Raw genomic sequence first — 60948 nt, 5'->3', positions numbered from 1 at the left:
TGCTGAGGTTATGTCAAGATTAAAAACTGCTGGACATTTTGGGGCTACCAAAATTTTGGCCAAGCAAAGAGAGGGATGATGGGCAGAGCTGAGATGGGAGCTGGTGTCATGACTGCCATCCAGCAGGTCGCTGAGCTATAGACAATCACAGACCTGGTTAAAGGTGATAGGTATTCTTCTAAGCACCTTCCTTTCAGGCTACACAGAGGGAGCAATTAAATGTCCATTGGGTAGTAATATCTGGAAAACAATAAGCTACCATCCAAAGCACAAAGCCACATGGTGGAGCCAAAGAAAGCTAAGCTATGTGGTTTGAACAGCTTCTCTTGGACTGATTGCAAATGCAGTGGGAGGGGATTGACTGGTCGAAGCTGTGTATGTCTGCGTGGGTGACTGAGAGGCAGAAAGCCAGCAGACAGCAAGAGAAACAGTCATGAGAGTGGCCACGGGAGGGAGCAGAGAGACAGAGCTCCTGGGGGCACAGTGCTGCTGGAGAGGCAGGCTTGGAAATTGTGAGCAAGGAAACTGCCTGCTGCTGTTTGTTTCTACTGTGTTTGGAGAAACCGGACTTTGTGTGCATTCTTTGTAAATAAACAGGACTGCACCAGAGAAATATCTGACTTGTGGCATCAAGTTTTCCTCCTAATGGAAATAACCTGAATATTGGCTAACCACATGAGCCAAAAGAGTTAGTGCTGGGAAGCAGTGGCACCTAGTGGACAGAGCACTAGATGGTGACTTGAATTCTATTCTTGGCTGTGCCACTGGCCTGCTGGGTAACCTTGGGCAAGTTGCTTCCCCTTTCTGTGCCTCAGTCCCCCATCTGTAAAAGGGGGCCAATGATACCCATGTCCTTTGTGAAGTGCTATGAGAGCAGCGGATGAAAAGTGCTAGATAAGACCTAGGTATTATATTATAATTACCACCAGTGTGGGCTGCATTCGACTAGGCTTGCACATGGAGAGTTCTCTTGGTTTAAAGTCTCTGCATAGCTGTGACAGGAGGCGGAGGGATGCAAAGCTATTTGCAGACACAAGATTCACTCCAGGTGAATGGTTTCCAGCACACAGAGCCTTATGAACCTAGTGCAGGCTCAGAGACCCCATCTCTGATCCCTGGCTGGTGATGGTGTGCCAGTACTCCACAGCCTTGGACTCCAGACATGGGCACGTTGCTGTAAATGTCCAATACACTCACGATTGGCCTGCCGGTGATTCACCATGGTGGGACCAGTGCCTGTCTTGCTTCCTAGAAGTGGTGACCCAGACAGGTCCCTATTATTAATTAATTAATAATAATAATAATAAATTCCCTGGCCCTCCAGGATGGATTCTGAGCAGGTGGCCAAGAAGGAGGCTTTGTGACAGCCCAACACCTCTCACAGCCGCACCTTCCCCAGCTCATGCTCCCAAGGCCTTGGATGCCCTTGACTGGCATGGAGCAGTATGACCTCACCCCCACCCCACAGCACCCTGCCCTCAGGGTGCTGTTGCCCAAGTCCCAATGCACACAGCAGCACGTAGCTTCTGCTTCCTAGGAGATGTCCTTGGACTCTAGACTAGGCTTAGCCTGGTGCAATCAAGTCATAAACAAAGGGTTTGATTCTGCTCTCACCTGTGCTGGTGTAAGTCAGGGGGCTCTGCAACGTCAACAGGATACTGCTGCTGCGGAGCTGCGTGCGGGAGAGCAGAATCCAGCCTGCGAGGGCAGGGGCATTCCTGAGCTATCAGAGGGGACACTGGCCTTCATGAGCCTGGAAACGTTGGTTGGGCAACAACCACACCCCACCCCCAAGTGGGAGCACATGCTCACGGAAAGGGCAAGTCTCCTGGCTTTGCCCTCCTCACTTGATGAGCAATTATCCCCCTGCCACTGTTCATTACCCTCCCTAGCTGACAAGAAGCCTGTAACTGCTGCAGATCTCTATGGTCTATACACACCACAGCAGAGGCTATCTGAATGTTATTTTCCCAGGATTAAAAACCAGCATATAAACATTTCTCATGAGTAGCAGTTAGCACTGACTGATTGGCTTGACATACTGCAGAGGGATTTGTCTTATTTATGCTGTTTGTTTATCCTGCTCTCAGCAAGGTTAAGACCCTGAATAGTCCCTACAGACACACGTGTAATGGTAAAGTCGATGTTTTGTTCACATATCTAAAGGTCTTTGGTTGGAGATAAGGCAGAAGTGTGCTTGTAACCGGATGTGTATGCCATGAGTGGCTGCGCATTGGAATGGGAGTTTGCTGTGGAGTCAGTGAGTGCGTGTGGATATCTGATGCATGGTAGGGAAGACACACAAGCTTAGGTCAGGATGGATGTTCATATGACCTTATCTGGTGATCTCATTGAGTGTGATGGATTGCGTTAACTGGGAATGCACTTAGCTTTAAGCTGCCAATGTGTCTTGTGTAGGAATTTTTGAAATGGCATGAGATGTATCAGCCCAGATTTTAACCAACCACTGTTGGCAGGATGCTTTTGTCAGGCCTTTATCAATGCTTTAAAAGGGAAACTGCCAGGTTAAAATTCTTGTTATTCTTATTTTGAAAAGCAAAACAGGAGCCCCGCTGAGATGATTCAAAGGGAAGCATTTTAAAATCTAACTCACTTGTCACTTTTTACACTGTTGGTTACCCTGTATTCCACTCAGCTCCAGCGATGAACTGAATCAGTTCATTTGATATCTAGTTAATTTCAACTTTCGGTTTCCATGCACAAGCCCAGGGCTGAAGAAGTTGCAAGGGGGAGAGTTGAGTTCTCTTTTCAAATAGTTTCTATAGGAGTTTAAATCATTAGACCATTTGTATTGTGAAGGGGTTATTTTTTTACAACACCCCACTGGGCAGGTCAAATCTGACCTGATAGTGCCTCTGGTGGGGAAATTTCTGGTGATGGTTAGTGGGGCTAAGGAATTTGGACCCTAATGTGTCTTGCCTGAAATTCATTGCAGTGCAGCAGCACCAGTAGAAATTCTAGGCACAACTTACAGGGACAAGACTTAGGCCCCACTTAAGTTCGTCCCACTTTGGCCCTTTGGGTTGAAACAGGACTTAATTAATAGATTCCAAGGCCAGAAGGGACCATCATCTTGTCTGATTTCCTGTCCAACAACGGCCAAAGAACTGCCCCAAAATAATTTTTGGAGAAGATCTTTTAGAAAAACCTCCAATCTTGATTTCAAAACTGTCAGTGATGGAAAATCCACCATCTTGGTAAATTGCTCCAGTAGTTAATTTCTTTCACCTTTAAGAATTTATGCCTTATTTCCTGTTTGAATTTGTCTAGTTTCAGCTTTCAGCCATTGGATCATGTTAGACCTTTCTCTGCTAGATTGAAGAGCCCATTATTAAATATTTGTTGCCCATGTAACAAATTACAGACTGCGATCAAGTCACCTCTTAACCTTCTCTTTGTTAAACGAAATAGAGTGAGCTCTTTATAACTAGAAGGCAGGTTTTCTAATCCTTTAATCAATATTGTGCCTCTTCTCTGAATCCTCTTCAATTTATCAACATCCTTCTTGAATTGTGGACTCCAGACTTGGACACAGTGCCACAGCAGTCACACCAGTGCTGAATGCAGAGGTAAAACAACCTCTCTGCTCCTACTCAAGGTTATGTCTCCCAGCCTAACATTCGCTTTTTTGGCCACAGTGTCAGACTGGAAGCTCGTGTTCAGCTGATTCTCCATCACAACCACCAAATCTTTTTTCGAGTCCCTGCTTCCCAGGGCAGTGTCCCTCATTCTCGAACTATGGCCTGCACTCTTTGCTCCTCCATGTCTACATTTACACTTAGCCATATTAAAACGCATATTGTTTGATTGCGCTCAGTTTACCAAGCAATCGAGATCGCTCCGAATCAGTGACCTGCTGGCTCTTCATTATTTACCACTCCCGCAATTTGTGTGTCATCTACACACTTAATCGTGATGGTTTTATGTTTTCTTATAAGTCATTGATAAAGATGTTGAAGAGTGTAGGTCCAAGAATCATAGAATCATAGAATATCAGGGTTGGAAGGGACCCCAGAAGGTCATCTAGTCCAACCCCCTGCTCAAAGCAGGACCAATTCCCAGTTAAATCATCCCAGCCAGGGCTTTGTCAAGCCTGACCTTAAAAACCTCTAAGGAAGGAGATTCTACCACCTCCCTAGGTAACGCATTCCAGTGTTTCACCACCCTCTTAGTTAAAAAGTTTTTCCTAATATCCAATCTAAATCTCCCCCACTGCAACTTGAATAGATCCCCACAGGACCCCACTGGAAACACACCTGCTCAATGACGATTTCCCCTTTACAGTTATATTTTGAAACCTATCAGTTAGCCAATTTTTAATCAATTTAATTCATTTTATATCATTCTAATTTTTTAGTAAAAATATTGTGCTGTACCTAACTCTTGTGCTTTGCCTCAGAACTCCCTGTAGTCAATTATTAAAAAAAACATAAACGTTCTCACTTCTTCCCCTTCAGTGTAGGCCACGTGTTCCTGTGTTTTGCAGGGAGATCACTGCCTCTGAATTCCAAGGTGACCTCTAAAACTCCTGCCAGGACATGTACAAACCTGCAACATCCAGGAATAATCTGTGCCCAGGGCAAGACAGAGGGAGTCTTGATGAAATGTTAAGCAGCAATATCCTGCCTCAGAGCCACGAAGCAGAGGCCTGTATCACAGGGCAGTACGTGCAGCACATCCACTGCTCTCTACCTGACCATTCAAAATCAGTGCTGGTGCCCCCGTGGCTAGTTCTGGCCTCATTTTACGGGGGAGGCCACCATGGCCGTTTGCAGGTCCCCAGCTTTGCTTGGCCAGTTGCGGTTTGTTTGAAATTGCTGCGTCTGGCTTAGGAACAAGCGCAGTGAAAGGAGGTAGGCACTCTGGCCCAAATCTATAAAGGGACTTAGGCCTTGCCATGCTGAGCATCATGCCACCAACTCTTAGGTGCCTAGAAAAATCACAGGCACCCCACGGCGATCTCCACAGTCTGACTTAAGCAGCCAGGCTCTATACACTGAATGTGGGAGGCAGGTGCCTTAAGTGGGATCCACAAAGCCAGCAAGTGAGGTGCAAAGGCTCCTAAACTAGCCAATGACAGGAGAGCATCCTAAGTCCTCCTCCCGCTCCCCCTCCCCCGCGAACCAGAGGCCTAAGTCTGCTTAGCGATCAGCACAAGTCAGGGGGCTTTTGAGCCGCAGACATTTTTTGCAGGAATGAGACAGGCGCTGGCCTCGCCCACACCACAAAAATGGCCATGGCAGAGGAGGGGGTGCCAGGTGGTAACTTCTAACCCAGTTCTAGCACACTCAGCAGGGCTGTGGGAGACCCAGGTTCAATTCCCCCCTCTGCCTGTGGGGAGAAAGGATTTGAAGAGGAACTGCTCAGAAACATGCTCTCCTAGTACAGACACCCGTGGGGAAAAAATGCCCCCCATCAGCTCCCTCGCACCTCCCGCCCACCAGCAGGCCCCGGGGATCGCCCCCTCCCACCTGCCGCAGCCGGCTGTTTCACAGGGTGCAGGCTGGAGGCTCTGGGGAGGGGGGAAGAGCGAGGATGTGGCCCACTTGACGGAGGGGTGGAGCCTTGGGGGAAGGGGTGCGGTGGGGGACGGCCCGTGGCAGGGCTGGCGGTGGAATGCCCTCCGGCACTTTGGAAAGTGACCACTGAGCTATGGGGGAGGGGCGCCCTGGGTTTCACCTCTCGTTCCACGGGGGACAGAGAAGGACAGTGAGCCCAGTGAGGGGGGCACGCCCACGAAGTGGGAGACCTGTGCCTGGGCCCCTCTTCCCATCCATCAGCAGTGAGGCTCAGATTTTGTCCTGGGTATTTTTAGTAGAAGTCATCGACAGGTGACGGGCAAAACAGAAAAATTCACAGAAGCTGTGACCTGTCGGTGACTTCTACTAAAAATATCCAGGACAAAATGGGGATCTGGGGATCCCCACATTGCCTGAAGGGAGCCACCTGCAGCAGCTGGGGGCTGCGGTGTACCCCTGCGGCCTGTAGCTCCAGGGGTGCTCTGCTGCCCCTGGGGGCCAGGAGCTGTGGGGTGCCCCCACCATCAGCAGCTCCCGGGGCCCGCGGTGGCAGCGAGCTCAGGGGTTCCCCCGCCGTCGCCTGTGAGCTTGCCAGGAGCTCGGGGGTTGCCCCTCCGCCCCTCCTCCCTGGACACTGGGAGCTCAAGGGTTCCCCTGCCACAGCCAAGCTTGAGGGGTTCCCCCGCCACCGGCGGTGGCTGGGAGCTGTGGGGCACCCCACTGCGGGCAGCGGCGTACCCTGCAGCTCCCCACCGCTGAAGTCACGGAGGTCACTGGAAGTCACGGATTCCATGACTTCCATGACTAAATCGTAGCCGTAATCATCAGTTATTCCCAGTGGAACAGCAGACTGACCGAGCCCATGTCAGAGTAACCCCAGCACTCTGCTGAGAGGTGGGAGACCCCTATTCATACCCTCTGCCCCCATCAGGCAGACTGGGGAATTGAACTGGGGTCTCCCACACCTCCTCCGAGTGCTCAAACCTCTGGGCTAGAAGTTATAAGGGCAGCAGAAGCTCCTCAACCAGATTTTGAACTGGATCCAAGCCAGCAGGAGCCAACCTCTGAGCATGCCTTCTGGGTCAGGCTCTACCCATGCCTCAGGCGGACAGACACCTGTCTTCCTTGCTGTGTGAATTGCTCTGGGACGTAGGTGGCAGGTGGACGGACGCCTGGAGGGAAGCAGCAGTGCACAGGCCTAGAGACAGAGCTGGGGTATGTGGGGAACTCCAACCCTGAAACAGAGGCACCGAGCAAACTGAGATGCTTGTAGAGTGTACTGGGGCTCATGTAGGGGCCCATAGGCAGGCTGCAGATGCAGCTCCACAGTCCCCAAATTCCTGGGGTGGCCTTATCAGGCAATCTGGGGCTCTGGAGGCCAAGTTACAGTCTGTCTTTTTACATGTTCTTCCAGTCAGACAAGGGGCAGAGTGTCGGGTAGGGGGATGTGACGCTTTGTACCTGAGGGGAACACCCAGCATCCCCACGTTCATCCTTGTAAAATCACTGTGTGGTATCCAATGCAAAGTTTGTCCTGTTGGGTGTTTTCGGAAGGCTCATGATGAATCATAGAATATCAGAGTTGGAAGGGACCTCTGGAGGTCATCTAGTCCAACCCCCTGCCCAGAGCAAGACTAATCCCCAACTAAACCATCCCAGCCAGGGCTTTGTCAAGCCTGACATTGGCCATTATCTTTGAAAACTCATGGCGATCGGGGGAAGTCTGATCTATTCAAGCCTAAGTTAATTGTCTCCAATTTGCAAATGAATTCCAATTCAACAGTTTCTCGCTGGAGTCTGGATTTGAAGTTTTTTTGTTGTAATATTTCATGTTGTAAAACTTTCATGTCTATAATCGCATGACCAGAGAGATTGAAGTGTTCTCCGACTGGTTTATGAGTGTTATAATTCTTGACATCTGATTTGTGTCCATTTATTCTTTTACATAGAGACTGTCCAGTTTGACCAATATACATGGCAGAGGGGCATTGCTGGCACATGATGGCATATATCACAGTGGTGGATGTGCAGGTGAACGAGCCTCTGATAGTGTGGCTGATGTTATTAGGCCCTGTGATGGTGTCCCCTGAATAGATATGTGGGCACAGTTGACAACGGGCTTTGTTGCAAGGATAGGTTCCTGGGTTAGTGGTTCTGTTGTGTGGTATGTGGTTGCTGGTGAGTATTTGCTTCAGGTTGGGGGGCTGTCTGTAGGCAAGGACTGGCCGGTCTCCCAAGATTTGTGAGAGTGTTGGGTCATCCTTCAGGATAGGTTGTAGATCCTTAATAATGCATTGGAGGGGTTTTAGTTGGGGGCTGAAGGTGACGGCTAGCGGCGTTCTGTTATTTTCTTTGTTAGGCCTGTCCTGTAGTAGGTGACTTCTGGGAACTCTTCTGACTCTATCAATCTGTTTCTTCAACCTGGATTTGTGCTGGAAATGGCCCAACTTGATTAACATACACATTGTAAGGAGAGTGATCACTTTAGATAAACTATTACCAGCAGGAGAGTGGGGTGGGCGGAGGTATTTTTTCATGTTTTGTGTGTATAAAAAGATCTTCTACACTTTCCACAGTATGCATCCGATGAAGAGAGCTGTAGCTCACGAAAGCTTATGCTCAAATAAATTGGTTAGTCTCTAAGGTGCCACAAGTCCTCCTGTTCTTTTTGCAAATACAGACTAACACGGCTGCTACTCTGAAACTTGTCAGTTGTGATTTTAAGTGAGTCTTAAGTGCAGTGGCTAAGAACAGGCAGGAGGTGGTCACAGTTTTGTTATTTTCAGTTTGTTTATTTTGGGAAAGGGAAATAGGAACAGAAAAACAGGAAAATGAGTAAAAGCAGTGAAGCGATTGCGAAGTTGGAGCTTTTTAGGCTGCAGTCTGCAGAAAAGGGGAGGGAGCACCAGAGATTATTGCAACTGAAAGAACTGGAGATAAAAGAAAAAGAGAGAGAGAGACAGCGAAAACACCAACTGGACCTGTTAGAGAAGCAGAACCAGAACCCCTGACCCCAACGACTCCATCAGTCCAAAAATCCACAAGTGGGAACACTTATATTCTGCATAAAGTGAGGATGATGATATTGTTGGATATCTGACTACCTTCAACAGGCTGTGGGTAATACATGAAATCCCTGCTGAAAGAGAGTTCCTACCCTGATTGCAAAATTAACTGGTAAAGCCGAAATGTATTCAATGGAATGCCTACTGAAGATGCTTTAGACTATTGTAAATTAAACTATTTAGACTATTGTAAATTTAAAGATACTGTTTAATTTTCACCATAAACATTCAGGGAGAAGTCCTGGCTCCACTGAGATCAATGGTAACCCCCCTGGTTTTACTGGGGCCAGGATTTCCACCACAGGCTTTGCTGCCCCTTCATCAGATGCAGCTCAAGACTACAGCGCTGAGACAATTAATGGATGCAAAGGGCATGGAGGCTGGTGAATTCCTCTTGCTCTAGACTCATCCCCCTCCTGCCAGAAGCTTCCCAGCAGAATGAACTTGTATCTTCCATGAAGCTCCAGACACAAGGAAACACAATGGAGCCCAGGCAAATCCAGAGCAGTGGCCAGTGCAGGGTCTCTGCTCCCACAAGCCCAGCCAATGACCTGAGCTTCTCAGTCCCAGGAAAAGGGAGTGATGTCTGCTGCTGTCGGAGTAAGCCAGGTCAGTAGCCTTCGTTAGCCCAGGTGACCACGTAGTCTGGATACTTCTCTTTCAGTATCTTTGTGGACACAGAATGTTTTGCTTGACCAAAGCCCTGGAAGAGGAAAAAGGCAGCACTGTGAACTGTGAAGGGCTCAGGAAGAGTCCTGGGGACAGAGCCCTGAGCAATAAGAAAATCCGAGAGGATAATCTGGGGATGGAAGAGGCCCCCAGTGCCTTGCCTAAAACTCCCAAATGACCGCCATCTACACCTGGCAACAATCCACACTGAACGCACTGCAGCTTGGCACCTGGTGCCCAGAAGTGGAGCATCAGGGCAGTCCTGTCCTAACCCTGTCCCTGCTCCTAGAGGAGATTAGGATTGGGAAGATTCTGGAGAGTGACGGCATCCTTGGGCCACACAAGGTACCTCTCTCTTACTGGCTTTACCTGGGGCAGGTCTGGGGATCTAGAGTGTTTCTGGCAGAGGCAGTGAAGGGAGACAGTGAAGAATAAGTCGAAGGAGAGAGATTAAACTATTTTCCAGAGCTGGGTGGAATGCATACAGTTCTCTCTGCTCCAAGAGCAAACAGCGCCATGTGGTCACTGTTAGCCCTTTGAGCTGCCCCTTGGCAACACCTGCTGCTCTGTGCCCAGAGTGACAAGCAGCAGTGCATGAATTTATTCCAATTCGGCTTCCTTCTTTGCCCATTTGGCTTTTGCTCTCAAAATGGAAGCAGCCACAAGCACAAGCCTTAATTAGGTGGGTACAGTTAAAGGAGCACAATCCCCCCGGAGGAACATGGTCACACCAGCATAGATGTACTTGTACTGGGATAGCTATTCCCATAGGGAAAGTGAATAAGCTATACAAATATAAGGCACCTTTATACAGACATTTCTGCATTCATATCAGGGGATTGTACTGCTTTAACTATACTAATGTAGTTAAAGCAATAAAGGATGTACAAGCATAACTAGATCAGTAGAAAAGTTACACCCCTACCTGACAGTTATACTTGTACAAAACTGTGTTTAGACAAGAGGTTAACAGGCAGCAGGTTTTTTAAAAAAAAAACATAAGGAAGCACTTCTTCACACAAGGCACAGTCAACCTGTGGAACTCCTTGCCATGGGCTGTGTGTAGTGAAGGCCAAAAGAATAAGTGGGTTCCCAAAAGGAGATAAGTTCATGGAGGATCGATCCAACAATAGCTGTTGTCCATGATCGTCAGGGATGCAACCCTACACTTTGGATGTTTTTTGGTCTTACAGGCCCACTCTTCAGGAAGGGCTATTGGTTACCAGCCTAACTAATAAGTCAATACCTTTCCTTTAAAGCTTTGCTACCTTATACACATTAGACAGTGGTAAGATGCCAGCTTCCATGTCAAAACTGAACAGACTGTGAGTGGGGGGTTCCAGGCTGGTGCTGTTGCTCAGACAGCAAAGATACCAGCATAGGTGAAAAGAATCCTCTCCACCCACTCCCCTCAAGACTGGTTACAAGTTTCTCAATCAAACCAAGAGCACCCTCCCATGGCTCCTTGTTTACCACAGAATATCCATAAACGTGGATCTTCTTTTCCTTGCTCTGATGGGAGATCCTGCCCCCGCCCAAGCACTCGCAGTCGTAGCCTTGCTTCTCGATTTCTGCTGCAGTCTTGTCATAAATATCAGCTAGGGTGGGAGACAAGAATGTAGAATGAATGTAAACAAAAGTCTATTAAAGTTCCTTCCCTGGGGATATTCTTGGTTCATGTATGATATATGGAACATTTAATTCATACATGTGCTACCTACCCCACACATACAATTGCAGGGTAAAGACATGCTCCAACCTTACCCACAGTTAAAGGGATACAGGATTGGTAGGAACCACAATCTGATGGCTCACCACTATGGGCCCCATTTCACAGTTCTCATCTCCAGACCCAGTTCCTATGGATCCAGATCTGAACAGATTGTTCCTAGGATTTACAACAGCAGGAGTGGGTGGGTGAGATTCTGTGGCCTGCCTGACTAGATGATCATAATGGTCCCTTCTGACCTTAGTATCTATGAGTCTATGAAAGAATCCCAGCCCACCCCACTCACGATGGGCTTTCTGCTCCGTTATCAACAGCACCATTTGCATCTATTTGTATTCAGCTGCACGGTGATGGCGGAACCCAGGAGTCCTGGTAACCGCGCTGCGCGGAGCCAGCCCCGACCCGCACCTGCCCCCGCAGGGGCCCCAGCGCTGGGGGCGGGGCAGCTACCCCCGGGGAACAGCCCGGTACGCGGCCCAGGCGTAACCCAGCCCCCAGCCGGCCCCGCCCCGCCCCTCACCGTGGTACTCGGCCCAGGCGTGGCCCCGCACGAGATCCCTGGCGGGCCCCTGGCCCCCCGCCGGCCGCACGCGGATCAGCACGTATTTGAAGACGCCGTCGGGGTCGATGTCGACGCTCGGGATGCGGCTCAACCCCTCCGCCGCCATCTTGCCGGCCCGGCACCGAGCCAGCGGCGTAGCACTGCTTCCGCCCAATGGCAAAACGGGGCGGGGACTGCACAGCGCCGCGGCCAATCGCGTTGCAGAGCCGTGAAGCTCTCGCCCAATTAGAGCAAAGCGCTCTTAAAGGGGACGCGAACAAAGTCTAATCCTTAAAGGTGAGAGCGGAGGGGTGTGATTTCGCCGGCAGAAAATGCCGGTGGCTGGGCCGATTGGAAGGGGCGGGGCTGGCCCGGCCCGGCCCGGGAGGGGGCGGGGAGTGAGCGGGGCCTGCTGGGCGCGGGGGGGGGCGGGGCTGCAGGCGTTGTACAAACACCCACAGACAGCGCGATGCCCTGAGGCCCCCCCGGCACCCCGACACCCCCCCGACACCCCTCTTCCCGCGCCCCCTGACAGCCCCCCCACTCCGCCTGACAGCCCATGCCCCCCCGGCACCCCATGCCCCCCCTGACACCCCTCTTCTCGCGCCCCCCGACACCCCGTGTCCCCCGACACACCTCTCTCACGCCCCCCCGGCACCCCTCTTCCCGTGCCCCCCCGACACCCCGCCTGGCACCCGCACGCCCTCTGACACCCCTCTCCCTGCTCCATGCTCCCTGTGCCCCCCTGGCACCCCATGCCCCCCCTGGCACCCCTCTCCCCGTGCCCCCCCAACGCCCCTCTCCCAGCTCCCTGCACCCTGCCTAACACCCTGTGCCCCCCTGTCACCCTTCTCCTCGCTCCCTGCTTCCCGTGCCCCCCCTCATACCCCGCTCCCTGCTCCCCCCTGACACCCCTCTCCCCATGCCCCCCGACACCCCACGTGACACCCCATGCCCCCCTGGCACCCCGGTCCCACCCTGACACCCCTCTTCTCATGCCCCCCTGACACCCCGCGCCCCCCTGACACCCCTCTCATCACGCCCCCCCAACACCCCATGTCCCCCGACGCACATCTCTTGCGACCCCCCGACACCCCTCTCCTTGGGCCCCCTCATGCCAGTGTCATGCTTCTTTATGTTTTTGCATTGATAACTTGGACCCATAAAGCAAATGCATCCGGTGTAACGCAGCCTGCTTCTGGCTGGGGCCCGCTGCTGTCGTTCAAAGAATTAACAGCAATCACAGGATGAGAATGAGGGAGCAGCGGGTGGGTGCGTCAGGCTCCCGGATTAGCTGGGTATAGCTCTTATCGAGGACAAAGGAGTTGGAGGCGCAAGTGGTGTTCTCGTTCGTCCTCCCCGTGGAAGGAAAAGGCCTGGGTAGAGACCGTCGAATCGTGGAAGTCAACGAATGGCTACGCAGGTGGTGTCGGAGAGAAGGCTTTGGATTCTTTGACCATGGGATGGTGTTCCAAGAAGGAGGAGTGCTAGACAGAGACAGGCTCCACCTAACGAAGAGAGGGAAGAGCATCTTCGCAAGCAGACTGGCTAACCTAGTGAGGAGGGCTTTAAACTAGGTTCACCGGGGGAAGGAGACCAAAGCCCTGAGGTAGGTGGGGATGTGGGATACCAGGAGGAAGCACGAGCAGGAGAGCTCGAGAGGGGAAGGCTCCTGCTTCATACTAAGAAAGCAGGACAAACAGCAAGTCATTTCAAGTGCCTATACACAAATGCAAGAAGCCTGGGAAACAAGCAGGGAGAACTGGAAGTCCTGGCACAGTCAAGGAATTATGATGTGATTAGATTCATAGATTCATAGATACTAAGGTCAGAAGGGACCATTATGATCATCTAGTCTGACCTCCCGCACAACGCAGGCCACAGAATTTCACCCACCCACTCCTGCGAAAAACCTCTTACCTATGTCTGAGCTATAGAAGTCCTCAAATCGTGGTTTAAAGACTTCAAGGAGCAGAGAATCCTCCAGCAAGTGACACGTGCCCCATGCTACAGAGGAAGGCGAAAAACCTCCAGGGCCTCTTCCAATCTGCCCTGGAGGAAAATTCCTTCCCGACCCCAAACATGGCAATCAGCTAAACCCTGAGCATATGGGCAAGATTCACTAGCCACATACTACAGAAAATTCTTTCCTGGGTAACTCAGATCCCACCCCATCTAATATCCCATCACAGGCCATTGGGCCTATTTACCATGAATATTTAATTACCAAAACCATGTTAACCCATCATACCATCTCCTCCATAAACTTATTGAGTTTAATCTTAAAGACAGATAGATCTTTTGCCCCCACTGCTTCCCTTGGAAGGCTATTCCAAAACTTCACTCCTCTGATGGTTAGAAACCTTCGTCTAATTTCAAGTCTAAACTTCCTGGTGGCTAGTTTATATCCATTTGTTCTTGTGTCCACATTGATACTGAGCTTAAATAATTCCTCTCCCTCTCCGATATTTATCCCTCTGATATATTTATAGAGAGCAATCATATCTCCCCTCAACCTTCTTTTAGTTAGGCTAAACAAGCCAAGCTCCTTGAGTCTCCTTTCATAAGACAAGTTTTCCATTCCTCAGATCATCCTAGTAGCCCTTCTCTGTACCTGTTCCAGTTTGAATTCATCCTTCTTAAACATGGGAGACCAGAACTGCACACAGTATTCCAGGTGAGGTCTCACCAGTGCCTTGTATAACGGTACTAAAACCTCCTTATCCCTACTGGAAATACCTCGCCTGATGCATCCCAAGACTGCATTAGCTTTGTTCACGGCCATATCACATTGGCAGCTCATAGTCATCCTATGATCAACCAATACTCCAAGGTCCTTCTCCTCCTCCGTTACTTCTAATTGATGCGTCCCCAGCTTATAACTAAAATTCTTGTTATTAATCCCTAAATGCATGACCTTACACTTCTCACTATTAAATTTCATCTTATTACTATTACTCCAGTTTACAAGGTCATCCAGATCCTCCTGTAGGATATCCCTGTCCTTCTCTAAATTGGCAATACCTCCCAGCTTTGTATCATCCGCCGACTTTATTAGCATACTCCCACTTTTTGTGTCGAGATCAGTAATAAAAAGATTAAATAAGATTGGTCCCAAAACCAATCCTTGAGGAACTCCACTGGTAACCTCCCTCCAGCCTGACAGTTCACCTTTCAGTAGGACCCGTTGCAGTCTCCCCTTTAACCAATTCCTTATCCATCTTTCAATTTTCATATTGATCCCTATCTTTTCCAATTTAACTAATAATTCCCCATGTGGCACGGTATCAAACGCCTTACTGAAATAACTGGGATAACTCACATGACTGTCATGGATGGATATAAACTGTTCAGGAAGTCAGGCAGGGCAGAAAAGGTGAGGGATTGTATGTAAGGGAGCAGTATGACTGCTCAGAGCTCCGGTATGAAACTGCAGAAAAACCTGAGAGTCTCTGGATTAAGTTTAGCAGTGTGAGCAACAAGGTTGATGTCGTGGTGGGAGTCTGCTATAGACCACCGGACCAGGGGGATGAGGTGGACAAGGCTTTCTTCTGGCAACTAATGGAAGTTACTAGATCGCAGGCCCTGGTTCTCATGGGAGACTTCAATCACCCTGATATTTGCTGGGAGAGCAATACAGCGGTGCACAGACAATCCAGGAAGTTTTTGGAAAGTGTAGGGGACAATTTCCTGGTGCTAGTGCTGGAGGAACCAACTAGGGGCAGAGCTCTTCTTGACCTGCTGCTCACAAACGGGGAAGAATTAGTAGGGGAAGCAAAAGTGGATGGGAACCTGAGAGGCAGTGACCATGAGATGGTCGAGTTCAGGATCCTGACACAAGGAAGAAAGTAGAGCAGCAGAATACGGACCCTGGACTTCAGAAAAACAGACTTTGACTCCCTCAGGGAACCGATGGGCAGGATCCCCTGGGAGAATAACATGGGGGGGGAAAGGAGTCCAGGAGAGCTGGCTGTATTTTAAAGAATCCTTATTGAGTTTACAGGGACAAACCATCCCGATGTGTAGAAAGAATAGTAAATGTGGCAGGCGACCAGTTTGGCTTAACAGTGAAATCCTTGCTGATCTTAAACACACAAAAAAAAGAAGCTTACAAGAAGTGGAAGATTGGAGAAATGACCAGGGAAGAGTATAAAAATATTGCTCGGGCATGCAGGAGTGAAATCAGGAAGGCCAAATCACACCTGGAGTTGCAGCTAGCAAGAGATGTTAAGAGTAACGAGAAGGGTTTTTACAGGTATGTTAGTAACAAGAAGAAAGTCAAGGAAAGTGTGGGCCCCTTACTGAATGATGGAGGCAACCTAGTGACAGAGGATGTGGAAAAAGCTAATGTACTCAATGCTTTTTTTGCCTCTGTCTTCACGAACAAGGTCAGCTCCCAGACTACTGCACTGGGCAGCACAGCATGGGGAGCAGGTGACTAGCCCTCTGTGGAGACTATTCGGGACTATTTAGAAAAGCTGGACGAGCACAAGTCCATGGGGCTGGATGCACTGCATTGGAGAGTGCTAAAGGAGTTGGTGGATGTGATTGCAGAGCCATTGGCCATTCTCTTTGAAAACTCCTGGCGATCGGGGGAGGTCCCGGACGACTGGAAAAAGGCTAATGTAGTGCCCATCTATAAAAAAGGGAAGAAGGAGGATCCTGGGAACTACAGGCCAGTCAGCCTCACCTCAGTCCCTGGAAAAATCATGGAGTGGGTCCTCAAGGAATCAATTCTGAAGCACTTAGAGGAGAGGAAAGTGATCAGGAACAGTCAACATGGATTCACCGAGGGCAAGGCATGCCTGACTAATCTAATTGCCTTCTATGATGAAAGAACTGGCTCTGTGGAGGAGGGAAAGCAGTGGATGTGTTATTCCTTGACTTTAGCAAAGCTTTTGATATGGTCTCCCACAGTATTCTTGCCAGCAAGTTAAAGAAGTATGGGCTAATAGAAAGCTGGCTAGATCGTCGGGCTCATAGAATCATAGAATATCAGGGTTGGAAGGGACCCCAGAAGGTCATCTAGTCCAACCCCCTGCTCGAAGCAGGACCAATTCCCAGTTAAATCATCCCAGCCAGGGCTTTGTCAAGCCTGACCTTAAAAACCTCTAAGGAAGGAGATTCTACCACCTCCCTAGGCTCAACAGGTAGTGATCAATGGCTCCATGTCTAGTTCGCAGTCAGTATCAAGCAGAGTGCCCCAAGGGTTGGTCCTGGGGCTGGTTTTGTTCTATATATTCATTAATGATCTGGAGCAGGGGTCGGCAACCTCTACAAGTGGTGTGTCGAGTCTTCATTTATTCACTTTAATTTAAGGTTTCGTGTGCAAATAATACATTTTAACGTTTTTTAGAAGGTCTCTCTCCATAAGTCTATATATTATGTAACTAAACTATTGTTGTATGTAAACAAGGTTTTCAAAATGTTTTAGAAGCTTCATTTAAAATTAAATTAAAATGCTGATCTTACACCATCAGCCTGCTCAGCCCGCTGCCAGCCTGGGGTTCTGTTCACCTAGGCCAGCAGCTGGCTGAGCAGGGCCTGCAGCCGGGACCCCGGCTGGCAAGGGGCCGGCAGCCAGAACCCCAGACAGGCAGTGGGCTGAGTGGGGCCGGCAGCGGGGACCCCAGACCAGCAGTGGGCTGAGCGGCTCAGCCCGTTGCCACTCAGCCCGCTGCTGGTTTGGGGTTCCGTCTGCCGGCTCTGCTGGCTCCTGTCCTACCTTTTCCCTGGTTCTGGCCCATTTTCTTCCTCTCTCTGCACTGAGCTGAGGGTGGGGGTGCGCTGACAACAGGGCTGGGGGTGAAGGAGCAGGCTGGGGGTTGGGGTGCGGGGTCTGGCCAGGAGCTAGAATGAGGGAGGGGACTCAGGGTTTGGGCAGGAGGTTTGGGTGTGGAGAGCTTACCTGGGCAGCTCCCATTTGGTGCAAGGGGTGCAGGTGGGAATGTGGGGGGGGTGTGCAGGAGCTCCCGTTTGGTGCTCAGGGTGGGGGTGGGGATGGGGATGTGGGGGGTGCAAGAGTCAGGGCTGGGGGGGCTGGGGTTGTGGGGGGGTGCCAGAGTCAGGGCTGGGGTTGTGGGGGGGTGCAGGGGTCAGGGCATGGGGTTGGGGTGTGTGGGGGTGCAGGGGTGAGGGCAGAGGGCTGGGTGTCTGTGACGGGGATGCAGGGGTGAGGGCAGAGGGCTGGGGGTGTGTGAGGAGGGTTCAGGGGTCAGGGCAGAGGGCTGGGGGGGTGTGAGGAGGTGTCAGGGGTGAGGGCAGAGGGCTGGGGGTGTGTGAGGAGGGTTCAGGGGTCAGGGCAGAGGGCTGGGGGTGTGTGAGGAGGGTTCAGGGGTCAGAGCAGAGGGCTGGGGGTGTGTGAGGGGGGGTGCAGGGGTCAGGGCAGGAGACTGGGGTTTTGGGAGGGTGCAGGGGTCAGGGCAGAGGGGTGTGGGGGGTGCAGGGGTCAGGGCAGAGGGCTAGGTGTGTGTGAGGGGGGTGCAGGTTAAGGGCAGAGGGCTGGGGGTGTGTGAGGGGCGTGCAGGGGTCAGGGCAGAGGGCTGAGGGTGTGGGCTGGGATCGTGGGGATGCTCCCAGCCCCCTGCCCTGAGTGGCTCATTGCAGGGGGCTGGAGGAGATATGCTGATTCCACCCCCTTCCCCAAGGTTCCCAGAGCAGAGAGCCCTGCGGCTCCGCTTTTCCCTCTCCCACTCCCTAGCAAGGGCCGTCAGGTGATTGGCCGCAGGGAGGGACAGAAGGAGAGGCAGGAACCCTGCACGCGGGGGGGAGGGGGAAGCTTGCCTGCCCTGCAAGGAGAGAGCGGTGGGCAGGGGGCAGAGAAGAGCGGGCAGGGCTGGCCAGGATTTTTAATGGCACATTGCTCCTCTTTGGCACACGTGCCATAGGTTGCCAACCCCTGATCTGGAGGATGGTGTGGATTGCACCCTCAGCAAGTTTGCAGATGACACTAAACTGGGAGGAGAGGTAGATACACTGGAGGGTAGGGGTAGGATACAGAGGGCCCTAGACAAATTAGAGGATTTGGCCAAAAGAAATCTGATGAGGTTCAACAAGGACAAGTGCAGAGTCCTGCACTTAGGATGGAAGAATCCAATGCACCGTTACAGACTAGGGACCGAATGGCTCGGCAGCAGTTCTGCAGAAAAGGACCTAGGGGTTGCAGTGGATGAGAAACTGGATATAAGTTAACAGTGTGCCCTTGTTGCCAAGAAGGCCAATGGCATTTTGGGCTGTATAAGTAGGGGCATTGCCAGCAGATCGAGGGATGTGATCATTCCCCTCTGTTCTACATTGGTGAGGCCTCATCTGGGCCCAGTTTTGGGCCCCACGCTACAAGAAGGATGTGGAAAAATTGGAAAGTGTCCAGCGGAGGGCAACAAAAATTATTAGGGGACTGGAACACATGACTTCTGAGGAGAGGCTGAGGGAACTGGGATTGTTTAGTCTGCGGAAGAGAAGAATGAGGGGGGATTTGATAGCTGCTTTCAACTCCCTGAAAGGGGGTTCCAAAGAGGATGGATCTAGACTGTTGTCAGTGGTACCAGATGACAGAACAAGGAGTAATGGTCTCAAGTTACAGTGGGGGAGGTTTAGGCTGGATATTAGGAAAAACTTTTTCACTGGGAGGGTGGTGAAGTACTGGAATGGGTTACCTAGGGAGGTGGTGGAATCTCCTTCCTTTGAAGTTTTTAAGGTCAAGCTTGACAAAGCCCTGGCTGGGGTGATTTAATTGGGGATCGGTCCTGATTTGAACAGAGCGTGGGACTAGATGACCTCCTGAGGTCCCTTCCAGCCCTGATATTCTGTGATTCTCTTGCCATGGTAGGGGTCTCAACACTGACGCACCTCATAGAATATCAGGGTTGGAAGGGACCTCAGGAGGGCATCTAGTCCAACCCCCTGCTCAAAGCAGGACCAATCCCCAATTTTTTTGGCCCAGATCCCTAAATGGCCCCCTCAAGGATTGAACTCACAACCCTGGGTTTAGCAGGTCAATGCTCAAACCACTGAGCTATCCCTCCTCCTTCCCACCTCGCTGTCTCCTGTTTGCTCCCTGTGGCATAGAATGGTTTGGGGTCTTGTGGGCTGTGATACTTTGGTCTAATTTTGGTAGTTGTCAGAGGCATGCACAGGAATTTAAATTTGACCCCTTTTGGGGGGGCATGGAAGCTAACTGCCTCACTTCTGCTCCCCTGGCCCCAGGAGGAGTTTGCTTTCTCCCCTCCCCATGGGTCCCGGCAGGAGATCGATCTTCTCTCCCTCCACCCTGTCCCAGCCCAGCCCTGTCAGGAACTTGATCTTCCCTGCCTTCGCAGCTCTGGTGCTGGAGAAGTTCTGTGCCCCTGCCAATTATTGGGGGTCGGGGCTGTGCCCCTGCTTGCCCCTCCCCCCCGTGCACGCCTTTGATAGTTGGGTTTAGTGGGCAGGTGCTGCGTTGTGTCTGTGGTCTGTGATCTACAGGTGAACCTGGATGAGCTAGTGGCCCCTTTTGGCCTTAAGCAATATGATAATATGGGAGGTCTGGGACAGCCTGGGAGGGCAAAGAGGTGATCTCAGCCTGGCTCCTTCCTGTTCTCCAGAACAGAGGGTCTGCGCCTCTGCTCATCTGGGTAGCACAAACCTATTCACTCACTGAGGATGAACATCTCTCCTCTGCAATGGCCAACACATGGTTTGTGCATCGCTTAAGCCTTCAGAATAGGACTGATGATGATCCTCCGTACCGGGGCATTTTCTTGACAAGTTTGTTCCCTAGTCCAGGGGTGGCCAACCTGAGCCTGAGAAGGAGCCAGAATTTACCAGTGTACATTGCCAAAGAGCCACAGTAATGCGTCTGCTGCCCCCCATCCACTCCTCCACCCGCTCCCAGTGCCTCCCGCCCACCAGCAGCCCTGCCAGTCAGCGCCTCCCCCTCCCTCCCGATCAGCTGTTTCATGGCATTCAGGAGGCTGGGGGGGGAGGGTGGGGAAGGAGTGAGGGCCTGGCAGACTCAGGGGAGGGGGTGGGAAGGGGTGGAGTGGGGGCAGGGCCTGTGGCAGGGCCTGTAGCTCCAGCCTCAGAGTCAGTGTCCATACAAGGGAGCCACATATTAACATGTGGCTCCGGATCCCCAGATTGGCCACCCCTGGACTAGTCACTGGCGTCACCTATAAATGGGTAAGGATGTGGTGCTGTAGTGTACTGGCTTTTGGAGTCTGTATGGGGGATGCTGCCCTCTAGTGGCTGGCTACCACTTCCATCAGCTTTTGAAGTTGCCTCTCACACAAGTAGCAGAGAGTTAGATGTTTGGGGTGGATGGACCAGGGTTCTGATCCCCACTCCCCAGGCATGTGTCGCTTCTGTCTGCAGCACATCACTTTGTCACACTTACAAATGGTCACTCCCCCATTACTCCTCCAGTGTCCCAGAGGTTCTAACAGTTCCTTTTCTTTGGATCTCATTCCATTTAAGTGTTTTTTGGCTCCAGGAGGACTCTGTCTTCATGTTAGCAGGAAAGGTTTCCCCTGCCTCCCCCACAAGATCAGCACCTTCCTCACAAAACTACTGTTGCCCAGTTGAGACAGTAAAGGCAGACAACAGTGCAGTACATTCAAGTTATACTTTATGGATATTCAAAGGAAATAGATCTCTCATAATAAGTTTACCTCAGAAACTTTGCTGTGGAACACCAGCAGGAATGATACAACGAAATGTGAGAAAATACAGACCTAGTTCTGCTCTGCACAAGAGGAGATGTGATCTGACTCTTCAATATGATGCATAACTTAAAAAAGGAAATAAACAGAACATGCATTTATCAAAGAATTCTGTCCCGTTTAGGTAAAACCTTCCAGGGATCCCAGCTGAGAAGATGCAGTTTCAGTCTTTTTATTTATTGTTTGTTAGATTAGGAGGCTGCAGCTATCAGGATCCACCGTTACCTTGAAGCTGTGTAGTTGGAGGAGCTGTTTGGATCTCGGCCATGAAACATGGTTAAAGCATGGACAGGATCCCAGAGAGTGCAAAGGAATGCAAAACCAGGACAAAGATGCTCCCAGTTTCCCCTGCTGCCACAATAGGAGGAAGTCACAGCTCTGCAGGTGAAATGCGGGAGGGAACTTACAATGACTGGGATGGTGGGGAGGAGAAAAGCCTACCTGGCATTATGATGAAAGGCAGGAAGTCCCACTGACTGCAGTGCTGCTGGGGAGGAACTCAGCTTAGCTGGCTGAGAGGCAGGAGTCCCTCACTTTTGCCCCAACTATTCAGCCTTTCCAGAAGAAGAACTTGCATCTACTCAGCTAATGGGCACTATCTAGCTGGTGCAGTGGGGCGGTAGCTATCCACAACAGTGCTGTCTTTGAGGGTGCTGCCTCCCCTTGGTGGCATGAACACCCCCGGCTGACCCAGGCAGCCTGGCATAGGAACTGTTGATTTCCATTCCAGTGCTAGTTAATAACTTCTGGTGTCTTTGACTTGATCCCTTGATGCTGGGCAGGCCCAAAATCACTGCTCGTGGCTCTGGTGCATTCACATTAGTGCATGGTCACCAAGGAAACAAAGTTGTCACCAACAGTCATGCACCAGGAAATTCTAGACTGATGCACTCAGAGTGGAGAAGGGCGTGAACCAAAACCAGGGATCAGTATGCACAGCTGGAAGTCTCTTTATAATGGGCCCCACCTGAGCACCCTGTCATCTGGGGAGGTTTCCATTCAGCTCTGCACATGGAACCTCCATCTTTGAATCAGGGGCTTGGGTTGCCCTGTTAGAGAGATAGGATGTTTGGATCCAAGGATGTAGTTCTGGTCCATCTCTCTAGATGGCAGCAACACTCAGTGGTTACCTGTGGTCAAGGACAGAACATTCCCATCACCCTCCATAGCAAGGTCATTTCCTCCCTCTGCTCCCCATATCGTAAGGTCAGAGGTCTTTTCTGTAGCCACAGTAGGACAGTCGCAGTCATGAGCTAAGAAGCAGAGAGTCACATCCTCACATTTCCTCTAAATTACATCAAAACAATGTCATATCGGGCTGTGAAGACTGTGCTCCTGTCCTAACAGTGCCCACCACCACCAGATAAAGAAACAGAGCTTAAAAAGTTTATAGAAAACTTTGTTTGACAGCATTCTGCCTGGCAAGGAACCACTTCTCAACAGTTGTGGTTGTGAAATCTCTACTTCTATTGTTTTGTCTTTACGGACCCCACTTCTCTATTGTTTATCTGTAGGGTCTCTGTCTGGTTCTTTGATCATTTCTGTCTGTGGCATAACTAATTTTGCAAGATTTAAATCAACTCAGGCGCTGGGGTCTGATTGAGTAAAGAATGGTTTCACAATGGGCTAGGATGGGTAAAAATACTGTCTTATAACACTTCAGTTTACAATGGTTGGTGACGGTAGCGCTAAGCAGGACTCAAGTTTCACTATATAAACTGGGATCCAAAAGGAAGTTCTTTAGCACCCAACTCCAGGACACAGCCCAGGATCAGAGCTGCCAGACCTCAACACCTGCCAATCATACTGTGCAGAAGCTGTAGCTCCAAATGACCTGATCCTGCCTGGCCACCAGGAAAAGTTCATCTGCCTTATTGGGAGTGAGGAGCATTGTCTGCTTAGCCTGTGTGTTCTGTTTTGGTAACTTAATAAATAGAGAATATTACTGTGCAAGGCTCCTTCACTGGAAAAGGCCCTGCAGACCCGCAGAAGATTGTGCCCTGAGCCCTAAGAACTGGGTAAGGATGGGGGCACAGGCTCCAACTTTTGTTGGCACCGGTGGGTGCTTGTACACCCCCCCCCGGCCTGGCCCCGCCCCAACTCCACCCCTCCCTGCCCCTGTTGGATACCTCCCCAAACCCCTGCCCTGGCCCCGCCTCCTCCCCCAAGCGTCTTGCATTCCCTCTCCTCCCCCCTCCCTCCCAGGCTTGCCGCGTGAAACAGCTATTTTGCGGCGCATGCGCTGGGAGGGAGCAGGGAGAAGCAGGACCCAGCGGCGCGCTCAGGGGAAGAGGCAGAGCGGAGGGGAGGCAGAGGTGAGCTGGGGCAGGGACGCAGAGTCGGCGCCTGTGGATGGGGGTTCCTATATTACATCTTGAGCCCACGGAAGTGCCTAGAGTGTGTGGGTAACAGAATTGTCCGGGGGAAAGGTCAGTTCTCAAACTCCCTTCTCCATTTCACATGGCCAGTAACATGTCAGCAAATCGGGCTTATGCCCCCGGTCTACAACAACACCCCCCATTCACCTCAAGGAAGGCTCCAGGCACAGATCCCAGGCCACCTGTGGCTCCAAGATTCGGGTGTCAAACCCTAACACCCCTAGCATGAACCCCAGGGAGTTGAAAGGGCCAGAATCATCAGACTTGGCGGGGTCAAACTTGGCCACAAAAGAAGGGCTGGTAAGAAATGAGCATTGGTGAGATGGCAGAGGATTGGGCAGTCCCAGGAATGACAATGAAATGGACTGGTCTCGAAAGGCCGGCACATTTCCTTGGCAACCCAAACACAACAGCCCTCAGCTAGAGCATGGAAACTGACACTGACCAGCAGGTTCCATGGCCTGTGCTGAAGGGAAGCAAACAGCATGGAGAGTGAAAGCTTTATGATTCCCTCTAGGTCAGTGTTTCTCAAACTGGAGTCCATGAGGGTATTCCAGGGGGTCTTCTGGCCCCGCCGATCAACTCCTGCCCCTCCCTCTCAGTGCCTCCTGCATGCTGCAGAACAGCTGTTCCACGGCGTGCAGGAAGCGCTGGGAGGGAGGGGGAGGAGCGAGGATGGGGCATGCTTGGGGGAAGGGGCGGAAAGAGGTGGGGAAGAGGAAGGGTGGGGGTGGGAAGAGGTGGGGTGGGGCCTTGGGGGAAGGGGTGGAGTGGAGGCAGGGCCTGGCGCTGAGCAGGTGACTTGCGGGTCTGCAAAAAATTTTAAATCAAAATGGGGGTCCTTGATTTGCTAAAGTTTGGGAACCGCTGCTCTAGGTAAAACTCCCCAGTGCTCCCTGTAACACAGAAATGGGCACATGGTGTTCCCTGGGGCAGCTCCTCATCTGGTGTAAGTCAGCGTCGCTCACTTGACATCGGTCTGAACAGAGCCACGCTGACTTAGGGCAGCTGAGGGTATGGGCTGGGAGTTCTAACCCGAATGAATGCAGGAATTTGATATAATCTCCTTGTTTCCAGTGTTTGGCAGCCGATCAGATTCCCTGTACTGCTCTCTTGCTGCTCTCACATCTCTCTCGCATTTCAAATGAGACAGAACTTGGTGATCCCTTCTCTTGTTGGCTGAGGCAGCACCAAAAGGCGGGGCAGCTCTCCTGCCCTTGCTCAGAACTCAAGCCCTAATGTAATACTGCTAAAACATATCGCTAAGCAAACATGAACAGATCTTTGCAGCCTCCACAACCCCTCAGAGATAGATAGGTGATTTTACCCCCAACGCATGGGGGGAAACTGAGGCACAAAGTGGTTAAGTGATTTGTCCAAGGTCACGCAGTGCATCAGTTTCAGCTCAGGACTTAGAACTCCAGAGCTCCTGACTCTGTCTCAGCCGCACTTTCCCGCAGCTCACATGACCCCTGTCAGCAGCTTGACTAGGGGCAGCCCTGGGACCAACTTGCAGGCCCCAGTCTGGGCTAGAGGGCAACACACTGTTACCCTGTATCTGGGCCAGCAGAGCGCCCTAGAGCAGCAGCCTTGCAGAGGCATCAGGGGCTCCCAGCAGCAAAAGGGCAGCAGTTCCCATGCACTGGAACCTGCCCAGCCCCTCTCTCATTCATCTCACTCAGTCTTGGGCCAGTTCACACCCAGCACAAGCTGGCTCAATGTTGCTGAAGGCAATGGACCTGCACCTGCTGCCAGTGGGGTTGAATTTGGCCCCTGACTGAGTATGCCTATTGCTGCATGATAGGTCTCCTGCCGCTGGCTTTGCATGCCAGCCTCAGGTGCTCACTGAGTGTTGATCCTTGTGCTCTCCCACCCGGGTCAGGTTGGAGCAGAACACGAGCTGTTCTGTTCAGAGGGCGTGCACTGTGCCTGGGGACAAGGGGTGAGTGGATCTACCAGGGGGCCTGTCAGCAGCTCCCTTTTGCTTCCCTAGGAGGCAGCAGCTCCAGCGTGCACCCAGAAGGGAGGGCTCTGAGGAGAGTCGCAAGAGATCCCAGGTCTGGGAACCCCGCTGCCGCCGGTGTGGTTAGTCTGGAGTTACACCAGGCTGGCTTGCCTGTGTTCCCCAGTGGGGAGATGTATATGCTTCTAGAGCAGCTGAGCAATGAGAAGAGGCAGGTTATGGCTTTATGATATGGGATTAGTGGGCGGAGCAGCCTTCCCCCCCCAGGGTGAAGGCAGCCCAAGTGCTAGGAGGCTGGGCATGGCCACTGCCTGGCTGCTGGCCGCTGAGTGGTGTGAATTGGTCTTGTGCTCCTAGCAGACAAAGCCAGCCACCGTTGCAAGTCATTAGTGCCCCTGCCTGATACCTTAGCAGAAGAGCCAAGGACAGAATGGCCAGTGGAAACCAGCTGCACCTCTGCCCCCTAGCGAGGGGCTCTGCAGATCCGGGCGAGGCACGTGAACAGGGCAGCATGCGTGCGATGCACTACACACACATACTGCTTGGCGTGCCCGCTAGTAGCAGTTCTAAAACTATTACTGTTGAGTACAGCAAATGCACGGTCAACTACACTACCCAGAACCCTCCTGGGGAAGATTAGTGTGACTGTGGGGACAATGAAAGCTAAAGCAAGGTGCAGTACGGGCAGCACCCCTCGAGTTCTGGGTCATGCCCGTGTGTAAACACATCCCCCTCTACTGACTGATCCACTAGAGGACAACAGCCTCCTCCTGCAGCTATTGGTAATGAAGTTACTCCTCCAGCTCAAGTGGGCAAGGCTTGTGGGTTGAATCTGAAAGTCCTAGGCTGGCCCCTGGTCACACCCCACGGCGGAGCGTGGCGGGGAGGCGTCATTACATGGCCGGGGGAAGTCTGCATGGTCAGGGCCTCGCCTGGCCGTGGAGGGTGGCTGCATTCAACTCTCAAGCCGGTGTTTTCAGAAGCATGACCTGGTGGCTGCGCACCGTGGCCCAGCGTCTCAACTTTGCCGCACAGGAGCTGGGTGCAGCAGGCAGGGCCAACAGCGCCTTTGGTGACTGGGACTGGTGGGTGCAGCCCAAGGTACCATAAGCCCTGCCCGCTCAGTGAGGGGACCCCAGGAGCCAGCCAGCTTCGTCACTGGGCAAAGAATGAAGAGCCATGGCCCGCAGCCAACTGAAACCCCAGAGGTGACAGCAACAAAAAGCCAACCCCGCTGGTGAGGTCAGGGCCCCAGAACATACCGTGGGAGAATGAACAAACAAATGGGGGAGGCCACTCCAGCCTACCCGAACCTCAACCAAGGGGGTGGAGCCACAGAACCCGGGACAATGAATGAGCAACTAGGGGCAGGGTGCAGTGCACCAAGATAGACAGCCCTGGAGGCTGCACCCCCAAACAGCAGGAGGATGCTGTTCCACAGGGCCCCTCTCTGGGGTGGGGAGGGCAATCCAGCCTCTGTGAGCTAGTCAACCCTCAGCCTCAGACCATGCCAGCAGAGGGGTCACTTGGTGCTTTGGTTTTAAGCCCAGTGGATGGAACACTGTAGCCAAACTCTGGACTTGGCATCACGTCCGGGTTGTTGAAGCCCCATTGCATGAAAAAGACGGCCCCCACCCGCCCTTCTGCCACTACGTCCCCATCCACCTGGAGAAGCTGAGAGCTCCACAGAAAAGATGCCAGGGAGAGGGAAAGCTGCTGGCATGGCACCTGTGGCTTTGCTGGGTAATTGCACAGCTGAGAGGTTTGGAATCCATGCCCCCTCCCCCCCCCATTGGCTCCTCCTCGAATGCCCCCAGACAGGTGCTGCAGCAGGGGGCTGTTGCTAAGGTACATTGTCCTGGCCACGCTCAGTGAGCGGCTGGCATCTGACAGTCTCAGTGCACCCGAGAGACGCCAATGCTCATAAAAGTCATTCACCTTGTCCAATGGGAGTAACGCCTCCCCTTGGAATCCATGTGTGGAGCTCTGGTGTGAGGGCGAGCCACAAAGCCAGCAGAGACCCCATCTAAAACACGGGTAGGGGGCAGACTAGTGGCAGGATCCCACCAAAAGCAGGGGCGCGGAAGGCTCTCAGATGCGTCCAGCCAGGGAGGGGCTCCGACAGCAAACCCACCCATTTCACTTGGCACTAGTGGGCCCCCTGGCCCAGGAGCGAGTGGCCGTATCCCTGCAGGTCAGGGTGGGCACTCCGGTGGAGGCGGGGTGTGGGGAGGGGCCCCTGTTGTCTGTTGCTGTCAGCCCACATGGTGCAGCCCTCGGATGATGGTGGAGCTCAGCTGAGCAACAGGGAACCAGGAGGGGCCAGTGACTCAGCTTGTCCCTTGTCGTCCTTTGGGACTGGAGCACGGGGAGGAGCTCATTGCCAAGGGCTGGGAGGCCTGGTGCGTAGGCAGAGCCACGGCTCCTGACTGCCCCATCCTGGGCCTGGCTGGCTGCATGGCAGGGGCTTGCTGCACCCAGGGGCGCTGGAACAACTTGTACAGTGGGGCTGCTGAGAGCCACTAAACCAAACTGTGAATTCTGTAGATGATGGAAACCATTCAAGCCAGCAGCTCCAGCTCCAGCATGCCTTACAGGGCCCCCAAATTCCTCTCGCCCATGCTCAGGTAACTCTGGGCAGCTCCACCCCTCCTGCTCCAATGCAGCGGTCAACCACCAGCCAGCTGGTGGCTTGCCGGCCCCTGGCTCTGGAGCTGGGGCGTTTGGGGGTAGGATGGGCAGGCCGACCCCATGGGGAGCTCCAGCCACGGGCGCAGGTTTGCTGTGTTGGGGGCAGTGCTGGAGTCCGAAGGAAGTAGCTGGGCTGAGCAGACGCTCCCTGGACTCCAAAGAGACTAAGACTCTTGTGTGGCCCCTGGCTCGGCCCATCCCGAGCCCAGGCACTGTCACGGCCTGGGGCCCGTCTCTGGGACCCCGAGGCTGGTGTCATGGACAGGCTAGCACACGAGGGCCCCTGCAGGAAATCCCATGGCCTCAGCTGGTCGGGCACGCCTTGGGAAGTTAGGCTGCTGCAGAGGAGAAACAGGAGGGGGTCTAGCAGAACACCCTGGGCTCTCAATTAACATGCCAGCTGCGGGGGGGGGAGGGGGCAGCACACCGCAGGCAACTGGCTTCAAACAGCAAGTTGGCTGGACAGTGCCGCAGTGGGGTAGGGGCTGAGAGTTAGAGCTGCTGGGCTGCAAGGAATTCATTAGTCTTAAGGCTGGCAAGGGACCTGATCCTGAGATACCCGCCCTGGCTGCAATGAGGGGGCCTCCATGCCCTCAGCCTTCCCTCCCCGTCCCCCCACGTTACAACGGGGAGCGCCCTGAGGAGAAGGTATGTGCCTGAAGCCAGCAGAGGGGGAGCTCTGGAAGACCTCCCCCAGCACACAGCCCTGCAGCATGTGCAGGGATCCCGCTACAGGCTGGAGATGCTCCCTGGCAGAATTTGGCAGTGAACTGAAGCTGGCAAGCGTCCAAGCTCCTTTTCTGGGACAGAGGAGAAACAAGGATGGCAGCAGCTGTGAGCAGCCTCACAGGGCAGTCACCTGCTGCCTGCACCTGGCAGCAACTCCAGCACCAGCGCAATGGCAGGGACGCCAGTGAGGGGTGCTCATCATGCATCTTCTGTGCCCTGTGCCTGCACCCTCTGGGAGAGCCTGTTCTGCACCAGCTCACTGCTGCTCCTCTCTGAGCTTTGGCCTCCCACCCCACTGGCAGGGAGCTCCGGGGAAGCCCTCTGCATGGCAGGACGGGGGAGCTCCCACAGGACAGCGCCAGACTCCGGCCTGTGGGCAGGGGGCAGTCAGTGGTGCTGTATTTACACTAGGCCCAGCTGATTTCCAGCTCTGCATGCAAGCACAGCAACCCCTCCAGAGAAACTGCATCCTGAACCCAGCCTCTGCCGTAAGGACTGCCCCAGCGGGGCGGCCCCTGGGAAAGCCCCTTCAGCCTGTCTTCTTTAAAACACGGGCCACCCCCACTCCTCAGAGCCAGGTTCCTCCTGGCAGGGCTGTTCCATGCCCACCCTGTGTGCAGGCACGAACACCCATCCCATGAGCACACGTAATCCATGCCCACCTCATGCCTGTACCTTGCACGATCCCTGCCCCAAGCACATGCCTCATGCACATCCATGCACGCCCCCTGCACGCCAGCGTTCACTCTCCTCCCCTCCCCACTCAGCAGCTGCGCTGGACTTCGGCTAAAAGTGTAACCAGAAAACATTTGGCACTTTCCCTGAAAGCACCTGCCCTGCCCCTTGCAGGTGGCTGCCTCCCCCAAACAGAGACCCCCCTTCACAACACAGCTTTAACCCCTTTGAAACCATGGGGTGGCTGCTGCAGAGCACCACCTGAGTGGCTTCCCTGCTAGCCCAGGTCCTTGGCACACTCAGAGATGGCAATAAATGGGAGAAGAGGAAAAACAGCCCCCGGCTGGCACTGTGGCCATCCAATGCCAGGGAAGTGCAAAGGCATGTGGTGGAGTGAATTTAACCCTGAACTTGCTGGACTGTTTGCAGCCCCGGAAGGGCCCAGTACAGCACTCTGATCTGCTCCTGGGATTGCTCTTTGTGATCTCACTTGTTTGGGCGCTGGGGCCCTGCAGTAAGCAGCTCCCATCACTCAGGAGTGGGGCCCGGCTTAGGGCAGGAGCTCCCTGGCAAAGATCACAGCCTCCCTTCGCAGCGCAGGGAGACATCTGCTCCCCCCAGCCCAAGCGAGAGCGAGCGGAGCTTTCCCTGCATCAGGCTGGTGCGTAAGGTGCAGGCTGGGATGGGGAGTGCCTACTTGCTCTCTGCACGGCCCCACGGAGGAGCCTCCCCAAATAAACCCAAGGGCTGCTGGTGCAGCAAGTCCTGAAGCCAGAGCAAGGCCTGCAGGGCATTACCATAATTAAGAGGCTGTTCCAGGAAGGTGGCCCCTTGGAGAGCCACCTCAAGCAGGGGCTGGCGCACAGCAGGATAAATCCTGGCTCAGGAGACACTGGCTCCTTTACCAAGGAGCTGGGGAGAGGGCGGCAATGTCTGGGCTGGGTGGGCTGAGGCCCTTCTTCCTGCCCCTTGCAGAGAGGAGCACGGATGGTGGTGGCTGGCCGCTGGGCTCCAGCTGTCTCCAGTGCGGAGCCCCCTCATGTGGCGCAGCTTACCCCTCCCCGACTGACATTAGCCGGCCTGCAGAGGCCCTCTTCCTCCGCCACAGCTGTCCTTACATTGGGTTTTGCTGGCCTAGCTGTGTTGCTGAGAGGGAGGCGGGCAGGGGTGGTTCTTCACTCCCTGACCAACGTAGCTTTCAGTGTAGCCCAAGCCTCAGGGAGCACCCAGGCAGGGAGGGCCAGCCAGTGAGAGCCAGGCTCACAAGGACAAGGTCAAAGCGGGTCCACATGCAGAGGGCAGGGAGGGTTGGATCTGCAATCCCCTGTGAGGATAAAGGCTGGCTGGCTCAGGCTTGGTGTCTGAGGGGCTGGTTCTGGGGTTCTGGTTTGGATCAATGGCACAAGGGGGCTGAGCGGGCAAATCCAGTCCTCCACCCAGGCACCATTTGACATCTCCAGGTCCAGCCCAGCCCCAAGAAGGGCAGGCTGGGGTACCTTTAGCATCCAGCGCCCTACAGCCAGACCCTGGACCAGCCTGAGCTCACCGACGCCTGGAGTCGCTGCATGCCAGGCAGCGCCCCCGTCTCTGCACTGATGTCACATGGATCAGGGTACGGCCCCGAGCTCCTGCAATTCCCCTTACAGCTTGGCACTGCCCTGGGGACCGGAAGCCAGGGGAACCCTGAGCATTACAAGGGGGAGGCTCACTGTGGCCAGAGCGCGCACTCAGCCAAGCAGCGCAGCCTCCCTAGGGGAAAACCAGGCCCATCCAGCTCGAAGGAGCAGATGGAGTGGCCCTGGGTGTCCGGAAGGCCATGCTCTGGGGCCATTCTGATCCCAGGGCCATGGTTGGAGCTCAGAGAAAGAATTACTGGGATTTTCAAAGCTCTTGGCTCAGGCCCTGCCTCGGCCACTGGGAAGGAGGCTGAAAGGCTAGGGAGCCCTGCACTAGGATCAGGGCTAGTTAATACGGCCAGTGAAGTTCAGGAGCATGGCAGCGTGGCTTTGAATTCCACTGGGGAGGCCAAATTGGGCAAAACTCCAGATGGGTTTGAGCCCCCTGGGGGACCCAGACGGCATGGTGATGCCCAGAGAGGAGGAGCAGTGTAGACGCTGCCAGAAACAGTCCACTCTTCTGCAGTTCTCCCCAGGCATGGGGAGCTGAGTGAGATGTAAGCAAGGGCAGGCCGGGGGCAGGAGGAGCTCTCCTCCTGGGCCTGTCTCAGGAGTTTTATTCTCGATGACAATGCAAAGAAACCAACTTCGCTCGAGATCCTGCTGCAACATGGGCTGGCCCAGGATTCACTGGAAAGCCCTAAGCCCCCTGGCTTCCAGGGCCCCAGCTCCCCCAGCAGAGCACAGCCCAGGACTCCTGCACTTTAAGAAGCCAGCACCAGACCCCACCTGTGCCTGGGGCCCCTTCATTCTCAGAGGAGCTGGCCACACATGCCTTTGGGACCCAGGGAGCGCAGCCCTCTCAGTGCTGTTCCTTGGCTTCGCACTAGGGCCAGGTTGGGTACCACGCTCCCCACTCAGTTATGCAGGGAGGGGTGGGAATGACCTGCTGCAATAGAGGGGACAGAGGTGGGCTTGACCTTCCTACTTGGAGGAGAACGGGGGGCGGCCGCTGCTGGCTTTGCCCTGGAAGTGGCTTATTGTCAGTTACAGATACAGTGCATCAGGTGTCTTGGAACTTTTACCCCTCACGGCCTCCTGAGTACCTAAGTCAGGCCCTGGCAGACTCCCACACTGGCCTGGCAGAGCAGGAGGGTCCTCCCCCAGCCCACGCGGCGCTCACAGGGCCTGAGCACCCCAGGAGGTCTGGGGTCCCCCACTCTCAGCCAGGGGGCAGGGAGAGCTAAGCGCCACACAGAATGGGGCCCTCGTGTTGGCAGCGGAGACTGACTCAGCACTTGGGAGGGGCTGGAGGGGGACACAGGGATTTTGGCAAGTGGAAGCAGTGTCTGTGGACAGGTGGGCAGCTGTGCACAGGCCTGAGGAAAGGGGATGCCTACTGCATAGAGACCACATAGAGCCTCATACTGTGTAGAGACCGTCAGAGTGCTCCTGTATAGAGCCACATGCTGTATAAAGACCATCTACAGGGCCCACTGTAGATTCATACTGTATAGACACTGTATTGACCCTCATATTGTATAGTGCCCATAATGAGCCCATACTGTATTGAGCCTCATATCGTATAGAGCCCACATTGTATAGCAGGGACGTAGCCACGAGTGGGCCTGGGAGGGCCGTGGCCCACCCACTTAGCATCCTGCCCCCCAGCTCTGCTCCGGCCCTAGCTTGCCCCACCTTGCCTGCCCGCCCAGCACGCCAGCCGCGGAGCGGGGTCGGGGCAGGGGGCTTGCCCTGCTCCACCTGCCTGGTGCTCCTGTGGGCAGCGAGGGGCTTTCTCCGCTTCGCCCAGCACTCCAGCCAGGGAGCACTGTCAGGGGTTTACCCCACTCTGCCCACCCGGCGCTCCAGCTGGGGAGCAGAGTCAGGCTCTTGCCCAGCTCCATCCACCCACCTGGTGCTCCAACCGGGAGTGGGGTCGGGGCGTGGGGGTCAGGCTCTTGCCCTGCTCCGTCTGACGCTGCAGCTGGGGAGTGGGGTCGGGGAAAGCCCCAGTGTCCTGCTCCCACTCCCCAGCTGGAGCAGCAGGCGGGCAGAGCGGGGCAAGCCCCCACACCCCAATCCCGCTCCCCAGCAGTGGAGCCTGTTTTTCTGGGGCCCTCCAATTGGCTGGGGCCCCGGACATGCCCCTTTGGCCCAGTGTTTAATCCGCCACTAGGAGGGTGAGCTTCAGGTGACCCAGTGGAGGCAGAGGAGTCCTCAAAAAAGGTAGGTCTGCTCCTTGGGAGGCCAGGCCCGAGGTGGGGCATGGGTCGGGGACAGGAGCCGTTGCCGCCGGACAGCGGAGTCTCCTCCCAGAGCTGAGTGCGTGCCTGGGGCCCCAGGGGGCCTCAGCCAGAGCATCCATTGACCCCAGCAAGGCCGGCTAGAGGGGGTAGGTGGGCCCTGATTCCTCCTCCTCCTCCCTCCACCCAGTCATTGCCGCCCACCCAAAGTCGGAGCCCACCCAAATGTCCCATCCTGGCTCCGCCACTGCTGTGTAGAGCCTCATGCTGCACAGAGACCGTGTAGCGTGCAGGCTGCTCTGAGACTCATCCCATACAGAGCCCAGGTGGGGGGCACACTGTATAGAGACTCATACCATATAACATGCTATACAGAGACTCAAACACACTGGGCCAAATTTTCAAATGAGAGTCACAAATGTGTCTGCATAATCCAAAGCCCCTAGTATGCTCCCAAGCCCCGTCTGCACTTACCCCCATGTGCCAAGGCATGGCTCTGAGTCCCCTTCCACGTACAATTATGCAGCCATGCAGACAAATGGGAACTGTTGTGCTAGGACACTGGGCCTACTTGCAGAGGCCAGGTTGAAAACATGCCCCTTCCTGGCTGTCTCCAGAATTAAATAAGGCAGCGATGGGAGGGGGGAGAAGAACTCTCCACTTGGGAGCAGCTATGGGCAAGTTTGGTGTCTAGGCAGAGGGATGGAGCGGGCATGGCAGGAAGCTTAAAATGATTGATCTGGCCACACTTGCTTAGAGGTAGCCATGTTGTCTAGTGGTCAGATTTAGGGAGTAGGAACAGGCAGGGCCGCGGGTTCTATGCTGAGCTGTTGTTCGAACAGCTGCAGGCCAGTCACTTATTGCCTGTGCCTTGGCCAAGCCCAGCTGGGAATCAGGTTAAAGGAAGAGAAGGCAGTAAAAGAACCTCACTGAGAGACAGACCTGTGGCACTGGAGTTACCCTCCACGTAGCAGCCCTCTCCTCATGGCAAATCTCATGTGACAGGGCCAGCCCCACCCCTCTATCCCCACCAAGACCAACCAGAATCTAGGGAGCTCAGCAGCTCCTGCCCTGACTAGCCAGTGGCCACAGAGGCAGGTGGCCTGAGCCCCATGGAGTCCATGGATCTGTTGCTGCCCCGTTAGGAGAGCATCTTTCCCAGGCCTCCCCGGGATCCACGCGCCAACAGTTATCTGCTAGAAATGATGGGAAGATTCTGACCGACCAGTTTAGTGCGTCAATAGTAAAATACCTGTCTACAAAGGGGAATAAAGAGGAGGCCCGTGTGGCGTGGCAGCACTGGTCACATGAGGTCGTCCAGGAGGTTGGGGCTGGCGACCCAGTCCAGGGTCCGTGGCTCAGAGGCGGCCATGATCATACACATGAACTGCTTTCCGGTCCGCCTGTCAGTGGGGTAGATGGTGGTGGGCGTGAACCTCTTGTTACTCTCCACGAAGTCGCACAGCTGCTCGTAGATCTTGGGGAACTCATGGCGCAGGAAGACGCCTCGGATCCGCAGCTCCCGCTGGATGTTGATGAAGCAGACCTCCCGGGCCTTCCGCCCTTCCTCCCCCTCCTTGTCGATGTCCGCCGTGCCCGGCGGGGGGGTCAGGATCAAGGTCTCCATGTCCCGCTCCTTCTTCAAGATCTGCTTCTCGGGGCTGGAGGAGGCTAAGGCCACCTTGGCGTATTTCCTGACGGTCGGCACCTGGACCTTGGGGGATGGCCTCACAGGCACTTTTTGTCCAACAGCCACTGTTACATTCAAGAGGAAACATTCCTCAGGGTCATACTGGATGCCAGCCACCCCCAACTCCCGGGCATAATCCCCCAGGCTCTCTGCGTAGCCCTCCAGCTCCCGCAGGGACAGGTAGGTGGGGGACATCAGCAGGCTCTCCAAGCCAAACTGGAGGAAGTTCTCAGCTGAGCCTGAGCTGGGGAAGCCCAGAAACAGCACCCCTCGCCCCCGGGACAGGTACCCCACCTTGGCAATGCGCGAGAAGGCCTTGTGCACCTCGGCATTCTCCCGGCAGAACTGCAGAGCGTGCCGGCAGATGCTCCCGATACGCCCGTAGACACAGCTCTCCTTGTGGATGTCCCAGTCCTCGCGGCGGCAGCTCCGGGAGCAGTAGTAAGTATAGCAGCTGTGGCAGGACTTGAAGTAGAGGCAGGCGTTGAACATGGTCTCCGTGCGCCTGCACTTGGCGTTTGAGCACATCATCATGTCGTCCTCATCCGCGCTCAGCTCCGGGGAGCAGTCATCCTGCTGCTTCTCAAAGCTGCTGCTGGAGACAGACATGGCAAGTGAGCGGCCACCCTGCTCCTTGCGTACGTCTCTGTGGAAGGAACTCGGGCCCGGCTGCTCCTTGGTGGGCCTGGGCTCCCCCACCAATAAAGGCAGCGGCTTCCTGGCCTCCAGCTTCCTGGCGGGCCCGGGCGCCCCGTTGTCGATCAGCCTCTTGAGCTGGTCTGTCAGGCTGTCCCCGTTGCTGGGGCGGCGGCTGGGAGGGGGCTTGGAATCGATGACCAGGTCTGTGATCAGCTCATCCAGCTGCTCCAGGCTGCGCTGGCGGGCGGAGCTGCTTTGGGTGCTCTCTTTGGCAATGGGATCCAAGTAGCAGTGTGTGGTGCGGGAGCGATGCCCATCCCGCCCGGAATCCAGCACATCCCAGCTGGCCGAGCGCTTCTCGGTCTTGCTCAGACCATTGGCTTTGATGTCATTGTCGGTGATGGTGATTTCTGGGGTGACAAACCAGGAGCGGCCGAAGGGGCACCGCCCACTGTCTGCCTGCATCTTCTCCATGATGGAGTTCTCCGAGAGGGAGAGCGCTGCATAGCGCTTGGGGGAACTGGAGAGGTTGATAACCACGGGCTGCCTCCGGTCATCAGGGGATAAGGCACGGTGCTGCTCCCGGGCGAGCAGGTTCTCATAGCTGCGCCCGCGGAACATGGGGTCCTCCCTGCGGACACTGGGTGCCAGGATGTTGTCCCAGGATTTGGAGTAATGCCGGGTGTCTGTGCCTAGGCGGGGTTGGTTGGTGCTGTAGCTGGCATGCCAAGAGGAAAGCAAAGCCTCCTGCCCAGAGGGATGAGGTGCAAAGCGGGACATCTGCAAAGTCTGGTAGGGCAGTGCACCCCGGTCTGGGCAGTACCAGTCGCTGAACTGCAAAGGCTGGGTGCTACGGGCATGAGGGTACGTCCGTGAAATGGATTCTCTCTCATGGTATTTGCCATAATCCTCAGTGTAGAACAACCGGGAGGAGGTGTTCAGAGCGGGGTATACCCTGGGGTCCTCTGTATAGAGGGGTTTGGTGGGCATGCCCCTTGAGGCATAGAATTGAGGGTCTTCTCTGTAGAAGGTGTGGGTAGGGGCTTCCTGGATGGGGTAGGTCCGAGCTTCTTCCACGTAGAAAGTCCTGGGTGGGATGGTGTGGATATTACCTTTGGCTGGGTCCTCTGTGTAGAAGGGCTGTGGAGGGAGGTGACGCCCTGGGTATGGGCGAGGGCACCCCTCGTAGCCAGAGCTTTTCAGTGGAATGCCAGGGCCAGGGCACCCGGCTGGCTCCTCTGTGTAGAAGAACTTGGTGGGCACATTTGGAGCGGAGAAGGTCATACAGCCCCTCTCAGGATAGTCCTGTGGGCAGGGCATGGCCTGGTAAACCCGGCCTCGGGGGTCACCTTCATAGTACTCGTTGGAGTAGGGCAGCCTGTGCTCCCCGCTGTAGGAGTCGCTGGGTGTGGGAGTGCGGGACACAGACACCTGCCTGCTGCTTGGGATGGTCAGGCTCCGGATAGCGCAGGGCAGCCTGGGCCAGTACGGCACCTCCCTCCTGCTCTGGGCCTTCAGGCTGCGTGCCGCGTGCACCAGCACTGCCTCGTCTGGCTTCATGTCCATCCGGCACTTGACATGCAGGCTTGTGGCCGGCCTCCCACCTGGGGCCTCCTCCGGGCAGTTGCTGCTGACACACAGTGGGGAGATGCGGCTGGTGCTGCTCCGCTGGGGCTGCAGCTTGATGGGGTGCACCTCGTTCATTGGGGCCTTCATCGGCGCGTATCCGCTCCCCCTGCGCGGGGACATCTCTGTCCTCGCAGGCTCCCTGGAGAGGCGCACAGCCTCCCGTCCCCGCCTGGCCGGCACAGGGGGAGACGAGGACGACATCTGGATGGGAATAGGAGTGAAGGTGGATTTCACCCGTGGGGCGCTCTTGGACCTCGCTCGCCTCTTTGGCTCCGCCCGAGCCAATGGCTCCTTGGGGCCTTCCCTCCCGTGAGGGGGAGGCCTGCTGTTCTGAACGTCCGACCTGGGAGGAGCCTTCCTGCCTCCGGAGCCTGAGGAAGGCTCGGGGGTGCCTGGGTGCCGGCAGGGGCGCTCCATAGCAGGAGCAGGGGCCAGCTGGTCGTCGAGCGGCTCAAGGAAGTCAAAGCTCCTACAGTGGCGCTTGTTGAAGGGCTGCAGGTCGCGCGGCAGAGATCCAGACATGAAGGTGTCACATTGTGCCAGTGGCTGGCAGATGATGGAATCCCTGGGTGCTGGGCACGTCACCTCTAGGTCTTGATACACCGTAGACACCAGTATGTCAGGTGGGTCGGTTCGTGTCATCTTAAACAAGCTCTTCCTTCTCCAGCTCCTCTTCAGATCATCTCAGGGGAAGCCAGCCAGCCCTGCAACGGGAGAGAGAAGGGGCCTTGAGTCTCATGCCGGAGAGGCCCGCTCACGACAGGCTATTTTTGAAAGCTCCTGATTTTTAGCCAATCTCATGATTTTGGGGGCTTGACTCATGATCCCACAATGCTCGGGACTGGCAATGCTGGGGGGGTCTAGTAGGCACATGTGCAAAAGGGTCCGTGCTGGGGTAAGAACTGGAGCTGGCCGAATGGTGCAGAGACAGTGATGAGGAATTCCAAACGGCCACGGCCTGGTTCAGAATTGGTGAGAACAAGGCTTATTCACATGAATGTTTTGGGGGAGGCTGTTCCCCTAGGAGTGCCCAGTCTGCTCATGACCAAGGGCATGCAGTGCTCAGATACTGCAGTGCCAGAGGCCAGGGCCATGCCAGAGATACCATGAGCATGCATGGCCCTGGATTTACAGAGAGGGTCGAAAATCTGAATTTTCATTCTGCAGGAAACTTCAATATTCCCACATTTGTTTCATTCTGAATCAGGCCACAACAAAGTTGATGTGTCAAATTTTTTTGCCAAATGGAAAGTTTTGATTCAGAAATGTTGCCACATTTTGTTTCAGCTTAATTTGACCTTAAACTTTGTCTATCTGAGGTGTCACAATGCCTCATGCTTCCATCCTCTCTACTGGCTGAACTCCTTGACTGGACTACACCTCCCATGATGCACCATGGTTATGTGACTCCCATGATGCACCACAGCAGTTCAATCAGAGGGAGGCTAGGATGTATCATGGGTGATGTACTCCAGCCAGAAAGCTTAACCCACAGAGAAGGGGTGGGGGGGTGGCAGGCACGAGACACCACAACGGCTCTGGTGGACACAGATTAACATCAAACTGATCCAAAAGGAATTATTTTATTTTGATTTTTCTGAAGGCAAATTGGAAAGTTTCAGCAAAATTGAGATTTTCTTGTCAAAAATGTCAATATTTCAAGAAGTGCAGTTTTCATAAGAAAGAAAGAAAGAATGAAAGAAAATTCCCAGCCAGGTGAATTTATCAGTGCCCGTTCATTCCCTGCTGCCCACCCACCAGGAGGAAGTTGATAACAGGACACACAGAGCAAAGAGAATCATGAGAGGACAGAGAGGCCATGTCCTGGTTGCTCCCTCTCTGGGTTCCGGCCAGCCTGCTTTGAGCCCAATCCTCCTCTTGTTTGTACCGCAGAGTGGCATGGACCGCAGTGGAATTACTCCTGATTTACACCCGTCCGAGGCCCAGCTGGACAAGCCTTGTGTTGATCTGATTGCACCCATGGGCTCAGGGGGCAGGGAGTGGATCTTGTGCCCTATACAGCGCCAAGCCCTTCATGTACAAGTGCAGCAATTCCTTCTCCTTTTTGTAAGTCTCGGTCGCCCAGTGAGGAAGCAAACACAGCACCATGTGACTTACGCAACCAGTGGTACATCACAGATAGACAGTGCCGAGTAGGCAGACAACCCCAACCAGCGGAGCAGAGGGCAGGGATTTGTTAAATCAGCTCGCCAAAAGAAAAGGGCAAATTCCACACATCGTGTCTCTGCAACCAGTAACCTGACCAGCTCTACACAGACCCACACTGGCACGCGCAAACCAGCACCTGCGTGCATGGGATAAATAATGACATGGGAGAATGACTGGCTGTATGGGGGGTGGGCATGGCTAATTACCTGCCTAGCATATGTATATGCAAATATAGGATGCTTGCAATGAAGCAGTGTCAGAGAGCTCAGCTCTGGGGGACACCCCCCCACAAGGTCTAAGCTCTCTGCCTAGGGCCTGTCAAAGCTATGCTATGCTGCTTGGGATGCAGGGCGGGAGGTGCAGTCAGAAGTCCCTCCCATTTCGTCTGAGCTTCACGAGATCTGTCTGGTGGCACTAAGCAGCACAGACTGTGTTCGTCTGGAAGCTAAAGAGACAGAGAGACCCACAGGGACTGGCTGTGTCCAGCAGCCTCAATCAAGAATCACCTTTATGGTCCTTGTGTAACCCACACACCTTCTGGGTGTGGGGTTCTGCCCCATCTAGTGGCACCAAGACCACTTAGAAAGAGAGCGAGTTAAATGAGACGCTCTATAGCCTTAGCTAACAGCCAGCTGGCTTTTAGCTCATGCGGTAGAGGCTCATGCACTAAGCTCCAGAGGTCCCCAGTTCAATCCCACTCGCCGATGACCGGGGTCTGTTGGCCTTACACTTACGGCCCTGTCCTACCTCTCCCAAGAATCACCCCCCAAGGGCTGACAAGATGGCCTCTGCAGGGCGATCTGTACACAACATGGTTGAGGGATGTCCCAAATTTGTCTTACATACCTCACTTAAAAACTACTTGCTTACAAAATCAGACACAAAAAAGGGGCCACAGCACACTATTACTGAAAAATTGCTGACTTTCTCATTTTACCACATAATTTTAATGACTTTCTCATTTTACCACATACTTACATTTCAGTGTATTGTATTTAGAGCAGTATAAACAAGTCATTGTCTGTATGAAATTTTAATTTTACTAACTTCACTAGTCCTTTTATGTAGCCTGTTGTAAAACTAGACAAATCTCTAGATGAGTTGATGTACCCCTGGAAGACCTCTGAGTACCTTCGGGGGTACACATACCCCTGATTGAGAACCACTGTCCCAGACACCATGTGCATAGAAACCTTCCATTACAATGGAGGTCCCTGAACCAGACAGGATGAGAGCTTGGCACTCACTCACAAGAGTTTTATTTCCGCACGGTTGTTTTTGGCAGGGATATCACTGGACTCAAACGCTCTCCTGCTAGAGTTCTCTCCTGCCACGGGGAATCTCTCTCCACACATCCCTGGGGCCAGATTTTAAGACTCAGGAGCCTGAATGGGGAATGCATGTGCAAATATGTGGTTATGTGTGCAAAACAGGGGTGCAGGACTGCAGATTTTGCTCAAGCAGTCACCTGCTTTGCACACCCAGCTGTGCAGTTTGCACACACAGTTACATGCCTGCGTCCATGTGTTTTGCACGAATGGCAGCATTTCTACATGTGCAGACCCCCTCTGGGCCTGTGCACACAGCATGGCTCAAGGGTGGCAGTGGTACTTTGCACACAGTGTCTAAAATCTTGTCCCTGAGGATGCACTAGGGCTTCTAGGAAATCAGCAGGGGTCCCAATGCAGCTGGGAGCTCTGCTCCCTCTGGGGAGCAGGGTCACACGCACCATACACTGGTATACTGTGGGCGTATGCTTTGCTCTCGTGACTGGCCCCTGCAACTACTGCCCACAGCCTGCCCCTTACAGCTAGCTCTCGCTCAGCTCACGGGTCAGAGGCTGGTGCTTTGGATGCTGAAGGGCTCAGGTTTGACCCCACTGCAGACGGTGGTGCTGTGGGCAGATGGCCATGGTTTGTAACACCAGACCAGTGGGAGGGGCAGAGGCAGGAAGCCAACTTATGTTAGACTCCAGAGAACATATCTGGTCTGAAGCCATGGTGAAGGTTTAAACCATACGTTCAGTCCTGCCCTCCCCATTATTATGGGGGGGGGGGGGCAGGAAGGTCTGGGACCAGGGGGACTAAAGAAATCAAAACTCGCCTCGGATGCCTGAGGCTGGGAAGGTTTCTGGAGCAGGAAGTGAGTTTGGGACAGCATTTTTGTTCCTACCTGGTCTGATGCCAGTGGTGTGTATTTGGATGGGCAAAGCTGGCACAGGCTGCTGTGTCAGCTCCATGCTGGGATCCGTTCTGGGGCTGGAACATAAAACACATCAAATGAATCCAGGAAGTTACTGCTCGGCCTCCTGAGGGCAGGAGCTGGGCCTTCCGTGCGCCGCCCTGCTGAGCCCAGCACCAGCCCCCTTCAGCCCTGGGGTCCCTCCTCTGCGCGGGTCCACACAGCATCTCCCTGGGGAGCTCCGCACAGACACAGTGAGGTCTTGTGGTACTTTACACCCCTGAGCGGAGAGAGGACCAAGCAGGTCAAAGTGACATGGCCACGGTCCTGCCAGGAGTCAGAGCCTCTGCTCCAGAGGCCTGGGAAAGGGGTGAGAGCATGTCCCCCTCTCGGGGCCACAGCCAGCATAGAAGATATCAGCCTACTACTTGGTCACCGTGAGAGGAATTTCCCCAGCCTCTGAAGGGGCAGCGGCTTGTGCCTTTGGTGTTGGAAAGCCCAGGTTCTTATCCTGGCTAGCGTCTCATGGTGGGTTGTCAAAGACCTTTCCAGATGGGGGCAAATCACTACAGCATGGCTTCCCTGGGGTGGGGTCAGAGCTGAGGCTAGACACTAGACACCCCCTTCTTCCTTTCCCAGGGAGTGAATTAAGATACTGGCCCTCTCCTCCCATCTCTGGGCTGTGACTGGCTTCAAGAGATCTGCTGTTTGCACCCCTTTGCCCTTCCTGCCATATCTATGCTGGATCTCTCCGTGGTGACTAGTGCTTCATTTGTGATGAAAGAGGAGCCAGCCCAGAGGGTCCAGGGCTCTGAACTGCCAGGCCTCGGCACAAATTAAGACTGGCGGTGACGCTGCTGAGGAAAATAGTTCCCATTGACAAAAATCTTTCCTTCCTGCACCTCCCAGATTGCTTTGCAAACTATACCTATATACCTATGCAAACTATATCAGCTGTCATGTCAGCCAGCACTAGCAGGCAGCCACCTCTGGGGCAGAACACCATAGCTGTTTCCCACCTGTGCTATGGTGCATTCTAAGCAGTTGTCAAACTGGAAGTGCAGGGGAACTTTATGAAGAGGGCAGCTAAGTGAGCTGGAATTTGGAAGATTGCTGGGAGAAGTGCCAGAAGGAGTTTTCTGGTGACCGGTCCTTGATCTTATGAAAGACAGCATCTCCCTGAGGGGAATGCCAGCGACAGAATCACCATCATCTCACGTGAGCTTTCCCTGGAAGTCTAACACACGCTAACAAGGTTGACTCTGCCTAGTGAGGAGAATTGGTCGGTGGCTAGTTGTGGAGACTAGCACTTAGAATCATAGAATCATAGAATATCAGGGTTGGAAGGGACCCCAGAAGGTCATCTAGTCCAACCCCCTGCTCGAAGCAGGACCAATTCCCAGTTAAATCATCCCAGCCAGGGCTTTGTCAAGCCTGACCTTAAAAACCTCTAAGGAAGGAGATTCTACCACCTCCCTAGGTAACGCATTCCAGTGTTTCACCACCCTCTTAGTGAAAAAGTTTTTCCTAATATCCAATCTAAACCTCCCCCACTGCAACTTGAGACCATTACTCCTCGTTCTGTCATCTGCTACCATTGAGAACAGTCCAGAGCCATCCTCTTTGGAACCCCCTTTCAGGTAGTTGAAAGCAGCTATCAAATCCCCCCTCAGTCTTCTCTTCCGCAGACTAAACAATCCCAGCTCCCTCAGCCTCTCCTCATAAGTCATGTGTTCTAGACCCCTAATCATTTTTGTTGCCCTCCACTGGACTCTCTCCAATTTATCCACATCCTTCTTGTAGTGTGGGGCCCAAAACTGGACACAGTACTCCAGGAGTCAGAGCCTCTGCTCCAGAGGCCTGGGAAAGTGGTGAGAGCTTGCCCTCATACAACACACCTACACAAGAGTACTTGCCCTCATACAACACACCTGAGAGAGGGCTGATGAGTGGTGGAGTCAGGGCACGTGGCACAGCCCCTCAGCACCCCAGGCCAGCGAGTGCCCCTGACTCAGCCCCTGCCCGCTGTCTCCAGGTACGGGTGCCAAAGGCCCCTACAGATCACCCCGCTTGCTCAGCCCCGGGGCCTGGATGGAGTTAAGAGCAACCCTCCCCCACGCAGCAGCACCTCTGCTGTGATGCCCTGAGCTCCCCTGCCCAGGGGCTGAGCAGCGCGAGACTGAAACCCAGCTGCCTGGTGAAGGCCAGTGAGCGGCACCCAGCCCAGCCGGGGCCTGGGGTCCTCTGAGGAGCAGGTGCTGAGCTCATGGTGCTGGCATCCCCGCGGGAGCACACAGTTGCCATGGTTTCGCTGCGCTATGTCTCTCCGGAGGAGCAGTGTGTGCGGGGGAGAGCCGGGGCACTGCGAGGGGGGTTAATGTTGCTCACAAGTGCCGCATTGATGTGGGGGGAGGCAGAGCTGGATTAACTCTCCTGTGGGCCCAGGGCTAGTAGATTTTGGGGGGCCCCTGTATATGTCTTTTTCCTAATTTAAAACAAAATTATCACAATTATGGCATTGAGGCTATTAACGCTATACTTAAACTTGACTTTTAATTGTCATAAAGATGTTCTGCGGTTATATTTCAGCCTTAAAACATGTAGAATATAGTTAATTCAAATAGCCTACTGCTTACCTTAGAACAGCTGTTATATTAGTTTCTTTCTGGGAGGGAGGTTGGGTGCAGGAGGGGGCTCCAGCCTGGGGCAGAGTGTTGGGGTGCAGGAGGGGATTCTGACCTGGGGCAGGGGGTTGGGGTGCAGGAGGGGGTGTGAGGTGCAGGCTCCGGCCGGCAGCACAGCAGGGCTCAGGCAGGCTGCCTGCCTGCCGTGGCCCCACACTGCTCACAGAAGCGGATGGCTGCTGGCACGTCTCTGTGCGCCCCTGGGGGCAGGGGGACAGTGTGTCTCCGTGTGCTGCCCACACCCTCAAACGCCACCCCCACAGCTCCCATTGGCAGTTTCTGGCCAATGGGAGCTGCGGGGACGGTGCTGGGGGTGGGGGCAGCGCACGGAGCTGCCTTCTCTCCGCCCCCACCTCCCTTCAGGGGCTGCAGAGGCATGCCAACAGCCGGCTGCTTCCGGGAGCGGCATGGGGCCATGGCAGGCAGGCAGCCTACCTGAGCCCTGTTGCGCCAGGGCTCCCCTTAGCCCAGGGCTGCAGCCCCTAAAGCCCCTGTGTCAATCTGGCCCTGGGAGGAGCCTCTGTATTCACTGAGCAATGGGGATGGCATGGGCAGGGCCACAGGTGTGCCCCCCACGCAAGCAGCAGCTCATACCACTGCCCCGGGGACAGGACTGGGAGCTGTGCTAAACCTGCCCATGGTTTGGGGCTTAGGTTGGGCAGATGCCTGAGTGCTGGACTGGGATCTGCTGACCCAGGGCACCAGGCCCCTGAACAGAATTTCTCTCACCAGCCTGCCCGGGCAGTGGGCACTGGTAGGGGCAGGCTCTGTGGCTCATCCCCAAGCCTGCCAGGCCCCATGAAAATGATTGATAAACTCAGCTGCTCAGCGAGGTCACCCAGGTGTGGTGCCAGGCCCAGTCCGCCCTGGGTGCCCATGTGGGAGAAGAGGGATGGAGCTCATTATGCCCTCACCATACAGAGGCCAGCAGGGAACTTTCCCTGCCGTGGCCAGGAGCTCGAGTGACCCAGAGTCTGGCTGGCAAAGGCTTGGCTGCGATTGCTATGAGCACAGCAACAGCTTGACACTTCCCATCTTGAGTGGGGGGTGCAGGCAAAGGGAAGCACAGATGCCAGCTGGGGCACTCTGAACCTGCCATCCTGCAGCCCGGTGCGTCGCTAACCCCATTGCACAGGGGGAGGGGCGCACTGTGCTCAAAGCTGCTCAGAACAAAACGCGGGCACCTAGCTCAGAGCCTCCTCCAGCAGCCCAAAGGGCTCCCTGGTGCCAGAAATGGCCCCCAGCACCCCAAAGGCTCCCACCAGCTCCCTCCTGCCTTCTAGGCCAGACAAAAACCTGAAACATTTATTCCTACCCTGCATCTTTGTAGAAAGCCCCTGGCAGCAGGGTGACCCCAGCCCGGGAGTGAAAGAGTTCCAGGGCAGGCGTGGCACGGCTTCCCCTGGCAGCACCTGGGCTGTGGAGAAGGGCTTGGCTCAGAGTGAGCTTGAGCAGCAGGAGGTAGGAGTGACAGGGGACTGTGGGAGGGCATGAGAGGGAGAACGAGAGCATGGGGGGGGGGGGGAAGCCACATGGGTGTGACTGGGAGCTGGCCGTGAGCTTCAGACGGTGTGGAAGTGTGAAGGGGAAAAGAGGGTTTGTGTGCAGTCATGTCGTTTGGTTCAGAGACAGAGCAAGAGACAAGCTGACTCCAACCTTAGTAACGCGAGATTTGTAGAAGCGGGGTTTGTGCGAGGCGGATGGGAAAATCACTAGGGACCTTGCTTTAAGATAAGACTGGAATGCAGTGCTGACTACGACAATGGGAAGAAAATGTAAAATAGGACACAGCTGTTATTGTGTCTGTGTGTGTAATGAATGTGTAAATACTCGACTGAAAATGCTTGTACCTTGGAGATTACATGAGGGCAGGGGAAACTCTGCCCAACTGTGGTCTCCACCTGCAATTGCTTGAGAATAAATTGTCTCTGACCTGTTGCTAACAAACTCAGCGGGAAGACTGTGTTTTCTTCCACAACGGGTATCACTTCAGCACAGGCTACACCCCACAATACTGGCCCCCAACCTGCCTCAGACCTGCCCATTCCCCGCACTCCCAGCAAAACCCTCAACCTGCCCCCAACCTGCCAACCCCCCCCCCCCCCCGCACCTCACAGCACAACCCCCAACCTGCACCCGACCTGCCCCCAACCTGCCAACCCCCCCGCACCCGCAGCACAACCCCCAACCTGCCTCCAACCTGCCAACCCCCCCGCACCTCACAGCACAACCCCCCCACCTTCCCCCAACCTGCCCACCCCCCAGCACAACCCCCAACCTGCCCACCCCCCAGCACCCCACAGCACAACCCCCAACCGGCCCCTAACCTGCCAACCCCCCCAGCACCTCACAGCACAACCCCCAACCTGCCCCCAACCTGCCAACCCCCCCAGCACCTCACAGCACAACCCCCCCACCTTCCCCCAACCTGCCAACCCCCCCCGCACCTCACAGCACAACCCCCAACCTGCCAATCCCCCAGCACCTCACAGCACAACCCCCAACCTGCCCCCAACCTGCCAATCCCCCAGCACCTCACAGCACAACCCCCAACCTGCCCCCAACCTGCCAACCCCCCCCGCACCTCACAGCACAACCCCCAACCTGCCAATCCCCCAGCACCTCACAGCACAACCCCCAACCTGCCCCCAACCTGCCAATCCCCCAGCACCTCACAGCACAACCCCCAACCTGCCCCCAACCTGCCAACCCCCCCAGCACCTCACAGCACAACCCCCAACCTGCCCCCAACCTGCCAACCCCCCCTGCACCCCACAGCACAACCCCCAACCTGCCAACCCCCCCAGCACCTCACAGCACAACCCCCAACCTGCCCCCAACCTGCCAACCACCCCCGCACCGCGCAGCACAACCCCCAACCTTCCCCTGACCTCCCAACCCCCCAGTACAACCCCCAACATGCCAACCCCCCAGCACCCCCTAGCACAACCCCACAGCACTCCCCAGAACAACTCCCAACCTGCCCACCTCACAGCACCCCACAGCAGAACCCCCAACCTGCCCCCGACCTGCCAACCCCCCAGCATCTAGGGTGACCAGACGTCCCAATTTTACAGGGACAGTCCCGATATTCGGGGCTTTGTCTTATATAGGTGCCTATTGTCCCCCACCCCGTCCCAATTTTTCACACTTGCTGTCTGGTCACTCTGCCCGCAGGACCCCATAGCACAACCCTCAACCTGCCAACCTCAGCACTCTCCATAACACGAGCTCCAACCTGCCCCCTGACTCGAGCTGGCCCACCTTCCCGTGGGAAATGGGCCAGGTGATTCCACCTGCTCCGACACAAAAGCAAAGGCTAGCGAGCCCTGGGAGCGGCGCTTTAATTATAGCAGTCCCATCCTGCAGTACTTGAATGCATCTCACCCACAGGGAGGGCAAAGTGGCCCGAGGAGCCCAGCCCACCAGCACGGCCACTGTGCCCTTTGCTGAAAACCACCACAGCCCACTCACCTTCTGGCTCATGTTATGGGATGCAGGGGGGTTGGCAGTGCAGGGACAGGCCAGGGGCTAGTGTTACTGGGGGTTGTCAGGGCAGGCTGGGGAGTAGTGTTATGTGGGGGGGGAGTGCTTGGCAGGGCAGGAACAGGGCAAGGGCTAGTGTTACTGGGGGTGGCAGGGCAGGGGCAGGCCAGAGGCTTGTGTTATGGTGGAAGGAGTGGGCACAGCAGGGGCAGGGCAGGGCTAGTGTTACAGGGCGCAGGGGGGGCGGTTGGTAGGGCAGGGGCAGGCCGGGGACTAGTGTTACGAGGAGGTTGGTAAGGCAGGGGCAGGCAGAGCCCCAGACTAGTGTTATGGGGCGGGGGAAAGGGTTGGCAGGGCAGAGGCAGGCCGGGGGCTTGTGTTACAAGGAGGTTGGTAGGGCAGGGGCTAGTGTTATGGGAGTGCCGGGGTGGGCTGGCAGTTTGAGGGGCAGATTAGGGCTGGGCATTTGATCAATCCAAAAAGAATTGGTCAATTGACCTGTCAAATCACGTGATAAACGGTCACAGATTTTAAAGTGCTAATTTCTTAGAACAGTAACCAGAAAGAGCAAGACACTCTGGGCTCTTACAGGCCTAGCCATAGACAGGTCCTTCCACCTCATTACAAAGGAACAAATTACTTCTGGAGTGATTGTAACTCAGAACAAGCAAAACAAGACTAAGGAAGCTGCAGAGCCCAAAAGAACCATACCCAGTGTGATCAGAGTCGGAGGCTATTGCCTGCAGCATCAGGCCATTCCTTTGGATTCGTCCTAGGACATCGGATAATGTTTGACCATGGACAAATAATAGGCCGTCAAGTGACATTATTTGACCAGTCAATTTAGTACCTGCCAAGCCTAGGGCAGGTAGGGTTGGACTATAAGGTGGATAGAAAGCTGGCTAGATCGTCGGGCTCAACCGGGAAGTGATCAATGACTCCATGTCTAGTTGGCAGCCGATATCAAGTGGAGTGCCCCAAGGGTTGGGCCTGGGGCCGGTTTTGTCCAATATCTTCATAAATGATCTGAAGGATGGTGTGGATTGCACCCTCAGCAAGTTTGCAGAGGACACTAAACTGGGAGGAGAGGTAGATACACTGGAGGGTAGGGATAGGATACAGAGGGCCCTAGACAAATTAGAGGATTTGGCCAAAAGAAATCTGATGAGCTTCAACAAGGACAAGTGCAGAGTCCTGCACTTAGGACGGAAGAACCCCATGCACTGCTCCAGACTAGGGACCGAATGGCTAGGCAGCAGTTCTGCAGAAAAGGACCTTGGGGTCACAGTGGACGAGAAGCTGGACATGAGTCAACAGTGTGCCCTTGTTGCCAAGAAGGCCAATGGCATTTTGGGCTGTATAAGTAGGGGCATTGCCAGCAGATCGAGGGATGTGATCATTCCCCTCTATTCGACATTGGTGAGGCCTCATCTGGAGTACCGTGTCCAGTTTTGGGCCCCACACTACAAGAAGGATGTGGAAAAATTGGAAAACATCCAGCGGAGGGCAACAAAAATGATTAGGGGACTGACACATGACTTCTGAGGAGAGGCTGAGGGAACTGGGATTGTTTAGTCTGCGGAAGAGAAGAATGAGGGGGGATTTGATAGCTGCTTTCAACTATCTGAAAGGGGGTTCCAAAGAGGATGGCTCTAGACTGTTCTCAGTGGTAGCAGATGACAGAACAAGGAGTAAAGGTCTCAAGTTGCAGTGGGGGAGGTTTAGGTTGGATATTAGGAAAAACTTTTTCACTAGGAGGGTGGTGAAACACTGGAATGGGTTACCTAAGGAGGTGGTGGAATCTCCTTCCCTAGAGGTTTCTAAGGTCAGGCTTGACAAAGCCCTGGCTGGGATGATTTAGATGGGGATTGGTCCTGTTTTGAGCAGGGGGTAGCACTAGATGACCTCCTGAGGTCCCTTCCAACCCGGATATTCTATGATCGTATGATTGTGCCTGTGGGAGACCAGAGGTGTGAGGATGTGCATGCATTAGTGGGCAAGAGGAGCACTGGAGGAATGCAGGGGGTGAGCTGTGTGCCCGTGGGATGTCACAATGTCTGCGAGTTGGGGGGAGCAGTGAGGGGGTGTGGGGGCATGGGGAGCAGTGAAGGGGCTTGGGGGGAGCATTGTGGGGGCAGGGGGAGCAGTGAGAGGGGTGTGGGGGAACAGTGAGGAGGCTGTGGGCAGGGGGTCAGTGGGAACATGTGAAGCAGTTAGGAGGTGTGGAGGCAGAGGGAGCTGTGAGGGGTATTGGGGGCAGTGAGGGGGTGGGGACAGGGGGTAGCAAGGGGGTGTGGGGGGAGCAGTGAGGGCAGTCAGGAGGCAGGGGTGGGAGGGCAGTGAGGGGTGGGAGCAATGGGAGAGTGGGGTGGGAGTAGTGAGGGGGAGTGAGGAGCAGTTATGGGGGAAGTGAGGGGTATTGGGGGCAGTGAGGGGAGTGAAGGGGCAGTGAAGGGGTGGGGGTGGGGGCAGCGAGGAGGTGTGGAGGGAGCAGTGTGGGGGCAATGAGAACACAGACCCCATTATGCTGGCCCCAGGGAACCGCCCGCAAGTTTGACCCAGCACCGACCCCGGATCCCGCCCCCAGAGAGCCCACTCCCTATCTGACCCAGCACTGACCCCGGATCCCACCTCCAGAGAACCCCCACCCTGTCTTACCAGCACAGACCCCATTATGCTGGCCCCAGGGAACCGCCTCCAAGTTGGAACCAGCACCGACCTCGGATCCCGCCCCCAGAGAGTCCACTCCCCGTCTGACCCAGCACCGACCCCAGATCCCACCCCCAGGAAGCCCCCTCCCCATCTGACCCAGCACCAACCCCAGATCCCATCCCCAGAGAGACCCCTCCCTATCTCACCCAGCACCGACCTCGGATCCCACAGCCCCCTCTCTCTCTGACCCAGCATAGACCCTGGATCCCACCCCCAGGGGCCTCATGCCCATCTGACCCAGCACTGACCCCACTACCTGGCCCCAGAGAACCCCCTCCCCATCTGACCTAGCACTGACCCTGTATCCCACCCCCAGGGAGCCCCCTCTCCATCTGACCCAGCACCAACCCCGTTACCCTGGCACGAGGGAGCCCCCTCTCCATGTGAACCTGGCATGGACCCCATTACTTCTGGGGACCTGCCCTCGGAGAGCAGAGAACCTCACAGTCCAAATGGGCCTAAGAGCAGTGGAGACAGAGAGACATAGCATCCAGCTCTGCCAATGGTCTATATGCTCAGCCCCATGCACTCACCCCCCCATAGTTCCCCTCCCTGCACTCACCCCCACACCCATGCATTGAGCCCCCATCTCCACATGCCTCATCCCCCTCACACTCCCTGCACACACCCCATGCACTCACCCCTACTTCCTACACACCCCACCCCCTACACAGTCACCCCACAGACATCCGCATGCACTCTCCCAAACCCTGTGCTCTCACTCCCCCACACCAGCTCTCTCACATACATGCCCTATGCTGGGACACACACGCACTCTGTGCATTCCCCCCCACACACACACACGCACATAAGCACACATCCATGAACGCACACACCCACAGACACGCACATACATACGCTGTCTGCTCTCTCTCTGACAAACACACACTCCCTACACATAGGCAGGCATCCAGCATGTGCCAAGCCCTTCTCTCCCCCCACGCATACCTCAACACAGACTTCAGAAGTCACTGTCACATTCACAGCCACACGGGGTGAATTTTGTTCTGTTCAGCAAATAATACCCCAGATGACTCGGTTTCCCTGCTCACCCTGTCTCTCCCCATTGAATGCTGGCACTGGCTCTGGGGGAGATCGTCATTCCCTGCACACAATTAGGGAGGAGACACAATGAAACTGATCAGAGTTCGGAGGAGTTCTCCCTTAATTGAATTTCTGGCACTTTCCTGCTTCCTTCCTGGGGAGGGGGGTGGAAAGTGGAGGGGATGCCCAGAGTCAATGAGCACATTTGGGGTCAGCATTGTGCACAAGGCACATGGGGACTCAGAGGCCCATTCTAGTGAGAGGACAGTGGCCATAGACAGGGACCATGCCCCTCCTCACCCTGCTGACTCAGCAGCTCATGGCAGGCCTTCAGCAGGGTGAGCAGAGGGGGCGGGATGCTCACCCCCGACCCCCCTCAGCCTGTTAGCTTGGGGTCTGAGGAATGGGGCAGCGGAGTCTGTTAACCCGGAGGAGCATGTGGCAGGCATGGGGCTGTGCGGCAGGCAGGTGGGGAGGGTGACTAGAGAACTGACTTCTCCCAGGAAGGGTGGATGTATAGATCCAAGAGATGGGAGGCAAACAGCTCCTTACAAGAGCGGGGGGCGCACAGCTCCACCAAGATGCAGAGGAAGGAGATGAAAACCCCTCTGCACAGGGTGGTAGAGGTGGTGACAGGGGACAGGGGGATTGTGAACAGCTCCTGTTAGACCCCTCCATGCAATTAAATCCATTCATTTCTGTAGCTTGTTACCACCCCAGTCATCTCCGTCACCCCATAACCTCACATGGCACTGGGCACGCAGCCCCCTCCCTGCCCAAAGAGCTGTGGGTGTCACTTGCCCCTACACTCCGTGAGCTCCAGTCCATCTGTCCCTCAGCCCAGGAAGACTCAAAGACCCCAGGCCAGGGGACCCCACAGAAGTAACACCGCAGGCAGCTTGTAGCAAGGGAAAGTCCATTCCCTTAGCACAGATGCCACCCGTCCCTACAGCTCCGGGGCCCAGGCCTGCCTCAACTTGTCATGTAGGGTGGAGTGAATCTGGGATAGCGTGAAAGGCCACTGGCCCTTCGTTCCTGCCATCACAGTGCCAGCCCCCGGCTGCCTGTTGAGCCATGCCAGGGCACCATGCCTCAGAGACACAAAACCACATGCCCTGGCGCCAGCTGCCCCCTGAGCCAAAAAGGCAGCCTCTGCGGGCACAGCTGGGCCAACCCAGGGACCCCTGGCCCCGCATGGGCCAGGAAAGCTGAGCTGTTCAGTGCAACAGGGAGAGTCCATTTCAAAGTACAGGCCCCCATCCTTTGATGCCATCCGTGAGGGTGAAGGGTCCAGCTGCGTGAATCCCATTGCAGGACTGGGCCACACAGCTCGGCCCAGCCTTATCTTGGGATTTAAGCTGACATGCTGCAGGCCACATAATAAACCATCCTCATCCCTGGAAATGGCCAGTGACTGGGGCAGGCTCCTCTCGGGCTGGGCAGGCTGGGGGCAGGGCAGCCCTGGCAGGAAGCTGCCAAGCAGAGGGGGAGAGAAGCCCCGTTAATTTATTGGCAGCATCCTCTGGGAAGTGGCCCCCACCTGCCCCCAGGTCCAGGGGCTGGGCACTCAGGGGGACAGGCATGAGCCGCATCTCTCTCACACACATACATTTTTGGCTCCCCCTAATATTTGCCATCGTCTCCCCCTGGCCGCAGGAGTCAGGGCCCGGTCCTCCTGCCAAGCTTAACCCGTCTGCGGGAGCCTGTATTCCCGGCGATGACACAACCATGGCCCACCCGCACCTGGGCTGCAGGGCCAACTCCGCACTGAGCAGTGTCCTCCCGGTTCCTGCGGCCCCCTGCCCGGACCCCCCCCCCCGGTTCCTGCGGCCCCCAGCCCGGACCCCCCCCCCCCCGGTTCCTGCAGCCCCCTGCCCGGACCCCCCCCGGTTCCTGCGGCCCCCTGCCCGGACCCCCCCCCCGGTTCCTGCGGCCCCCTGCCCGGACCCCCCCCCCGGTTCCTGCGGCCCCCAGCCCGGACACCCCCCCCCGGTTCCTGCGGCCCCCAGCCCGGACCCCCCTTCCCCCGGTTCCTGCGGCCCCCAGCCCGGACCCCCCTTCCCCCGGTTCCTGCGGCCCCCAGCCCGGACCCCCCTTCCCCCGGTTCCTGCGGCCCCCAGCCCGGACCCCCCCCGGTTCCTGCGGCCCCCAGCCCGGACCCCCCTTCCCCCGGTTCCTGCGGCCCCCAGCCCGGACACCCCCCCCCGGTTCCTGCGGCCCCCAGCCCGGACCCCCCTTCCCCCGGTTCCTGCGGCCCCCAGCCCGGACCCCCCCCGGTTCCTGCGGCCCCCAGCCCGGACCCCTCGTGCCCTCCGGCCGGACATACCCGCAGGTGGCCGGAGCTTCCTCCCCCTGCAGATGCGCCCGGCGCAGCCAGGGCAGGGGCTCCCCGTACCTCCGCCTCCTGCCGCTGCGCCCGCTCCATCCCCAGCCCGAGGCCGCGGGGCTGCAGCCGGCTCCAGCAAGCGCCGGCCTGGCAAGGATCGTGCCCGGCTCCCCGCCTACCTGTCAGGCTGCGCCTGGCTCCTCGGCCCCTGCGGCTCCTCATCGCCCCCAGCGGGCAGGAGCGGCCTTAAAGGGGCCGCGCCCGAGTCCCCCGCGTCTCCCCCGGCGAGTCCCCCGCGTCTCCCCCGGCGAGTCCCCCGCGCCTGTCCGGGGCTGAGCAACGCGCGTCGCAGCTGGAGTGGCCCTGGATGACCCCAGCTCCCTCGCTCCGCCATCAACCCCTCCAATGGCGGCGCCCCCCGCCCGCGGGATCTCCCGCCCCGTCACGCCCCAGCCCCAGCGTTTTCCCCCGGCAGGATTTTTCTGATGAGCCTCCCCCTTTTCGCAGGGTGTTGCAGTGGGCTGCTTTTCGCCTGCCCCCCTGTGTCCTACTCCGAGCCCTTCCTCAGGGCCGGCCTTTGACAGCCCATCCCTCCCACTCCCCTTTTCTGGAGGCCAGACAGCAGGGGAGAGCTACAGTGTAGCTGAGCCTTTGGGAGCAACCTTTGGGGACTGGGACACTTCTGTCCATTGCAATAGAATCAATGTGTCTACATCCCCTAGAATGCTTTGACCATGGCTCCCTCTCCCTCTCCCCCTTGCTCTCTCTGGATGCATAAGGGAAGTATCTGGGATTTAGGTCTGGCTGGGCACTAGGTCTCCTGGTGGTCTTGAGCCTGGTGGCCTTGGGAAAATGGGATGGGCCAAAATGTTCAAATCTGGCTGTGGCATTGCACCCCACAGTGATACTATTATTATATGATTATGGCATAATTATGATGCCTTTTGTACAAGATGGGGCATGTGACCTGTCGTTGGAAAAGTTATGATTTGTTGAATATGATTATCCTATTTGTATACATGTATCATTTTTGTATCTGAAGTTAGGAATATTGTCTAGGTATCTGTATTTCACATGTAGTCACACTTGAGTGACACCTACTAGGCAAGATGCTTCCAGTCTATATAGCTGGTTGTGAAGGGCCCATTCAGGGTAATGGGCCATTAGGGAAAACAATAGGCCTTAGGAAAAGCTGATCCCCCACCTGTTTCTGAGTAGCAGCCATGTTAGTCAGTATCTGCAAAAAGAAAAGGAGTACTCCTGGCACCTTAGAGACTAAGGAATTTATTTGAGCATAAGCTTTCATAAGCTACAGCTCACTTCATAGACTATCAGGGTTGGAAGGAACCTTAGGAGGTCATCTAGTCCAACCCCCTGCTTAAAGCAGGACCAATCCCCAATTTTTGCCTAGATCCCTAAATGGCCCCCTCAAGGATTGAACTCACAACCCTGAGTTTAGCAGGCTAATGCTCAAACCACTGAACTATCCCTCCCCACAGCATTATATGCATTCAGTGGAAAATACAGTGAGGAGATTTATATACACACAGAACATGACAAAATGAGTGTTTATCATACACACTGTAAGGAGAGTGATCACTTAAGATGAGCTATTACCAGCAGGAGGGAGGGGTGGGGGGGAACCTTTTGTAGTGATAATCAAGGTGGGCCATTTCCAGCAGTTAACAGGAACATCCAAGGAACAGTGGGGGGTGGGGGTGGGGGTGGGGGTGGGGAAATAAACATGGGGAAATAGTTTTACTTTTTGTAATGACACATCCACTCCCAGTCTCTATTCAAGCCTCAGTTAATTGTATCCAATTTGCAAATTAATTCCAATTCAGCACTTGTTGGAGTCTGTTTTTGAAGTCTTTTTGTTGTAATATTGTGACCTTTAGGTCTGAAATCGAGTGACCAGAGAGATTGAAGTGTTCTCCGATTGGTTTATGAATGTTATAATTCTTGACATCTGATTTGTGTCCATTTATTCTTTTACGTAGAGACTGTCCAGTTTGACCAATGTACATGGCAGAGGGGCACTGCTGGCACATGATGGCATATATCACATTGGTAGATGTGCAGGTGAACGAGCCTCTGATGGTGTGGCTGATGTGATTAGGCCCTATGATGGTGTCCCCTGAATAGATATGTGGGCACAATTGGCAACGGGCTTTTGTTGCAAGGATAGGTTCCTGGGTTAGTGGTTCTGTTGTGTGGTGTGTGGTTGCTGGTGAGTATTTGCTTCAGGTTGAGGGGGGCTGTCTGTAGGCAAGGACTGGCCTGTCTCCCAAGATTTGTGAGAGCGATGGGTCGTCCTTCAGGATAGGTTGTAGATCCTTGATGATGCGTTGGAGAGGTTTTAGTTGGGGGCTGAAGGTGATGGCTAGTGGCGTTCTGTTATTATCTTTGTTGGGCCTGTCCTGTAGTAGGTGACTTCTGGGTACTCTTCTGGCTATGTCAATTTGTTTCTTCACTTCAGCAGGTGGGTATTGTAGTTGTAAGAATCCTTGATAGTGATCTTGTAGGTGTTTGTCTCTGTCTGAGGGGTTGGAGCAAGTGCGGTTGTATCGTAGAGCTTGACTGTAGATGATGGATCGTGTGGTGTGGTCAGGGGGAAAGCTGGAGGCATGTAGGTAGGAATAGCGGTCAGTAGGTTTCCGGTATAGGGTGGTGTTTATGTGACCATCGTTTATTAGCACCGTAGTGTCCAGGAAGTGGATCTCTTGTGTGGACTGGACCAGGCTGAGGTTGATGGTGGGATGGAAATTGTTGAAATCATGGTGGAATTCCTCAAGGGCTTCTTTTCCATGGGTCCAGATGATGAAGATGTCATCAATGTAGCACAAGTAGAGTAGGGGCATTAGGAGATGAGAGCTGAGGAAGTGTTGTTCTAAGTCAGCCATAAAAATGTTGGCACACTGTGGGGCCATGCGGGTACCCATAGCAGTGCCGCTGATTTGAAGGTATACATTGTCCCCAAATGTGAAATAAGAAAAGGAGTACTTGTGGCACCTTAGAGACTAACCAATTTATTTGAGCATAAGCTTTTGTGAGCTACAGCTCACTTCATCGGATGCTGTAGCTCACAAAAGCTTATGCTCAAATAAATTGGTTAGTCTCTAAGGTGCCACAAGTACTCCTTTTCTTTTTGCGAATACAGACTAACAGGGCTGTTACTCTGAAATGTGAAGTAGTTATGGGTGAGGACAAAGTCACAAAGTTCAGCCACCAGGTTAGCCGTGACATTATCAGGGATACTGTTCCTAATGGCTTGTAGTCCATCTTTGTGTGGAATGTTGGTGTAGAGGGCTTCTACATCCATAGTGGCCAGGATGGTGTTTTCAGGAAGATCACCGATGGATTGTAGTTTCCTCAGGAAGTCAGTGGTGTCTCGAAGATAGCTGGGAGTGCTGGTAGCGTAGGGTCTGAGGAGGGAGCCTACATAGCCGGACAATCCTGCTGTCAGGGTGCCAATGCCTTAGATGATGGGGCGCCCAGGATTTCCAGGTTTATGGATCTTGGGTAGCAGATAGAATACCCCAGGTCGGGGTTCCAGGGGTGTGTCTGTGTGGATTTGTTCTTGTGCTTTTTCAGGGAGTTTCTTGAGGAAATGGTGTAGTTTCTTTTGGTAACCCTCAGTGGGATCAGAGGGTAATGGCTTGTAGAAAGTGGTGTTGGAGAGCTGTCTAGCAGCCTCTTGTTCATATTCTGACCTATTCATGATGACGACAGCACCTCCTTTGTCAGCCTTTTTGATTATGATGTCAGAGTTGTTTCTGACGCTGTGGATGGCATTGTGTTCTGCACGGCTGAGGTTATGGGGCAAGCGATGCTGCATTTCCACAATTTTAGCCCGTGCACGTCGTCAGAAGCACTCTATGTAGAAGTTCAGTCCACTGTTTTGACCTTCAGGAGGAGTTCACGTAGAATCCTTCTTTTTGTACTCTTGGTAGGAAGGTCTCTGTGGGTTAGTATGTTGTTCAGAGGTGTGTTGGAAATATTCCTTGAGTCGGAGACGTCGAAAATAGGATTCTAGGTCACCACAGAACTGTATCATGTTCGTGGGGGTGGAGGGGCAGAAGGAGAGGCCCCGAGATAGGACAGATTCTTCTGCTGGGCTAAGAGTATAGTTGGATAGATTAACAATATTGCTGGGTGGGTTGAGGGAACCATTGCTGTGGCCTCTTGTGGCATGTAGTAGTTTACATAGTTTAGTGTCCTTTTTATTTTGTAGAGAAGCAAAGTGTGTGTTGTAAATGGCTTGTCTAGTTTTAGTAAAGTCCAGCCATGAGGAAGCTTGTGTGGAAGGTTGGTTTTTTATGAGAGTATCCATTTTTGAGAGCTCATTCTTAATCTTTCCCTGTTTGCTGTAGAGGATGTTGATCAAGTGGTTCCGCAGTTTCTTTGAGAGTGTGTGGCACAAGCTGTCAGCATAGTATGTATGTGTCAGCACAGCATATGGTGTGTAGATTGTAATGGATTTTTTACCTTCAGCCCTTTTGGTACGATGTCCATCTGTCTGCATTTGGAAAGGAAGATGATGTCTGTCTGTATCGGTATGAGTTTTTTCATGAAGTTGATAGATTTCCACTCCATATGGCTAAATGCAGTGCCTTGCATAATGACAGGTTTCAGAGTAGCAGCCGTGTTAGTCTGTGTTCGCAAAAAGAACAGGAGGACTTGTGGCACCTTAGAGACTAACCAATATATTGGAGCATGAGCTTCCGTGAGCTACAGCTCACTTCATCGGATGCATTCAGTGGAAAATACAGTGAGGAGATTTATATACACACAGATCATGAAAGAATGGGTGTTTATCATACACACTGTAAGGAGAGTGATCACTTAAGATGAGCTATTACCAGCAGGAGAGCGGGGGAGGGGGAGGGGGGGAGAGAAAACCTTTTGTAGTGATAATCAAGATGGGCCATTTCCAGCAGTTAACAGGAACATCCAAGGAGCAGTGGGGGGGGGGGGGGGAAATAAACATGGGGAAATAGTTTTACTTAGTGTAATGACCCATCCACTGCCAGTCTCTATTCAAGCCTAAGTTAATTGTATCCAGTTTGCAAATTAATTCCAATTCAGCAGTCTCTCGTTAGAGTCTGTTTTTGAAGTTGGGGGGAGGGATAGCTCAGTGGTTTGAGCATTGGCCTGGGTTGTGAGTTCAATCCTTGAGGGGGCCATTTAGGGATCTGGGGCAAAAATTGGGGATTGGTCCTGCTTTGAGCAGCGGGTTGGACTAGATGACCTCCTGAGGCCCCTTCCAACTCTGATATTCTATGATTTTTTTTGTTGTAATATTGTGACCTTTAGGTCTGAAATCAAGTGACCAGAGAGATTGAAGTGTTCTCCGACTGGTTTATGAATGTTATAACCTGGTGAGCCTTCCTGTGGACATTTCAGACAGCCTGTAAGTAATGGCTGCTATGACTCTGCAAGGGCATGCGACCAGCCCACATGACTCAGGACTTCATTTTGGAGATCTGTATTTTTCCACAAACTGGGCTGGGAACTGTTTTTGAACCAGGGGTTCCCACCATATGCTAAAGCTATATAAGGCAGGCAGGGACATCATCTGTTGTGTTTCCTTCCCCACTCAAGAGAACTCCTGGAAACACCCGAGGAAGAAAAACTGAACTGGGGAAAGTGCTGGACCCAGGCTAAGGGATTTCTAGCCCGACTATGGAAACCTGGGGATCCCCAGCTGCAAAGCAAAGGCAGCTTGCCCCTTAGGAATGTGTGAGCCTGCTTGTATCATCAGCCAGGGTGAGAATTTGCTAATTCATATCCTATCTTTCTAGTATCTCAGGCTTAGTTTGTGGTTTTGTTTATTTATTAGGTAATCTGCTCTGATCTGTTTGCTGTCCCTTATACTCACTTAAAATCTAACTTTCTGTAGTTAATAAACTTGTTTTATATTTTAACCTTAACCAGTTTGCCTTTAAGTGAAGTGTCTGGGGAAAAAATCTCAGCTTGTTTACCACAAGTGTGCATATTCCTCTCCATGTCGAGGGAGGGGTGAACATATTTCTGAGGATCCCTGTGCAGTGCAAGATGATATAACTTTGGGTTTATTCTCCAGTGGGGAGATGTGGAGGGAGGTGCGAGCCTGGGGAGCTGGGAAATTGGCTGGTGTCTGCTGTTTGCACTCAGGTAGCCCAGTTTGGGTGAGTGGCGCCACCTGCTGTCTTGTTGGGTGATAACAGGGCCGGAGGAAGGCTGGTTCTGTCCCCAACACAGTTGTGTGTCTTAGAGAGGCACAGCAGTTCCCACAGCTCCCAGACCGCACCCCAGGGGTGACAACTCATCACACCACTGGCTATCTCCAATCAGGCACCCAAATGCCCCCGGAAGTTCCCCGCTAAACAGGGCCTGACTTCAGAGCTGCAGAGCACTTACAGTGAGGTTTGTCGGCGCTGAGCACCCTCAGCAACCAGGCTGCTTTTATTTAGATGGCCCCAGCCTGGGAGATGTTGGCCTTACCCCAGACCCTCAAAGGCATTTAGACCCCTCGCTCCCATTGATTCCACTGGAAGGTAAGAGCCCAAATAACTGTGAGGAGCTGGAGGACCTTTGTGCCTTATAGTTCCCCCTTTGTAAAACAGAGCTAGTGATCCTCACAGGTGGTGAAGTTCAGTTCCCTAGTGCTTGTGAAGAACATTACAGTCCATTGGTGAACAGTGCTCTAGGATTCTTAGGCGCAAAGGATTCTTTTCCAATAATTTTATTTTAAAGTGACACCATCAGGCTAACAATGATGATACAAAAATATCTTGTGTTTTATTAATAATGCCTTCAATTATTTACACTGAAAAAATCAGCCCTTTCCTGTCCATAACTATTGC

At 54.4% G+C, this 60948-nt stretch overlaps 2 protein-coding genes across 5 annotated transcripts; both read right to left on the bottom strand.

Moving 5' to 3' along the window:
- Positions 1-8792: 8792 nt before the first annotated feature.
- Positions 8793-11716, bottom strand: PHPT1 (phosphohistidine phosphatase 1). The gene is made up of 3 exons (XM_073313805.1): positions 11524-11716; positions 10748-10872; positions 8793-9308 (listed from the first exon to the last, which is right to left on the bottom strand). Exons 1-3 carry the CDS (start codon positions 11669-11671, stop codon positions 9216-9218), a joined length of 366 nt encoding a protein of 121 aa, XP_073169906.1. The 5' UTR covers positions 11672-11716; the 3' UTR covers positions 8793-9215.
- A 940-nt stretch (positions 11717-12656) lies between these two features.
- AJM1 (apical junction component 1 homolog) lies at positions 12657-54363 on the bottom strand. Of its 4 annotated transcripts, XR_012155211.1 has the most exons (3): positions 54101-54273; positions 34793-38202; positions 12657-13052 (listed from the first exon to the last, which is right to left on the bottom strand). XR_012155211.1 is itself a non-coding variant. In XM_073313804.1 (2 exons), exon 2 carries the CDS (start codon positions 38138-38140, stop codon positions 34844-34846), a length of 3297 nt encoding a protein of 1098 aa, XP_073169905.1. In that variant the 5' UTR covers positions 38141-38202; positions 54280-54363; the 3' UTR covers positions 21132-34843. The 4 variants fall into 4 exon arrangements, 3 of the variants coding, with proteins under 3 accessions (XP_073169905.1, XP_073169902.1, XP_073169904.1); XM_073313804.1 differs by lacking the exons at positions 12657-13052; positions 54101-54273 and adding an exon at positions 54280-54363 and having other exon boundaries at positions 21132-38202; XM_073313801.1 differs by lacking the exon at positions 12657-13052 and having other exon boundaries at positions 21132-38202.
- Positions 54364-60948: the final 6585 nt, after the last annotated feature.

Source organism: Lepidochelys kempii, chromosome 16, assembly GCF_965140265.1.
Source record: "Lepidochelys kempii isolate rLepKem1 chromosome 16, rLepKem1.hap2, whole genome shotgun sequence".
Classification (NCBI taxonomy): Eukaryota; Metazoa; Chordata; order Testudines; family Cheloniidae; genus Lepidochelys; species Lepidochelys kempii.
The sequence above is the reverse complement of the archived record's forward strand: the minus strand, read 5'-3'. Positions and strand labels throughout refer to the sequence as shown.

What these genes read in the sequence shown, in the direction of transcription:
- PHPT1 (XM_073313805.1), bottom strand. Translation starts at nt 11,671, where the DNA reads ATGGCGGCGGAGGGGTTGAGCCGCATCCCGAGCGTCGACATCGACCCC. An exon ending in CGCCTGGGCCGAGTACCACG is followed by an intron (nt 10,873 to 11,523) that starts GTGAGGGGCGGG and finishes CTCCCACCCTAG; the next exon opens with CTGATATTTATGACAAGACT. An exon ending in ACGTTTATGGATATTCTGTG is followed by an intron (nt 9,309 to 10,747) that starts GTAAACAAGGAG and finishes TTCCTCTTCCAG; the next exon opens with GGCTTTGGTCAAGCAAAACA.
- AJM1 (XM_073313804.1), bottom strand. Translation starts at nt 38,140, where the DNA reads ATGACACGAACCGACCCACCTGACATACTGGTGTCTACGGTGTATCAA.